Here is a 66,776-nt window from a genome sequence, read left to right as displayed (position 1 = left end):
TGTTTTGGCTCCCTGAAGTAACTGATTCACTTGACCTAACCGTGAGGCTTGTCCTGTCCTTCTAAGTCCCTGCAGCCCTCTCAACTTGCCAACTTTAGAGAGTCAACAATTTCCCCAACTTTTTGCTTCCTGGAGAGGCGTGTAATTCTTCCACCTTTCAGTCAGGATTTATAAATTGCGTGGATCAAAGTATTAACTGTGTTTGGGCTTTGATTCTTTATTTTCTAGTTCTGATAGTTAACCGCCTCAAGAGCAGAAACTCCTTATATGAAACCAAGGGATGAATGGCAACAGTCTTTTAAAATCGCTGCCTGAATGGCCATCAGAGCCACATCTTCATATGCGTAAGACCTTCTTGAAAGCCTCCGGGAAATCGCTAGAGGGAGCTACTCCATAGCTAATCAATGTATGAAATGATTTGCAGGGTGGGAAATAATGAGAATGGAATAACCTCTGCAAGGACAGCCTTCAGGGGAATTCTACTGCAATATGAACTCCTGACAGCCTGCCTGGAGAACAAAAGGCAGCGGATACTTACGCTGTAAGCAGCCCATATGCATGGCCTCGGCACACTCGATAATCCTTCCAGGAGGAGAGTTCGGAGCGAATGGGGTGCTTGCCTTCCTGTCTTAGCACCTGTTCAATCAGACTGGGATCAGCCACATGGACCGTGAGGATGGGCCCAAAACTCGCCTTCCAAACCGGGCCATATTTCGCCTTGCCTTCGATCTAGGAGGAGAGCAGGAGAGAAGCTTGTGAGACATCCCATAATGATCCACTCAGGGAAGAAGATCCAGTCAGGAAACACAATCACATCCTTCCCCCCCCATCTCTTTTGTTCGATTAACCTAGTGGTGAAATCAATTTTTTTTACTATGGTTCTGTGGGAGTGGCTTGGTGGGCATGGTGTAGCTTGGTGGGTGTGGCTTGGTGGGTGTGGCAGGGGAAGGATACTGCAAAATCTCCATTCCTACCCCACTCTGGGGCCAGCCAGAGGTGGTATTTGCTGGTTCTCCAAACTACTCAAAATTTCCGCTACCGGGTCTCCGAACTGCTCAAAATTTCTGCTACTGGTTCTCCAGAACCTGTCAGAACCTGCTGGATTTCACCCCTGGATTAACTCCAAATTCTGCATAATTACTGAAAGAATTGCTAAATAAGAAAGTATCTGGAAAGGCTGTTTCTCAAATCCAGTCCACTCCAGGTAGAAATATACTGAACCCATGGAAGATACGCTTCATGTGTCAAGTTTCCCAATAGTTACATTTTCTTGCTGAGGGGAAAAATGATTGCAGAATTTTTCTCCCTTACTGGTAACCTCCATGTCAAAAAGCATCTTCACATATATTAAAAGGGATTAACTCGGATTGAATATCTAAAAAAGTGCTTAGAAATTTGCCATGCAAGGACAGTGGCTTATTGGACAAGAAAGGGCAATTTTAGTTCTGAAGATTACACGACAGAATTAAGTCGGTGGCTTTTTCTGCTGCAATCAATAGGACTGAAAAATAGGCTTCATCTTCTTTGGATTGATTCTCTGTGATATAGACTTTTAAAAGTGGGACAAAAGGATTGTTGGCTCTCTAAACATGTGTAGGATTGTGCTTTTCATTCATTTAGTTCGACTAGACTAGAGCATTCTTCAGACTCTTGAGTAGCTTTCATTATTTAGTTTCATTTTCTGTTAAGTTGCTGACTCCTTATGGTTCTGTCTCTCTTTGATAAAGTAGAAAAGTGAAAGAATTCTAAGTAAAACCAAACTGAGTTCTTAAGTTAAGCATCAGCATTTTTCAATAGTACATTTGCATTTCCCTCCTTGGGAAATACAATAGTATATCAACAATAATAAAACAGCAAAAAAAGGATCACGACAATGCATATATACTAGGGGCATCAAACTCGTATCGTCAAATTGTCATCACATGATGTATCGTGACTTTCCCCCCTTCGCTAAAATGCGGGTGGGCGTGGCCAGCACGTGACGCATCTGGCCCACGGGCCACGGGTTTGACACCCCTGATGTATACAATTGTTCTTAAAGGTTACGCATGCAAAGAAAAGATATATGTTTAATCTCAATACTTCCCACACTATCCAAAGACAGCAGCAGCACATAAATCAAACAGCCTCACCCACCCTAAAACCTTTGTGGGGGTCTTTTTACCTTTATGAAAATAATTGACATTAAATTACCAGTATAGAATTCAACAAGCTTAATGCGGACATGATATTCCAAAACTGTCCACTCTTCATCCCTCAGATTCTTTTCCAGCAATAATCAGGACAATGATATTACAGATGCCGGGAAGGGCATTTCACAAGATAAGTATTTTGAATATTTTTCTCTGCCTATCTAATGAGGTACTGCTAAACCTACAAACCTATTTTGACAATATAGGGTAGTAGCTTGCACTACTCTGTTTCATTAATGTAACTCAGTAACTTTTTTGCCCTTAGGAAACATCAAAATATATTCCAGATACCTTTGGAAGGAAGAATTGGATTGCAATAGGAAAATATTCTATATAATAGGATCATTGCAAATTTAAATAAAGGCAATAAAGAAAAGGCAGCAGGAAAGCAACTAAGCTCCGACAGCACCAAGGACGCTTCAATTTAAAAAAAAGAAATCATGTCCACTGTGCTAAAACTCAAGGATTGATGAATGGCAAAGAGATTTTGGAAGTAAAATAAAATATTCTCTTTTTTAGAGCATGCAGAAGGAGATAATCTCCACAATTATAGAGCAACACCGTCTTATTGAGACAACTATTGAACATATTCATTGAACATGTTATGTTAAAACAAGAATGGGCTAGGGCGCTCTCATCCGTACACACCTCACAAAACTATCAGTGATTTAAAAATTGCAAAATGTGTCTCGTGCACACACGCAAGTACAGTTTAACACCATAGATGGCCACAAGGTCAAAACGGTTTTGCTCAACTCAGTGGCTTAGGTTATTCAACGAAAGCTGCTCCCCATATAACAGAGCACAGTAGACAAGCAAGCTAGGAAAGAACAGGCTGAACTGATATCCCTGAAATAGCCTCTTGGTTGGCGACAAGAAGTGCGCACTGCAAGGTTTCCATAAATGCAAGTGAGGAACTTGACAACACAACGTTTGCACCTTGTAGGATACCTGCTCCTGTTTTTATAAATATGCCCATCATAAACCAGGGGTGGTTGGGCTCAGGGATGTCTTGCCCTAGCTGTACTGAATGGTCATTAAATGTCTGTGGTTCCTCTCCTATTGATTCCTGGGGAGCAACAGCGAGATTTTTAAGCAAAGCTTTGGAGAATTGCTCAAATATTGCTTATGAGGGTGTATTTTATGCCATGTCCTTAACTTGCAGGGTTCATTTTCACACTGCTTTAAGGATGCCAAGGATGTCAATCTCTTCATCACGTTCATACAAGGAGATAAATCATCTGGATAATCGGAATTCTGGGCAGAAGCTTAAAAAAGAAATAATCAAAGCACCATCCATGAAGTTTAAAAAAAAAAACCAAGAATGAAAGATTCAAAGGGCAATTTGAGAAATCATGGGTCAAGAACCATACATTCAGAAGAAGTTTGCTCATCCATTGGCTGTTCCCATTTTTTCTTTTCTGGAGCTCCCCCTTTTCCAAGCGTTCTTATTTTTCACCCAGTAAGAGACCCATGGGGACACCCCTGGATAAACAACAGGGGAGAAGGGAGCAGAATTCATCGCATCGTTTATGACTTCTGTTCCCGAAAGGTGCTCTATGCCTGCTGTCCACTGTCCCCTTCCAAAAAAGGAAGGAACTGTAACTGAGAAAAAGAGCTCTTAGATGAGGTTTGGATGGTGCAACTACCTTGCTTCATTCACAGGACATTTTACAGGAGAGTCAGCCTTGGTTATCTCCCATCTGTGAACCTTTCTTTAAAACACACACACACACATACACAAAACAATTCCTTAGGCACATAGACATACCCCACCTTGCAAAAGGAAAGCCAAGGATGCGGCACATCTTTTGATTGGTAATCCCAGGAAGCTTTTTGCTTATCAAGTATCTTGGATCAATAGAAAAGTGGGGAAGTGTCCATAGGATCGGGGTTTTTTTTAGACTAGGGCTGGCGGTTTATTCGTTTTACATAAGCCCTCGCAAGAAAAAGGATTAAAAACACTGCGTAATTCCCCTTTTTGATGGGGAGAAGCATTAAGAAAAAGACTCACTAGTTTCAAACCTTAAAGGGGAGGGAGAGGGAGGGAGAGAGGGAGAGGGAGAGACAGACAGACAGACAGAGAGATTATCATGGTGGTGATGAGGATGTAGGGATGATATTGGTCGGTCGGTCGGTCGGTCTGTCTGTCTGTCTGTCATCGATCATCTCAAGGCGACTCTTACCTGGAGTTCATGCAGTCGCGAGAGCCCTCTCTTGCAGAAAAGGTCGGTGAAGAAGCTGAGAGCGCTGGGTCCCGGCATCTCCTCCAGAGTTTTATGGCTTTTGATAACTTTCGATGGCGCCCCGTGGACAGATTCCACCCACAGCTCAGGGAAGAGCTTCGCGAGCAAGGGTGCCTTCGTGGCCAGCTTGAGCGTCTGAGACATCTTTGCGCGGGGAAGTCTGAAGCCGCCGAGAGCGTCGGAAAGCTGTGTCGCCGCAGCATCTTGGACCACCTGTATTTATCTCCAGAGCGCGGCTGACTCGGGCAGGGCCCCGCCCCCTCCCCCGCGATACGTCACCCGTCCAATCAGAGAAGGGCTTGCACCGTCTCGTGCGCGTTTGGAGGCTGCCAAGTATTTCTTCGAGGCTTCATAGTATGTCTCCTCTCTTCTCCCTTTCTCCTTCCTCCCTTCTCCCGTTCTCAATTCTCCCTTTTCTTCCTTTCTCCCTTCTCCTTTTCTCCCTCCTCCCTCCTCCCGTTCTCCCTTTTCCTTTTCTCCTTCTCCCTTTCTCCCTTCTCCCTTTCTCCCTTCTCTCTTCTCCCTTTCTCAATTCTCCCTTTCTCCCTTCTCCTTTTCCCCCTCCTCCCTTTTTCCTTTCTCAATTCTCCCTTTCTCCCTTCTCCTTTCTCCTTTCTCCTTCCTCTCTCTCCTTTCTCCTCCTCCTCCTTCCTTTCTCCCTTTTCCTTTTCTCCTTTTTTCCTTCTCCCTTCTCCGTTTCTCAATTCTCCCTTTCTCCCTTCTCCTTTTCTCCTTTTTTCCTTCTCCCTTCTCCCTTTCTCCCTTCTCCCTTTTTCCTTTCTCAATTCTCCCTTTCTCCCTTCTCCTTTTCTCCTTTTCTCCTTCCTCTCTTCTCCTTTTCTCCCTCCTCCCTCCTTCCTTTCTCCCTTTTCCTTTTCTCCTTTTTTTCCTTCTCCCTTCTCCCTTTCTCAATTCTCCCTTTCTCCCTTCTCCTTTTCCCCCTCCTCCCTTTTTCCTTTCTCAATTCTCCCTTTCTCCCTTCTCCTTTTCTCCTTTTCTCCTTCCTCTCTTCTCCTTTTCTCCCTCCTCCCTCCTTTCTCCTTTTCCTTTCTCCTTTTTCCTTCTCCTTCTCCTTTCTCAATTCTCCCTTCTCCCTTCTCCTTTCTCCTTTTTCCTTCTCCTTCTCCTTTCTCCCTTCTCCTTTTTCCTTTCTCACCCTCCCTTCTCCCTTCTCCTTTTCTCCTTTTCTCCTTCCTCTCTTCTCCTTTTCTCCCTCCTCCCTCCTTCCTTTCTCCCTTTTCCTTTTCTCCTTTTTTCCTTCTCCCTTCTCCCTTTCTCAATTCTCCCTTTCTCCCTTCTCCTTTTCCCCCTCCTCCTCCTTTTTCCTTTCTCAATTCTCCCTTCTCCCTTCTCCTTTCTCTCCTTCTCCCTTTCTCAATTCTCCCTTTCTCCCTTCTCCTTTTCTCTTTCTTCCTTTCTCCCTTTTCTTTTCTCCTCTTTCTCCCTTCTTCCCCCTCCCTTTCTCCTTGTCCCCTTCTCCTTTCTCCCTTCTCCCCCTTCTCCCTTCTCCTCCCCTTTTTTCTCCAAAATCTTTAAATCTTATGAAAATTTAAAGTCTTAAGTACTTAGTAGAGGGGGGGTGGGGAATTGCATCAATGATAGCAATGAGTTATACTTGTTATATAATCATAATCAAGTTTTTTTTTAAAAGAAATCTTGGTATTTTCATTCTCTGACTGAAGTTGACAATGTCATAGCATTGGAATGAATGGAGTTGTGTATGTATGTCTGGGAAAGGTATCCAGAGGAGGGCAACAAAACCAATCGTAAAGAAAAAGACACTTCATATGAGGAAAAACTAAACTGCTGAGTACATTTAGGACAAAAAAAAAAGTCAGAAACATGCTAAGTGTTGCACATAAATTAGGGATGGAATTAAGAAGGCAATTATGAGTCTGTAGTAGATCATTGTGTGACTCAGACACTGGCAAAGATTTCAAATTTCATTGTTTTAAACACCAGCGATAATAACATTACTCTCTCCCACATTATAGTGCTGAAATTCAGAAAGCTTGAGTTAATTAGTTGTAGAGTTATGTAAAAGAATTATGAATTGCTTCAAGTCGCAAAACAAAGTGTGCTCTGAGTCCAGAATGCTTTCATTTTTTTTAAAAAAAATCTGGAATGAAGACTAGCTTTCCCTGAAAATACTTATCCATATAATGGAAACACCATCTCATGGCTTTTACAGATGGTCAGGTCAAAGCGCTGCCCTCCAGTCCTTGATGTGGAAGTTGCAATGTGCTCATGGCCAACTTCTATTCTGCCACAGTAAGGCTGGTAAAGAAGGCTATCTGTGTTTATTTCTTTGGGTCAAGTTACCAAAAGGGGTCACTGGATTTCCCAGCTTCCTTTTTCTCCCACCAAGCCAGTGGTGAAATCCAATTTTTTTTACTACCGGTTTTGTGGCCGTGGCGTGGTGGGCGTGGTGTGGCTTGGTAGAGGAAGGATACTGCAAAATCCCCATTCCCTCCCCACTCCTGGCGGAAGGATATTGCAAAATCTCCACTCCCACTCTGCTGGGGCCAGCCAGAGGTGGTATTTGATGGTTCTCCAAACTACTCAAAATTTCTGCTACCGGTTCTCCAGAACCTGTCAGATTCTGCTGGATTTCACCCCTGCACCAAGCACTATCTTTATCTGTCTGCCTGCCTGCCTGCCTGCGTGTGTGTGTGTGTGTGTGTGTGTGTGTGTGTGTGTGTGTACACACACATGCGCACCTATGAGTCAAAGTTGACTTTGGCAAATGGCTACATAAGTCCGACAAGGCAAGTTTTTTCTGGAAGTGATTTGCCCTTGTCTTCTCTCTGGGGCTGAGAGAGTGACCAGCTCAAGGTCACCCAGATGACTTTGTATCTAAGGCAGGACAAGAACTCAAAGTATCCTGGTTTCTAGTCCAGAGTCTTTAATCACTACAGCAAACTGTCTCTTAAGCATCATATAATGCTTAAGGCGTGCATAAGTGCACAAAAGTGCCTACCGTTCCTGTCCAATTGTTTTTCTTTCATTATATGTGCTTGTATATAATGTTGTGACAAAAATAAATAAATTATATATATATATATATATTATATATGTTTTCTGAGGTTTTCACGGGTGTTTGTATATAGGTCTTTGGTTGTTCGGGTTTTCTCCCATGTAAAATTGGAAGTGTCTTGGCGACGTTTCGACGAAGTCTCATTCGTCATCTTCAGGCTTCAGCTTCGTGTAGGCTATATACATACATACATACTCTGGGTCAAATGAAGGCCAACTGATGCCTAAGCAAAGCCCAGCAATGCCTTTCCATTGCTTGAAGACATGAAGACCCAGTTAGTGCTGAAAGTGAAATAGATGAAAAATTCAGATTTTTTTTCTCCCCCAGGCCAGACCCCCCATCTACATTAAATGCACACTTTTTAAAAAATTAGCATAGTAAGTAAAAGAAATAATAAAGAAAAGCTTAAGGATCCCTTATAGGAGCCAACTGAGGAGTTAAATGCTAGCCAGACCCCGGACAGCTGTGAGTTACGGCCAGTTTAGACTCTGATGAGAAATCCGGCAATCTGCAGACAGTTCTGTGCCGACGAACCTCTGCCTGAGGAGCTGCAAGCAGAGGAGGCTGCCTGGCCGGTAACCAGGAAACACAGCCGCCACACCGGGGCTCGGAAGATGCGGAGCCTCAGCAGCCCCTCACACACATACACACTCCCGGTACAAAGGCTCGCCTTGCGGACAGACAGCAGAGCGGAGCGGAGCGAAGGCGTTCTGCGCGGCTCCTCGCAAGAAGAGAACCTCGCACTTCCAAGCGAGCGACAGCAGAACTGCTTCCCGTTTAAGAAAAACAGCGAGCTCAAGTCCCACCGTTAGCAGCGACCGTCCCTTTATCCAGACGCCGTGTGCCTTGGCTCCAGGCTTAAAGCCTTGTGACCGTGACTCTGGATTTGAACCGGCTGATAACTCTGCTACAACGTTTTAGACCAGGAGTGAAATCCAGCAGGTTCTGACAGGTTCTGGAGAACCGCTAGCGGAAATTTTGAGCAGTTCGGAGAACCGGCAAATACCATCTCTGGCTGGCCCCAAAGTGGGGTGGGAATGGAGATTTTGCAATATCCTTCCCCCAGGAGTGAGCCACGCCCACCAAGCCACGCCCACAGAACCGGTAGTTAAAAAATTGGGATTTCACCACTGGTTTACAGACACTTGGAATATAGCTTGGACCACGCTTGTTCTTTCTATTTTGGATTTGGCACTCTCTCAAGGCAAATTTGCTGGATTTGGGGGACTTGGTTTCTCTTGTGTGTGTGTGTGTGTGTGTATGCATTTGCACCCACATTTCCTTTGTCACTTGTTTATTCGCTTTGCAAACCTCCCAGTAAAGTTTGCAACCACCTCTCAGTGTGTTTGTGCATGCTTGGCCTGAGACAGGACACTGTACTTCTACTGGACAGATGGAAAACTCTCATGCCAAGAGTCAAACGAATGTGGTACCTGAGTTTCAAACTTTGAAACTTCAGTCATTCTCCATACCAATGCTTTTTTTAAAAAAAGATGCAAATTAAAGCTGAACACAGCAGATATAAGGACAATTGCAAACACGTTGATTAAAGCTGAGTGAGGCAGGGAAAGGTTTAAGGGCAGGACAGCTGGAAGGGGGGAAAAACTCTATAGTGCCTTCTCCATTTCTAGGTGCCTGAGCATATTCTGAGTGATGGGAATAGCAACCATAAATGCTCTCTTCAATGTGGGTGGGGGCATATTTAGACACTTGCAGAGAGCGGTGGGTTTGACAAAGACGGGCAAAACATGCTGGCAGGAGTGGGATGAAGAAAGGATGAAGTGGGAGGGACCTCTCCAGATGCTTCTTGCACTCTGCATAACCGCTAAACCCACGTTCAAAAATAATCTGGCTGGAAGGCATAGGAGGGGTTATGTGGTTAAAGTGAGAGACTAACACCCGAAGTCCATTCTTTTCAAGGATTGTAAGCACTGATTATATATTAACACGAGTGGCAGAGCATCCAATCCCTAACCTGATGACCAAGAAGGGCAGAAAGAACCATCCCAGAGCTAACTGAAATTGGTCTAAGAACCCTGGCCCCCTGGAACAGCCAAAGCCAGAATCAATAAACCCCATGCAACCACTGCCCTCCACTGATAGTCACATGGGCCATTGTCCTAAAATCCAATGAAAGTGCACCAAAAGTGCTTTTTCAGGAAGAAATGTCGTGTCCCACTCCTCCGCTGACGACCGGGTCAGGGAAATCCGAATCAGGCGTGCCTCTGCAGCTCTGCCAAAGTCCTAGCAAAGTTCTCAAGGCAGGCAGGAGACCAGAAAGTGACTTCAGCAAGATATGTTCGACTTTGCCTGACTCAGAGAATGCCAGAAAGCAGATCCTTTATATAGGCCATGGGGTGTGGCTCCATGACTCAGCACTTATCCAGGCCTGCCCCTCCCTTCCTTCTATCAATTCTTCTGAAGCAAGGGTCACTCCAGTCTGCAGCTGTTGGTAATTGACCCTCCTCAGGCTCACATGCTGTGGGGGAGGGGGAGGGGTCTAGTTGCTCCGTTTGCCTGGGCATGGAGCCAGAGCTGGGGGCTGGAGGTACTTCTTCCTCCTCAGCCTGTCTGGGCATGGAGCCAGGGCTGGGGGCTGGAAGCACTTCTTCTTCCTCGGCCTGTCTGGGCATGGAGCCAGGGCTGGGGCCAGGAGGCATACTAGGACATTCCTCAGCGTTCGGAAGCAGATAAGAAGGCCCCGGCTGCAGTGAAAGCGGGCGAGACACAACAAGAAACTGGACTTTCTTGGTTTTTCTTTGAAGACTTTTCACTTCTCATTCAAGAAGCTTCTTCAGCTCTGACAGGATAGTGGGGAATGGAAGGCTTTATATTCCTTGCAGACAGCTGGTCATTTGCCTCCTTTTAGAGGGTCGTTGAAGCACTTAGAGGCTTATCTGTGTCCTGGGGTCATCTGAGTATTGCTCCTGGTCCCTGTAGTCTGTATTTCCGGAGGAAAAAATCTGTATTTCGAGAGGAAAAATTTGCAGACTACAGGAATCAGGAGCGCTACTCAGGTGAACCTGAGGACACAGAAAAAACTCCAAGTGCTTCAACGACCCTCTAAAAGGAATATAAAGCCTTCCATTCCCCACCATGCTGTCAGAGCTGAAGAAGCTTCTTGGATAAGAAGCGAAATGTCTTCAAAAGAAAAAACAAGAAAGTCCAGTTGCCTCCTGAAAAAGCACTTTTGGGACAACCATGACCTGGATGCCTGAGAATCTCTATAAATGATGAAAGTGCAATTGCAGGATGCAGGTGCCAGGCCTTTGGACTGGGAGGAACAACAAGGGAGACTTTTGATTGTGCATCCCCAAAAATAGTAAAAATCCAACCAGATGAAATTCTGAAAATCTCCAGTGGAAGCAGCAGAAAACTTCTAATGCAGCAAATGGGAAAATGGCCAGCAAATCAAAGTTGGATGAAGCTGGTCCTTTTTCCTGGTTGAAATGATCCAGAACTGGTTTGGGGCACCAGATCTGATGCATCTTTCATACAAATTGCTAAGAAGAAAATAAATGGGCAGCTGCAACAGTCACCAGATGTTCTGTGTGGCCCTTTTGCATCTCAATGATTCTCTGAATAAAAGAAATAGTACAAGAGAAACGGTGCCCCTTCGTGGCTTCACTCACATACCCTTAGTCTAGTTAATCCAGCTCTGGAATTTTCAGTAAATTGAACCATGAACCAGGCAAATTAATTGAATCCACACCCACGGTTGAGCCACAAGGATATTATTCCAAGCAGAACATCTTGGGCATCTGTATCTGCTTAGTCCTGAGTTACTGTATTTTGGTGATCAACAAGGATTGTAGGGAAATAGTATGTATTTCTGTTGAATGGGTTTATTTGTTTGTTTGTTTATTTGTATGTATGTGTGCTTGTGAAGCCTGTTACACATCAAAATCTCCTTGCTTTTTTCTTGCAACAAGATTTATGCAAACCATCAGTTTCGTACTTCTGGGAAGGCTGGGTCAGTGGTGCATACTCACATAAGGGTGTGCTGAGGAGCATGTTCCCAGAATGTACGGAAAATTATTTTCTCCTCCAGATTTTTCTCCTGAAAATCACTGCATCTAACTGCCAAACACTTTGCTTTGTAGAATTTTTCCTAGCATTTTTCTCTGATCCTAGGGAATGTAGCAATTTTTTCTGTAATTTCAGTGTTGATTTTTTTTTTTTACGTGGGACTAGCAAGTGACTTGATTGCATAAGGGGTAATCTGCAAGGCAGGTGGCATTTGTCTAAAAAAGGTTTATTACTTTTCTGTCTCACTTTTATATTTTTTGGTTGCTACACCTCTGTGGAGATCCTGTCTTTTCCCTTGTATTACTTCTCAATATCCAGCATTTGAAATTTAAGAGTTTTTTTTCCTGTCTCCAGGAATTATATTCAAATAATTAAGGAGTAAATTGTTGAACTGTATCTTCTGAGATTTCTTTGGCTGATGAAAGTTAGCTGGTTTTAGTTCCCTTCCAGAAGTTAACAAAGTATGGTACTTTGTCTGCCAGACTATGAGGCGCACTGGTATTGTCAGGACAGCACTTGGGGTCAAATGTCTAGGAGAATGGGCACCAGGGGTGAAATTCTCTTGGTTCGGACTGGATCGCCTGATCCAGTAGCGGTGGTGGGTGGTTTGGGGAACCGGTAGCAAAAATCCCTGCCCGCCCCTCGCATGCCTAGCTGAGCCGCGTGATCATCAGAGGTGTGGTTTGTTTTTTTACTTTTAAAAGCATTTTTTCTTCGGCCAAAAAAATGCTTTTAAAAGTAAAAAAAAAAGCCTCTGATGATCACGCTGCTCAGCTGGGATCATAAGAACCCTTTAAAAGCAATTTTTTTTACAACCTCTTCGGCTGATCGGGTTCTGGCGATCAGGCAACTCAGTTGGGATCGTCAGAACCCTTTAAAAACATTTTTTTCAGCCGAAGAGGTTGTAGAAAAAATGCTTTTAAAAGTTAAACAAAAAAGTTGGCCACACCCACCCAGTCACATTACCACCCCCCACCAAGCCACGCCCACAGAACCGGTAGTAACAAATTTTACATTTCACCCCTGATGGGCACAGCATGTTAGATCTCTAAAATTCCCTAACCCGAACTTTTAATCATTGGGAACTCAGAGCCACTACACTCAGTGTGAGAGGAGGGAGCCATTTCCAACAAGTTGCACACATGTCACTTGTAAGCAGACCTGAAGGGCTTAAGTGGGATTCCACCATTAGTTTCACCCAAATTTTATATCAACCATTACAGGCTCAAGGTTGATTCAGCTTTCCATTTTTCCAAGGTTGGCAAAATGAAGACTCAGATTGTTGGGGGCAATATGCTGACTCTATAAACAGCTTAGAGAGGGCTGTAAAGCACTGTGAAGCAGAATATAAGTCAAAGTGTTGCTACTGCTTGCTTGTGACTCTTTATCATCCCCTCATCAGCAGTTGGGATCTCTGAGCAAGCAAGATGGAGGACAAAAAGAAGGAGCCACAATCTCTGTGCACCTCTTTTCTTTCTCTGGATGGTGGTGTAGATTCCTAGGTATGTCCCCATGTGCAGATGGGGGAAGAGACTGTATCCTTCCAGCTCCACATTCAGCCAGAGGACTTAACATGAGTCTCGGTATACATACGAAGAGATCCTATTTACGATGGAGAATTTTGGAATTTTGGCACAGAGGATCTCTACTTACACTCCATGTATTGGTACACAACTAGATCCTCTTCTCATGTGTGCCAAATCTACAGCAGCAAGAGATTGGTCACCGAGTGAAAGAAGGGCAGCAGTGTGTGAATAGAATTCCTCCAATCGTAAAGCTACAAACTTCTTTTAATGTAGGATCTCAGCAACATGGAGCTGGATGGAGGAGGAAAAATCCTGTGGGCTAATAGCAGGGAAAGACCATATGATAGCTCAGCTCACTCATTTTCCGTTGAGCACTGGAGTAATATTAGTAAGAGGGAACTTTTGAACTTTCCTTAAAAAAAAAAGTGTGTGTTTGTGTGCGCGTGAAATATTCCATTCAAAATCCTTGCTGCAGGCAGAAGACAAGTTGTTGCCTTATCAACCAACTGTGTTTATTGAATTACCACTCAACAACATAAAGGTCAAATCTTAAAAATTCTGGGCTTAGGTTAAAAACGGTTGTGGGGAAGTGAAATTGTACAATTGATCTCACAGTTTATTTTAAACGCCATGAGTTATTTCTCCAAATAAACAAAACATCAGGAGATCCTGGTTGCATGGATCTGCATCATTAGCCGAATTTTTTCTTTCCTTCTTTTTTTCTTAAGGCATTTATGATCTGAAGGTACCATTTTGACTTCAGACTAGGCTACTGAAATGAGGAAATAGGAAAGTATATTCATCTGAGCAATTTTTACCTAGTTTTATAATCAAAGAAGTCCCCTTTATTATAGGAAGTAAAAAAAAAGCATGACTAAAATCCATTAGTAGTATAACTTCTTTAAAAAAAACCATCAGCTTCACATTTAAAAAAAAACATTGCAGCAAAGGGTTGTATTATTTGATCAATAATGCACAGGTCACTGTAGTGGTGAAATCCAATTTTTTTTACTACCGGTTCTGTGGGCGTGGCTTGGTGGGCGTGGCAAGGGAAGGATACTGCAAAATCTCCATTCCCTCCCCACTCCTGGGGGAAGGATATTGTACAATCTCCATTCCCACCCCAGTCTGGGACCAGCCAGAGGTGGTATTTGCCGGTTCTCCGAACTGCTCAAAATTTCCGCTACCGGTTCTGCAGAACCTGTCAGAACCTGCTGGATTTCACCCGTGTCACTGTCTTTATTTAAATTATGGATGAGTCATTCCGGTTGCTTCTAAACCATAAGTTGCATTCATGCATTAGCAATAAAGAAAGATGAAATTATTAGAATTTTAAATTAAATCGGTCACCTTAATCTTTTATCTTGGATAATATTTTGGACCCACGGCTTGTAAACTGCACACTTTTGCAATTACAATGGGTAAAAATACAATCTTGCTTAAAATATGAATGTCTAATACTGTTATGTTTCAGCAAATATATTGTATGTGGTACCATTCCTTAGTTTTTAGTGCTCTCTCAATATCACGATTCTAGTCATTTCCCAAACCCAGAGAATTGCATATTGGTCCTGCCAATTTCTACAATGTTTGCAGTGTTTACGTTTCATTTTGTAAATAGAAAACTTGGAGACAGCTGCCTTATCTGGTTATCCATCTTGTCTTCCTGATTCCAATTGAGCTCTCCAACAAAGGGAAGTCTTATCTACCACCAACTTCCTGGGATGATTTGAACTTAAGGATGCCAAGGAATAAAATGCAGGACTGTTTGCAGATAAGATTAAGCAGCCCCTTGTGGGCTGTCCCCCCCAAAAAAGAAGCAAAGGAGCCAGGATTTCCAAAATTGGCATGTGTCAGTTTGAAGCAGAAATGGAAAAGTGGAAATAATGGATGTGATTTAATCTGTACCACCATCCAAGTCAGAGGATGGAACAACTCAGTGAAGTAGTAATGCAAAACTAGAAGATGTGGAGATCTTGGCCCACAGAATCGCCAAGAGTTGGATATGACTGAATGAGTCATCATCATCATCGTAAGAGCTGTGGTGGCACATTGGTTAGAAAGCAGTACTGCAGCTACTTCTGCTCCCTGCCGGCTGCCTGCAGTTTGGCAGTTCGATTCTCACCAGGCTCAAGGTTGACTCAGCCTTCCATCCTTCCGAGGTCAGTAAAATGAGGAGCCAGATTGTTGGGGCCAATAGGCTGACTCTGTAAACCACTTAGAGAGGACTGCAAAGCTCTGTGAAGCGGTATATAAGTCTAAGTGCTATTGCTATTATCATCGTCATCACAGTAAGAGAAGGATGACCAGGTAACCCAAATACTTCCTCCATCTGCTGTTCAGGTGTTATTTGGAAGTGGTCCACTTTGATGCACCTCCTTCAGATTCTGCCTACATGTTTTTTTTAATCTTAAACTGCATTTTAACAAGAAACTTAAAACTGTAAAATCAAGAACTCCTCTCTTAACATCTTTTTCCGCTTGTAAGACAACTGTAACAATGACCTGTGGTCCTTTGCTTGAACTGTTTGGGCTCAGGATTCATCACGTAGCTCCTTCTTCCATAGTTCTGTTTTCTTTTGCTTTGGTGGATCATGATTGGCCACTGGGGCTTTTCAGCAGGGACCACACTGAGACTGTTGCAACTCTGAAGAGATTCAACCCTTTTTCCTACTTTGGGGCATTTTAGGTAAACCCGTTATTGTCTAATTTCCAGCCACTGAATTGCAACATAGTGTTTTTTTGTTTTGTTTTGCTTATTTGTAAGCTCTACAGCTCATTTGGGAAGAATGGATTTCCTGTGCAAATATAGGTGGTCCTCGGTTTATGACCACAACTGAGACCAGAATCTCCAAGGTTAACCAAGGTAGTTCTTAAGTGAGTCACGTCTAATTTTACGACCTTTTGCCATGGCTGTTAAGTGAATCACTTGGAGTTGTTAATAACACGATTATTAGGCAAATCTGGCTTTCCCCACTGACTTTCCTTGTCGGAAGCCAGCTGGGAAGGTTCCAAATGGCAATCACACGACCCTGGGACACTGCAATCAATACATGCAAATCGCCAGGCACCCAAATTCTGATCTCATGACTGTGGCGAGGCTGTGACAATTGTTAAGTGCGAGTATCGGTTGTAAGTCACTGTTGTAACTTCCAATAGTCAGTAAATGAATAACTGTAAGTTAAGGACTCCCTATACTGTATGCTTGGATAGACGCTGTCAATGTGACTTTTGTCATTCTTGTCTCTCCTACTTCACTGCTGAATAATTGGCTTAAGTTGCAATTTCTGCTCATTTACAAGAAAGTTACTCGGAATGCACCAACTACACATATGCAGTTTGGACATAGAAAATAAACATCTGGTCTGTAAACCATTCTGGGAACCTTCCAAGATGCAGACTGGCTTTGTGTATGGTGCATAAACAAAGTACACTTCAAGTAGGGGAGACATGATAGCTGTGTTCCAATGTCTCGGGGGCTGCCACAAAGAAGAGGAAGTCAAGCTGTTCTCCAAAGTACCCGAGGGTAGGATAAGAAGCAACAGATGGAAACTAATCAAGGAGAGAAGCAATTTAGAACTAAGGAGAATTTTTCTGAGTTAGAACAATTAATCAGTGGGACAACTTACCTCCAGAAGTTGTGAATACTCCAACACCGGAAGTTTTAAAGATGATGTTGGATAACCATTTGTCTGAAGTGGTGTAGGGTTTTCTGCCTGGGCAGGGGGTTGGACTAGGTCCCTTCCAATTCTATTCTATTCTATTCTATTCTATTCTATTCTATCCTATCCTATCCTATCCTATCCTATCCTATCCTATCCTATCCTATCCTATCCAACAAAATCTGGGCACGAAAAATGCAATGACTAGAGTTTTGTTGTCCAGATACAGTGGCCCTATCAAAGAGCAGGATAAATATGGTGGGAGGAATTTGATCTTTGCAGTTTATTTACTTCCATGAAAAAGCATTCAACCCCAAGTGACACATTGCAGCTCATCAAAAAATGCAAGGTAGAAATTTGATGACTTTCCCACCTGCACTTTACCACTTCTTTTCTAAACCCAAAAAAATGGCTCTGGAGTAGAATCCTCAATTTTATTATTATTTTATTTATTTTTTTTGGAAGATCCCTTTGAAATTCTGAGTGCATTGATACGAGCATTCGCACAAAATAGCTGTCTTGGTGGCCGAGACCAAGCATCGTATGTCCAAAAGGCAAACCAAATTGCAAAAAGAAGTCAGCTGCCATTATATATTTCTCCTCTTAGACCAAGAGTATTTTGGTTTAGACAACCACAAGAGGATTTACACCAGACTCTGCTGGGGGTACAGTTTTGCTTTGCAACTTACTAGTGAGTAGCTTCCCGTTCATTTTTTTTAAATTAAAAGCGGTCGGGGGGGGGGCATATTAAAGATCCTGGCTCTTGGGATCTGCCTTTGAAATTATGGACCACTCTGGTTGGAATGTATGTACCAAATCGCTGAGTAATCATAAAGACCATAACACAACTGGCTTTGAAATGAAATATGCAGCAAAGGATGGGTGCTTTTTAGCCCTAAACTGCTTGGATGGTTTCTTTCAGACAAAGATTTTTGCCTTTTGCTCAACAGGTATTTTTAAAGCATCTTCTTTCAAACTGGAAGCACCTTCCATACTTTATGTGTATTCATTCTTGGGCTGTCACAAAAGGTTCTTGGGGGGTGGGGAAATAGCTGATTATTACAAAAGCTTTTTCATGGTATTAAAAAAAGACCCATCTGGAATTGATCTGCCAGGTGTGGTAGGACATCAAAATTCATCAGTGCCCTACCATTTTTTTTTAAGGTTGGAGAAAAGGACCAGAGAGGCAGGACTTTCGTTGTAGGTTTCTTGGCCCCAGTGTACAAATACTGATAACTTGCAGGACCATCCAATACAAAGGAACAAACGTCATAAAAATCTAGCCTGATCCAGCTTTGGGAGGAGTAAGGAGGTTTTCCTTAAAAAGGGAACCCAACTTGCAGTCTTAATCATTCTGAGGTCTACAAATTCTCATGTCTGGACTGGGAGGGAGACATGCCTTCACCCTGAGCCAGACTCTCATCCTGCGCTTTGCTTCGTAGGAATTACCCAGCTTGCTACACCGAGTAGTTGTTACTCAAGAATTCAACATTGATGCACACCAGGGTTCAGGCGGCCAACCAGAAAGTAACGAGGCCGCCTGGAACAACGGGGAAGCTGCGGGGTGGGGGTAGGGTTAGAAACGACGACAACCCAATAAACGTAACAAGCATTTCTAACCCAACTGAGAAGTGACTCATAACCTGGGGAGTGTTTACAAGGTTTGCGCGCACAACAATCACCTTGCATTCCCCTTTGACAGTGACTCATCCCGAATGAGAACATATTAAGTCTCCGAAGAGAGATAACATTATGCGTGATGAGCTTTTATGACACATTGCCAATTCTGTGGTTTCCAATTCTGCACAAATTGAGAAGATGGCACTGGTAGTATGGTAGTAGAAGTTACTAGTGAGGGTATCTTTAATTCCCCTCCCCCCATTTTAAGTGTTTTAAATTAAATTTCTAGCCTTTAACAGCTGCAATGAAAAGGCTGAAGCAGTGTAAGAAACAGCATTTTAAATTTCCTTTAAAAACAAGGAGTTCTCAAGCTCTTGCTGGGGGTGGAACAGACATTTATGGGAATCTTCAATGCTCCCGACTCGTTCTTGAGGTTAGTAGCAGTGAAGAAAATTACAGAAAATACGTATTTCTTTGTGTAATTAAAAATCTCGATTATTCAAATAATAATTTGGATGTTTGTAGTATTCTACATGCATAAACCTGTACCTATGCTAAAATATATATTGTGTGCACGGGAGTGGAGTGGGGACGATAAACATGTCATGCCAATTCCCCAAACTTAAATTAATTTAATTAGCTAATTAATCCAGATAGGTTTAGATTTGGATGTTGACTGACCCTAGTTTTGTTTGGGGCTGAACCAGTGGTGGGTTGCTCCCGGTTTGATCTGGTTCTTGCGAATCGGTAGTAATGGTGGCGGGAGGCTCCGCCCACCTGCCCTGACATCATCACTGACAATCTGCACATGTGCAGAAGTGTGAGTGAGCGAAACAAGCACGCACATGCACTCCCATTGGGAACCGGTAGTAAAGGTAAGTAGAACCCACCCCTGGGCTGAACTATTTCCATCCAAGTGAGTTATTTCTAAGTCTTGACATTTAATAATACTTTTCCATGGCCTTTTAGATCTTTGTCTATTGGAAGGTTTCTGTTCCTAAATTTTAGCTCTCCTTTGCAATTTTGTTCTACGATTTCATGTCTTTTAATTGTTCTAAACCACTCAGAACCATACCGTCGAAGTAGAATTGAAATAATGCAGAATAAAATAAACTACCCCCTTTCATATTGTGGGTAGAACTAGTCCCCCCCAAATATTCTTAATGGAGGCAAAGTTCAAAAGAGGCCTTCTAAAAAAATGAAGGTTAACGTGCCTACTGGGTCATTTCAGGCTACCCATTTTCAGTCAGACATGGAAGAGATCAATTTGGATAACGGGCCGTGGTGGCACAGTGGTTAGAATGCAGTATTGAAGCCTAACTCTGCCCGCTGCCAGGAGTTCGATCCTGACTGGCTCAAGGTTGATTCAGACTTCCATCCTTCCAAGGTCGGTAAAATGAGGACCCAGATTGTTGGGGACAATATGCTGACTCTGTAAACCGCTTAGAGAAGGCTGTAAAGCACTGTGAAGCGGTATATAAGTCTAAGTGCTGTTGCTATTGCTATGTAAACTCTCCCAGCCTATTTGTAGTAGCACTGATAATGATTGCACCGTTTTACTTTTAATTCCATCCTGGAGGGGAAGTGAAATATCGAAAAGGCAAAAAAGGGAAGAGAAAATGACACCCACTCACTGCAATGGACTAAAAACTTTGGTGTGGAAAGACTGGCTGAAAGGTGTAGGCAGGACAAAGAAGTGACTCAACAGATTGGGAAGGAGGGTAGCTAGGTCGTTTGTCACAGCTGCAATAGATCATCATTGTCCAGAACAAGCATTTTTCCACCTCAAAGGAAGCCGCCTCAGCAAAGGACCTGCTCTACAGTCGACATGGAAATGACAGCTGTTGTATATCTGCTGCTTTCGAAGGACAGGAGTTTCTTCTACCTCCTGTGCAGTTTAGACAGAGAAACATTTAATGACTAAGCAAGGAGCCTGGCTTTCATACAGAAAAGGGGGGTGGGGGGGGGGAGAGAAGCAAAGTATAGTTTCTCCTGCAACTGAAGCTAGTGAAGGGATGAATCACGGAAGATCAAAGTATCCTAACAGACAGCTTTAGGCAGAAGGCGTTTCAACCATCTGCCCCTCAGCTTCTGTGCAAATTGCAGTGGCCCACTGCAAAGGAGCCATGGTGACGCAGTGGTTAGAATGCAGTATTGCAGGCTAATTCTGCCGACTGCCAGCAGTTCGATCCTGACCGGCTCAAGGTTGACTCAGCCTTCCATCCTTCCGAAGTTGGTAAAATGAGGAGTCAGATTGTTGGGGGCAATAGTCTGACTCTGCAAACTGCTTAGAGAGGGCTGTAAAGTACTGTGAAGCGGCATATAAGTGCTATTTTTTTTCCATATGACATTATGAGGGGAGCAGGCTGGCAACTTGTCACCGCAGTAATTCCCCACCAAAATTCCCCAAAGGATTTTAGAAGTGGCAAAGCTCTGGAGGAAGAGGGGGTGGCACTTGCCCTGTAACATATACCAGTTACTGGAGGTACAAGATTTGGATCTGAAGGTGAGCTTTGGAGGAGATAAAAGAGGATGACAAGAAATACCAGAATGGACCAAGTCCCAAAGGGGTCTTACTCATGCTCTCCAGCCAAAGGAAGCTGGATCCCCCCTACAATTCACTTATTTTAATGAAACCGTCCAAGTTTATTATAAACAAAATAAAGTGACAAATGAAACTATCTTAAAAGAGCCACGCCTCCATCCTTAACTCTTGATCCTGCTGTGTACTTCTGACCTCTATGTGTTCATCAAGAAAGCCAGTTGGATGTATTCCTTCTAGAGGCAAAATTTAGAAGCAAACATGTGAACCAAGAAAACCCTTATGCAACAGTGAAAATGTTTCACCAGAAAGGATTATCCGCCCCTATTGATGAAAGGTCAACTCCAGTGCAGTCAGAAGCATCCAATCCTACACTTTCACCAGTATTCTTGCTGCAGGTATGAATGCCTACAAGGATTTAGGAAACTCCCGGTCATGTTCTTGCCATTTCTTGTTCCCTGATCCGACGGAAGACAGCTGGGAAGACTTTGCCTCCATTCCTCTGAACCTTCTTCCCTTCTTCAGTTGAGGTCCCTAGGAGGTTTACAATGGGGTCAGCGGCCTGTTTAAAAGAAACAACGGTATGAGTTTACTGGATGGTCACAAGATCCAGATCAGCAAATACATCCAATGAGGACACATTACATCACATAGCTCCTCAAACAGCCTTTGCCCGACTGGTGATCCCAAGATGGAAATGCAATCAGTCCAACCACTTGCAACTTCTGCAAAGTGGAAATACTAAAGCTGAGCATTTAGAGAATTTTGTCCCTCCCTCCCTCCATCATTATCATCATCATCATCATCATCATCATTAGTATGGTCCATCGCATAATCATCCACATGTTTAGACTGGATTTGGCATTTTTATCACCAATCGAGGTGTTCTCAAGGATCTGGGACACAGAGTTGTTGTTAGATAGTGTTAAAGGTATAATCGCAGTATCTAAACGGTTCCAAATAAGACTGCCTTTTCAATTGATTAATGATGATTTTATCAATGCTGATGGTGTTCAAGTGTTGCCCAAGTTGCTTTGGGATTGCACTCAAGGTGCCCATTACTGTTGGTACTATCTTTGCTGCCTTTTGCCATAGTTGTTCTAATTCTATTTCCAGATATTGCCAAATGGACTAAATGTTAGCAAGCTGCTTTTGTGAATAAAACTGTTCATTAACTTTTACTTGCAACTCTGAATCTAGGTTTTCAATCCTAGGTAGGGAGTCAACTTTACGATCTTAAATGCCAAGATTGTGGAACAGGGGTGTCAAACAGGCGGCCTGCAGGCCAGATGCGCCACGCACAAGCCACACCCTCCCCTGCTCCAGAAATGGGGAAAACATCACGAAACGTCATGTGTCAGCAACGTGTTGTGGCAACTTTGACACTCGTGTTGTAGAACAATCTTTCCCAACCTGGTGGGATCTATAGTTCCCACACCCAGACATCATGGGTGCTGAAGTCATGGTTATTCTAATTTGTATTCTTTAGTGACCCCAATAGTCTTTCCCCCCCCTCAACTCTAGGATGTAAGAGATGCATAATGCATCTAAATTTAGCCTCTTGATGTCTTGTGGAACAGCAGGATTTGCCCCAAATGAATCTATTCTGGCATAGGCACCTTCTTCTTCACTGAAATCCCTTGCTTTCATTCTGAGTTACTAAAGATAGCCATTTAAAATGGCTGTTACACTATTGGATTATCAGTGAACTCCCAATATGTCATATAAATAAAGACGGTGTGGGTGGAGACGAATAGAAATCTCTTTTAGAGAAGTGTGGAAGTAGTTCCTGTGGTTTTCAAGTAGTTGCAACCCTATTTTCTTTCTTTCATTTATATATTGTAGATAGATATTGATATAGATAGATAGATAGATAGATAGATAGATAGATAGATAGATAGATAGATAGATAGATAGATAGATAAGATAGATCACAAGGCACAAGAGAGAATAGATATTAACTATGGTAATAGAACCACCTCAAGCTCTCACAGAAAAGTTCTGAATACAGATAATCTTTAACTTACATCCATTCATTTAGTGACCAAAACTACAATGGCATTGAAAAAAGTGACTTATGGCCAGTTTTCACACTTATAAATGCAGCATCCCCTTAGTCACAGGATCAAAATTTTTTTGGGGGGGAGGCTTGGCAACTGGCTTGCATTTATGACAGTTGCACTGTCCCAGGGTTATGGGATCACCATCTGTAACCTTCCCAGTGGCTTTTTTACGAACAAAGTCAATGGAGGAAGCCAGACTCATTTAATGACCGCATGACTTATTTAGCAACTGCAGTGATTCGCTTAAAAAGTCGCAAAAGGAGGCACTTGCTTAGCAAATGGAAATTTTGGGCTCAATTGTGATCCTGAAGTTGAATACCACCTATAATTGCTTTTATTCTTTTTCTATCGCTCCACGGGTTTGATATTTTGGTTTCTGTTTTAAAATGCACTTCGCCTGATTGCAGCTGGCCCGGAGAAAGTCCCATGAGCTGCAACCGGAATCAGGAACTTTCATGCAACGTGCAAGGAGTAACATACTTATTTAATAGTCCCCCATCCCCCCCCTGACACATAGACCCATGCACAATCATGGCTGAAATTGCAAAATCTGTTACGACAGAAACTGCCCAGACACACACACACACTTTCTTACCAATTCTTTTAATGGCACTTCCTCGAAAAGGGGGTGTTCTCGAAAATGCTTCACCATCCATGTGTGCACCTCTTCCACATCTGTGATGGTATATACTAGGCCCTGGGCGAATGAAAGCTACGTTATACAAACAGGGGGCGAGACAGACCCTCGTATAATCAAATACCAGACTGCTAACCAAGGGAAAAAATAGTTTAAAGACACTCGCAGCTGCAAATTTCAGGTTCACTAGAAAAATCTTAAGAGCAAAAGCTACCCCTGTGCAGTAGAAAGACCAATGTCAGACCCGTGAGTAATTCCCAGCTACCTCTGACTCCCTCCCCACCTGAGGCAAAACGTTTGCAATCATGGGGTTGCTGGGAGGGTACCGTGGCCACCATGAGTTCAGTCATCCCTATAGGAAGCGCTTCGGTTGGGCTTTTCCCAACCTCTTCCACCGGAGCGCTAACGTGGAGCGCTAAGTCATGGAAAAGCCGAAGGGAGAATATGATTCATCCCAACTGGGTGAGGCCGGATGCCGTTCATCCCAAAGACAAGATTTCGTTGGTTTCAACTCCAAAAAAGGATGGCACACAAGCACTTGCTACTTTTTTTCTCTGGCAGGTGAAAGTGGAGTCAGCCAGAATGCCCTGCAGGAAGCAGCTAGAAATCAGGACTTCCAAGGTTTCCTGCCAGCACCAGCTCCCTATGAGATGTAGGGGAAAGTTGATCCTTTTCCTCCGGCAAGCAACTGGCACTCTTCCCTACTCTCGAATCAGAAATTCCCAAATGTAAGCAGGGCCTTTAGGGTTTAGGATATGCTGACGTGACAGCACATGTTGACAGATTTCAATAAAGAAATGAATTGCCCTTGTGATTTAAAGGGAAAGCCCCCTCTGGAGGCCACCAATTAAAATCTGCCCTCATGAATTAATTGATCCTCGAAGGGAAGACGTACCTTCCATTCATACCCTCTCTCAGAGCACAAAGGAGAGATAAGACTGTCTAGACCAGAGGCGCTAGAATGATGGCCCCTTTGTGACACGTGGAGGTCAACTCCCAGCATGGCTGTCTCAGGAATTCTGCGAGTTGAAGTGCACAAGTCATAAAGGGGCCATCGTTCCCCACCCCCTGGTCTAGACTAATGTCGGATATATACTACCGTATTCTGCTTTGGCCCCATGCCTTAACCACTACACCAAACGGGCTCTCGCTTCACTTATCTAGTGAAGCCAAAAATGTTGCGTGGATGGGCAGATACTGTATATGGGAAAGGGCTATCTCCAAATACTGCAAACACTTAGGAATGGCCATTACGAATGTACGGTCATATTCCTCCTACCTTTTTCCGGTCACCCGATTTAATGGGAAAAATCTCAAAAGGACTTTTATTAGATAATTGAGAATCCAGGACTTTTACTGGCTTAATGACAAATCATCCTGTGATCTATCATTTGCTCATCCTTTGTTTAAGTCTGCCTGGGAGTTGGCTGACTCTCCAGGGACTTAGCTGGAATTCCTTCCCTCGATTTGTCAAGAGTTGTTGGAAGCGTGTCCAAAAATCTTCTAGGATCCCAGTGCTGACCATCTGGACATACAATGGCTATTTTGGGCAATGCAATTTTTCTGTCTGGACGATTTAAGGTGGTACGCTTAAACAAACCTATTTTGTCACATCGCCTCGAACGAAAAGTTTTTAAAAGAACTCAAAACTCTAGTCCTTCTATTCCACTGATTTTTACAGCCTCACTAGCATGTGTCCTCCAATCCTCCCAAATGGATGACAATGAATGAATGAATTAAAAGGGCAGTGTCTGAAAAATATAGCCCACTTCTTTGTCAATAACAAAATACTCTTTGGATTCTCTATAACTAAAGAAAAAGGTATATTGTTTCTCCGAGGCATGGTTTCTCCACATTACCCTATGTGTCAAAATTGGCCACTTGATCTAGATTGATTTATTGATAATACCAGTGATGGTGAACCTTTTCGGCACCAATTGGGCCGCAACCCAGAAGAGGAGCTGCCCAGGACTCATGCACGCCCCTGAAAATGAACTTCCGGTTTCAGCCACCTACACTTCCGGGTTTCTGGTGTGCATGTGCATGCGATGATCAGCTGGTCTGTGCGCATGCTCACGTAGAAAAACGGAAGACCAGCTCTTCTAATTTCCAGCACTGCCGCATGCAAAAACGCCAGCTGATCATCATGCCCGCATGCGCACCAGAAACCCAGAAGAGAAACTGGTAATGGCGCACATGCCAGGCAACATGGTTGTGCGTACCACTTCGGGCATGCGTGCCATAGGTTCACCATCACAGGGCTATACTATGCCCAAATCCATGATGATATGCAATCATATGCAAAATTAACTTCAGAGTCAATCCCTTCCATTCTAGCTAGCTAGCACTACTTCCCAGTATCCTGAACAGATGCAATTGCTCAAAAATAAATAGTATTTCACTAGAAGGACACATTGTCCACAGCAGTTTTTATAGCAACTGGATAGCACAATGATACATGTCTATTTGGCACTCAGAAAAGACTCCAACTGTTGGCACATATTTAAATAAGTGTTTTATTTAAATTTAAATTTAATTTAAATATTTAAATCTCTCAGTTCAATATTGGGAAAATCTTGTGCCAAAAACTGTGAAGAAATGACTTCAACTTTTCAACTTAAAAGTAGCTTGCACTGTTGCTGGAATATTATTATTATTATTATTATTATTATTATTATTATTATTATTATTATTATTATTATTATTATTATTATTATTATTATTATTATTATTATTATTATTTATTCGATTTCTATACCGCCCTTCTCCCGAAGGACTCAGTAGGCAAAGCAGTAATCTGAAGGTATCTGCCTTCTGAAGAGTCTCGCTATCATAAAATTGTTTGAACTACTATGGTAGGAAAGAAGCTTTCCCATAAGGAATCTTTCTAATATTATACCTACGTTTTCTTTTATCCCAAAATCAAAAGAGCATCTGAAATATAGGCAAGCAGGGGAAGAACCAAATTAAAACCTTTGCTGAGTAATTTTATTGGATTATAAACATAGGCTGCTTAGCTAACCCAGAATATCCCCTGCTCACCTGTTCGCGCAAGATATAGGCATATTCTGCCAGCAAAGTGGAGCTGATAATCCGCCACTTGTGTTTTGTCTTCTTGAAATGAGGATCAGGGAAGAGGAAGAACATTTTGAGGAGCTAGAGAGGTAAGGAAAGATAAAAGGCACGGAAGAGGTTTGCCTGGCCTTTCAGCAACCCAGCTCTCCTGCTCAGCGTTCAGACAACGTTCAGTCGCTAAAGAGCATTACAGGCAGTCCTCGACTTAGGATCACAATTGAGCCCAGGATTTGCATTGCTAAGTGAGAAATCTGTTAAGTGAGTTCTGCCCCATTTTTACGACTTTTCTTGCCACATTGGTTAAGCAGATCACTGCAGTTGGTTCAATTAGTAACACGGTGGTTAAATGACCCCATGGACTTTGCTTGTCGGAAGGTCCCAAAAGGGATCACTGTATGACTCTGGGACACTGCAACCGTCATAAATATCAACCGGTTGTCGAGAACCCAAATGTAAATCCCGTGACCCTGCGGAGGCTGCAATGATCGTAAGTGTGAAAAATGGTCATAAGTCACTTTTTTTCCAGTGCCATTATGCTGTTCTAAGTCGAGGACTACCTATAATCATCTCTCCCTTTTGAAAGAAGGGTGCCCCTCAATACAGTACAGTAGCTTCCCCTAGAAACTTGTGGCCCATGGGCCAGATGCGTCACGTGCCAGCCACGCCCAGGCCCGGTTTTAAGGGGGGAAAGTCCCGATACGTCATGTGATGACGCGAGTTTGACACCCCTGCTCTAGAGTCAAGGTTAGCTTTTTTAGATTAAAACACTCTTCAGGCAACAGAAGAGATATCCGAAGCATTTACTTGATGCTTTGCAAAGTCAGTGCAGGATGTACATAAGATGCCTTTTTAAAAAATGTAATAATAGCAATAGCAATAACACGTAGATTTCTATACCGCTTCACAGTGCTTTACAGCCCTCTCTAAGCAGTTTACAGAGTCAGCATATTTTCCCCAACAATCTGGGTCCTCATTTCACCCACTTTGGAAGGATGGGAAGCTGAGTCAACCTTGAGCCTGATGAGATTTGAATTGCCGAACTGCAGCTAGCAGTCAGCTGAAGTAACCTGAAGTACTGCACTCTAACCACTGCGCCACCTCAGCTCTTCCCTCTCATGAGCCATCCCAAAGATCCCTGAAATCAAAACTCTCCCAAAGCCAAACAGGGTGGGAGAAGACTCTCTTCCGTGAAAGCACGGAAGTGTCTTTCAGGGCTCCGAGATGGCTCTGCTTCCTGCAGGATCCCCAGCGATGCTTTTCCAGGGACTCACCTGTCCCTTGCCGAAGAAGTTGGGCAGGTGCTTCATAGCGTTGCTGCGAACGCAGGAAATATTCTGGAACTGCCCAGGGTGAGAAGCTCTGAGTGCCTGGATTCGGTCACAAACGTAATCGGAGACTTTCACGCGGAGCTCCAGGCCCAGCATTAGTGTATTTGGGAACAGGGGGGACAGGGCCACTATAAAAGAAAACAGCAATCAGCAATTTTAGGCCCATTTCCATATTCCACCTGCACGAAGCCCTACAGGCAGGGGTGAAATGCTCCCAGTTCGGACCAGATCACCCAATCCAGTAGCGATGGCGGCGGATGGTTCGGAGAACCGGTAACAAAAATCCCTGTCGCCCCCGCCATGCCCAGCTGAGCTGCGCAATCATGAGAGGGTTTTTTTTTTGTTTTTTACTTTTTCTTCGGCTGAAAAAATGCTTTTAAAAGGAAACAAAAAAAGCCTCTGATGATCGCGTGGCTCAGATGGGATCGTCAGAACCCTTTAAAAGCATTTTTTTCTACAATCTCTTTGGCCGAAGAGGCTGTAAATGCTTTTAAATGGCTCCTCTGGCAATCCCAGCTGAATTGCCTGATCATGAGAGGCTTTTAAAAGTAAAAAAAAAAAAAAGTTGACCATGCTCATCCAGTCACATTACCCCCACCACCACCAAGCCACGCCCACAGAACTGATAGTAACAAAGTTGACATTTCACCCCTGCCTACAGGTTAAGTGAAGTCTCCAAATTTTCTGCCTCCACCTGAATCTTTCTTTCCTTCTTTTAATTTCAAGAGCAGGGGGTAGTTGATGTGTGGCAAACCTCTCGCCTCTCTTTTTAAGTTGGGGTGGCAAAAAGCACCCCAGCACCAAAGTGGGACAACCCCACTTTGCCTGCTAATGAAGAGGTATCTAAACGAATCTAACTGGTCCATCCTGGCAGAAGTTTTCCTATTCAGGAAAATCCTTCGAGAGAAGGAAGCATCTGTGACCCACTTTATAAGTTCATTCCTAACCAACCCAGAAAGACTGCCTATCCCACCTACAGGAAGACAAAATTATAGAGGCAGTAAGGTAATTTCATAAAGGGACGCGGTGGCTCAGTGGCTAAGATGCTGAGCTTGTCGATCAGAAAGGTCGGCAGTTCAGCGGTTCGAATCCCTAATGCCGCGTAATGGGGTGAGCTCCCGTTACTTGTCCCAGCTTCTGCCAATCTAGCAGTTTTAAAGCACGTAAAAAATGCAAGTAGAAAAATAGGGACCATCTTTGGCGGGAATGTAACAGCGTTCCGTGCGCCTTTAGCGTTTAGTCATGCCAGCCACATGACCACGGAGATGTCTCCTGACAGCACTGGCTCTTCGGCTTTGAAATGGAGATGAGCACCGCCCCCTAGAGTTGGGAACAAATAGCACAGATGTGCGAGGGGAACCTTTACCTTAGGAAATTACCTAAGGTAATTTCAAAGGGGTGCCTTGGATATTTAGGTTAGATGTATTTTGGACACTTTTATGTGACTCTTTTTTTTTTTCATCCTTTCCCACCATGTTGATGTCATTGCTTTTTGTAAAGTCACAATCTTGTCTCATGCTTATTTAATCTGCTGAAATAAGTGGAACATTTTTTTGATTAAAGGTTGTCAGGAGCAGCTTGTCACCTACTTATATTATAACCCTGTTAGGGCCTTCATATTTAAGAAATGGGCTTCTTCGCTTGAACTGCTCACAGGATCAAACTTAAGTGAAGCTATTTAAAGTGACATTGAAGGGGGAACTACAGGTAGTCCTCAACTTATGGCTTCTCTCGTAGTGAGCATTCGAAGTTAGGTACTTTTGAGCCAGTTCCTAAATTCTGACAGCTGCCCCTCTCCCGCATTTTGGATTCTTAACAACGGCTCACATTTATGGCTGTTTGCAGTGTCCCACAGTCACATGTATTACAATGTTTTTATCAAAAACTGGCATTTACTTCCTTTTTTTTTTTTTTTTTTTGCAAAAAAGCAACTGAGGCAGTCACTTTACATTTTGTTTAATGACCAAAGCCAATAAGGTCAAAATTTGGATCAGTCATGTGATAACCTGCTTTATGACCATCACAACTTACAACTGGGTATAATGGGTAGGCTCCATAACCGTCATAACTTGAGAACTACCTGTAGTTCTCTTGTTGAAATCAGGAGGAAACATCCACTTAACACGAACTGGATTGCCACCAGCTTTGATTAGCGGCCTCAATTTTTTCATCCATTTTTATGTTCTATTCCAAGCAAACAAATGTAGCAGGTTCTACCAATCTGGTGGCCTCCAGATATAAAAGAATTATAATTTCCAAAATTCTTAAATCTACTAACTTGTATGTCACCCTAGCTGGCATTTTGGGGAGGGGTGGCGTCCACACCTAAAATGCAAAAGCTTGGGAAAGCTGATTTAAAGCCCCCCGCCCTTTTTTTTTTTTTTGCTGCAATTCCCATTATCAACCAGCATATTATAAATCTGCAAAAACAAGCATGCGGACTTGGGAGTCCCTTAACAGTTAACAGTTTACATATTATGAATATGATACTATATCCTCTTGCTTAAGGGCAAGATGGTAGAGCAAGGTCCACCTCAAACTAGCATTGTTTGCAAGATGCATATAATTGGTGGGCTGCACAGACCAAGCTAGCCTGACAAACACACTCCTCGCTCCTATCACCTCCAAACATGTCTATCATCTATGCTGACTGGGGAGTTGTGGGGGGGGGGGGGAAGAAGAGATAGCAAGGTCAACAAAAGGTGAACATGAGATGCATACCTGGAACTGAATACAAAACATCTATCCATAGGATATGTAAGTAACAGGTCAGATGTGCTTCTTTGACTCTACCCATATTTATATTGTCACCTACTGACATCAAACTACAATGAATAGAGTTTGCTTCCATGGAACCTTAGTTGTACCAAGGGGTAGGAGCTTTGATAGACTTACAGGTAGCCCTTGACATACGACCACAACTGAGCCCAAAATTTCTTTTGCTGAGTGAGACGACTGTTGAGTGAGTTTTGCCCCATTTTACGACCTTTCTCGCCAGAGTTGCTAAGTGAGTCACTGCAATTGTTAAATTGGTTACAGGATTGTAAACTGAATCTGGCTTCCCCATTGACTTTGCTTCTCAGAAGCCCGCAAGAGGCCCAGGGACACTGCAACCCTCATAAATACATGCCAGTTGCCAAGCATCCAAATTTTGATCGCATGACCATGGGGATGCTGCAACGCTCATATATGTGAAAAATAGAATAGAATAGAATAGAATAGAATAGAATAGAATAGAATAGAATAGAATAGAATAGAATTTTTTTATTGGCCAAGCGTGATTGGACACACAAGGAATTTGTCTTGGTGCATATGCTCTCAGTGTACATAAAAAGAAAAGATACCTTGGTCAAGGTACAACACTTACAACACTTAATGATAGTCATAGGGTACAAATAAGCAATCAGGAAACAAATCAATATCCATATCTTACTCCCTTCTTGACTTATATCACAAAACCTTCACAGATCTTGTCCCAAAAGAAAAAAAAAGCATCTAGAAAGGATTTCTGATGGTATGAATATTCACATATCACTAAAATTTGAAAATAAGCTTAGTCTTATGAATCAACGGAAGGGAAAAAAAATTACCAAGCAATCCTCCGTAACCGCAACCAATATCAGCAAACTCCACTTGATATCTAGGTTTGGTTCTTTCCTCCATGTCCTTTGGATCATCGTGCCACTTATCATTGGTTAGAGGAGGAAAAAACTCTGGATAGAGTGCAGACCAGTCCATTTCCTCAGGCCTGGCAGGACTAATGGGGAGAAAAAAAACCCAGAGGTTTATGAAACAAACAGAAGGGAAACTATTAAGGCTATGGACACCTCAAAAACAATGCAGAAGATGTATTTCAGACTAGACATAAATACAGGACTTGTCTAGTAAACAATACAGCTGTCTGGGTTTGAAAAAAGAGACCACTGCTTTAAAAGATGCATTAATTTGAATAAATGGATTCCTTAAAGCATCATTCTGTACCACCACCACCACTTTTTGCAGAAGCTGAAAAAAGTCTGGCTGCATTCATGAGCAGCAGAACTCCTCTTCTGTGAGTTGAAGGCCTTCTTTTGAGTCATTTTCAAAGAATACTCAGTCCTATAAACTACATATAGATCAGTTTCGACATTCTCTCTTGAGAATTCTGAAAACTAGAATCCTAACATCTTTAAACCGGGCAAAATTTAGAAAAAAAAATCTTTGAGCCTATATTCTGGAATATAATTTAATGTGGAGTTTTTTGATGCTTTTCCAGCTTGCTTGTTTGCACCTGACTAGGTAACATTGCTAATGAATGCAGGTTTGTTCCCTGTTTACATATAGCAGCTTGTCCTGCAGTTTTCTCCCTAGTAGTTCCTTGCTGTTAAACAATGTTTATCTAGGTGTAGGCTGCTGGAGAGGATTTTTGTTTGCTTCCTTTTTAGTTTTTATTGTCTTTTGAATGGTGCATAAATGTGGTTTGTCTCTATCTGTCTATTGATGGCTCATTTGTCTGAATGACGAGTTTCCGGGCATTCCCTAGCATTTTTGGATTTAGCTTGGTGTAGAATGCTCAGTTTTCCACTTAAAGCTATAGTTGAATCTGTCCATGTGTTGCAAGATTAAGGAGTTTTCATTCTGTCTTCTAACTAATAGTTGGTGTTCATAAATGCACTTCGCTAGTTTTCTGCCTGTTTGTTCTACATAGTGGCTGTTACAGTCCTTACACTGTATGTTGCAGATGACTCTTGTTTTTTCTTGGGCTACCATGTTTTTTTCACTTAAGATGTTTTTACTTAAAAACACACAAGTTTTTACTTAAGATGTTTTGGAGGCATTTAGTTGGTTAGTGAGCTGTGGTGATGCCGTGTGGTTATAACAGTCTGTTAGTTATTTCCAAGATGCTTCTGAGATGACTATTTTAAAACAGAGGAATATTCAAATGACTTATACTTCTACTTACATTCCACGGACATGTGTTATAGTCAAATGAAGTACTAATCTGGAAGCAAAAGACTTCCCAAATACAATAATTTAGGGACTTTCATGTTAAGACTAACCACGATAAATTCCAATGATGTGAATAGATTCTTAGGATTACAATCAACCCACTAATTCAATAAATTCTCACTTTGGGAATAAAATTATCTGAGCTGTTTTCTAAAGATAGATTAAGCTAGATAGTTTATCTACCTTATTTCATAAAGTTTTTATATACTAACATTTCACATAATTATATACTGCACTATATTATTAGTTTCTATCATACGACTAATTTAAGTGATATGGTTTTGTAATAAGAATTCTAAGTGTTATTTCTCATAACTTATAAGCTAAACTCCACATAATGAGATGGCTGCGAAGTGCCATCTTCAAATGTTATTTTATATTGGTCAACGATCAAAATAAAAATTGACCGACTCCATTTCTGAATCACTCCATTTCTGTTTCATAGGATTACTTCTAAGCAATTATGCAGAGGCCTGCAGTGTTAATGATACTTTGAAATCAAGTCCCAAGGACATTACAGTATTTCTAAACAAAATTCAACTCAAGCAATAATGGCTGAATTAAACGAAATTTACTCCTAACGCTGAATAAACACACAATATGCCAATCTTTTCTGACCTGGGCACTCTCCAGATAGGATGGCACTGCAGCTCCCAGAATTCTTAGCAATGGCCACGCAAGTTTTCTTTGAGCTGGTTTGCAAATAAGAATGTGCAAGAAACTGGGCTATGCATACACTCTACCATCTTTCAATATGGGCTTGATGCCGGTTACACATTCAGACAGCCTTTCAGACAGCCTTTTTTCTGTACATTAAACTCAAGAATAGTCTAATCTGGTTTACAGAATATTATAAGATACATGTCCAGTGTAAATCCTGATAAAACTCTACATTATTGCAAGTGGCCACAGAAATTGGAGGTTTCCCTATCTCCGTGTTGCCATAGAATAAAATAGAATTCTTTACTGGCCAAGTGTGATTGGATACACAAGGAATTTGTCTTGGTGCATATGCTCTCAGTGTACATAAAAGATACATTCATAAAGAAACATAAGGTACAACACTTAATGATAGTCATAGGGAAACAGTCAATATAAATCTTGAGGATACCAGCAACAAGGTTAGGCAGTCATTACAGTCATAAGTGGGAGGAGATGGGTGATAGGAACGATGAGAAAATTAATAGTAATGCAGACTTAGTAACTAGTTTGACAGTGTTGAAGGAATTATTTGTTTAGCGGAGTGCCATCTCCACTTCTGTAGCAATGGTTAGTGTGCTGGTGAGAAATAGTTGTCTTGCTTATCTTTTAGAATGTTCGTCCTTTAAAATCAATAACCTGGGTGAAACAATATAGTTTCATGCTCCCGCACCCTCGCACCTTAGGTAAAGAGATAAAGCCTGACTCCCGATAGATATATATAATTTTTCCAGAATCCAACTCGGGTGACTGTCAACAGCAAGAATCCCACGCGTGCATAAGAGCACCAGCGTGCCTACCGTCCCTGTCCTAATGTTCCCTTCAGTTGTATTCATTTTATGTATTCAATTCATGCTTATACTTATATCTACTATTTAATATGTATTTGACAAAATAAATAAAAATAAATAAATGTTCTGAACCATAGCTCAATACGACCAGCAGCAAAAGACTGCATCAACATTGGAGCATTCCGAACAGCCAAAAAAACAAAACCCAAACCACAGGGACTCGTGAGCAATTTGCATCCCGACGAAATAAAAGCACTCGCTGGAAATCGGGCGCTGTTCCTTTTCGGGGGAGGGAGCGGGGGACACGTTTGTGAACTCGCAGGAAAACTATTCGAAGCGCACACCGAGTCGGTGGTGGTGGGGAGATGAGAAGCTAAGGAGCCGCTTAGGGGCAAACCCTATCTACACTCACTAGAATAAGGTGTGATCCGCCAGCGGGTTTGAATGAGCGCGCTGCCGGTAGAAACGCTTCTGGGGCACGGCCGTTGCCTCCTCCATGGCCAAACCAGAGTCAGAGACCCGGAAATGCCGAAACACGTGGATTCGCCTGCAAAGTAGACGTCGCGGGTGACTGACGTCACGGCGGAGCGCCGGCGCGGGAGGAAGCTTGCCCCGCCTTTCTTTTAAGTGGTTGTATGCTGGTTGTATGCTGGTTGTATGCCTATCACAGGGGTCTTCAACCTTGACAACTTTTAAGACTTATTTATTTATTTATTTTATTTATTTATTTTGTCACAACATCATATAAAAAGGATTATATAGTATATAAACATATATATGAGTAAATATTAGGAGGTATAAGCATCAATATATATATAGGAAGAAGAAAAGAAAAACAATAGGACAGGAATGGTAGGCACGTTTGTGCTCTTATGCATGCCCCTTATGGTCCTCTTAGGAATGGGGTGAGGTCAATAGTAGAAAGTTTTTGGTTGAAGCTTTTAGGATTATGGGAAGAGACTACAGAGTCAGGTAAAGTATTCCAAGCACTGATGATTCTGTTACAGAAGTCATATTTTCTGCAATCTAGATTAAAGCGGTTAACATTAAGTTTAAATCTGTTGGTTGCTCTTGTATTGTTACAATTAAAGCTGAAGTAGACGTCAACTCCCAAGTCTTAAAAGTTGCCAAGGTTGGAGACCCCTGGCTTATCATACTTGATGGGCGCCCTGCCCTTCGATGGACAGGGAACTGGCAAAATCTGGCAAAAAAAACCCCAACCCCAAACATATTCGAATAAAAGGCATTTTTTAACGTCCATACCCTTGCCTTTCCACCTTCCTCATTCTGTATCTGGTAGTTGCAGGTTATGAAGTTAGCAAACGTTTATCGAAAGGTGTATTTGGAGCCAACTTAAAAAACAACACCACATTACAGCAGGGGTCTCCAACCTTGGCAACTTTAAGCCTGGCCTTCGACAAGACCTAAGTTTAACTCACAGAATCATCTATTGTAATGTCCTTCCTGTTAAAGACTACTTCAGCTTTAATTGCAATAATACAAGGGCAACCAATAGATTTAAATTTAATGTAAACCGCTTTAATCTAGATTGCAGAAAATATGACTTCTGCAACAGAATCATCAGTGCTTGGAATACTTTACCTGACTCTGTGGTCTCTTCTCATAATCCTAAAAGCTTTAACCAAAAACTTTCTACTATTGACCTCACCCCATTCCTAAGAGGACCATAAGGGGCGTGCATAAGCACACAAACGTGCCTACCATTCCTGTCCTATTGTTTTTCTTTTCTTCTTCCTATATATATGCTTTTACCTCCTTATATTTACTCATATATGTGTTTATATACTATATAATCTTTTTGTATGATGTTGTGACAAAAATAAATAAATAAATAAAATAAAACTCCCAGAATACCTCAGCCAGCAAAGCCGGCTGGGGAATTCTGGGAGTTGATGTCCTCCAGGCTTAAAGTTGCCAAGGTTGGAGATCCCTGCATTACAGGAAGCCCTTGACTTACAACAGTTCATATAGTGACCGTTGAAAGTTACAACATCACTGAAAAAAGTAACTTATGGCCATTTTTTCACACTTAACGACCGTTGCAGCATTCCCACCCCCGGGTCACCTAATCAAAATTTAGACTTGGCAACTGTCTCACGTTTATGACAGTTGCAGTGTCCTGGGACCATGTGATAACCTTTCGTGACCTTTGACAAGCAAAGTCGATGGATAAACCAGATTCACTAAACAACCGTGTTACTAACTTAACAGTTGCAGTGATTCACTTAACAACTGTGGCACAAAAGGTTGTAAAATAGGGTGAAATAGGAGAAATCGTCAGAGGTGCCTTTTAAAAGCATTTTTTTACAACTCTTCGGCCAAAGAAGTTGTAGAAAAAATACTTTTAAAAGGCTCCTCTGATGATCCCAGCTGAGCCATGCGATCATCAGAGGCTTTTCTTTTTACTTTTAAAAGCATTTTTTCAGCCGAAGAAAAAATACTTAAAAAACAAACAAACTTCTGATGATCACACAGCTCAGCTGGGCCTGGGGGAGAACAGGGATTTTTGCTGCCGGTTCTCCTAACCACCCGCTGCTATCACTACTGGATCGGCCTAGATATCATGTTGCTTCTGCTATTACAATTTTGAACAGCCTATTTTAAAATTATTTTGCTACTTTTATTATTTCAGAAGGTTTGTATAAAAGCAGCATAATTGTTGTTCTGATCATTCAGTGCTTCCAGGTTCAGTGTCACCAAAGAGAGAACCCACCTAGAATTAAGGAGAAATTTCATGTCAACAATTAATTGTAATTAATTAAAAGAACAATCAGTGAAATCACTTTCCTCCAGAAATTGTGGGCGCTCCATCACTGGAGGTTTTTAAGATAGACATTTGTCTGGAATATATAGGGTCTCCTGCTTGAGCAGAGGGTTACACCCAAAGACCTCCAAGCTCTCTTCCAAGTTATGTAGCTGTTTACATAACTTGCTCTGGTCCAAGAAGAGTGAGTGCTTCCTTTTTCTGCTTTTGCAGCATTAAGTTGTATCAGGATGATTGCTTTTATCATGCATGGGTCAGTCATAACTGCATGTTTTCCAGGGCTGACTACCAGGTACATCCAGCGTTACTAGCCACAAGAACAGAACTGGACTCCTTGCTCACTCATTTGAGGATGGAAAAAGGAAAGAAAAAAGAGCAAATCACAAAAAGAATAGTGATGTTGTTGAATATATTGTCAAAGAGAAGAAAAAAGAAGGTGCTTTGACACAAAAAAACCAAACGCTAAAAATAGATATGTCATTATAACAATAAACAGTTACAATTCTATATATAGTAGTATATCATTTTACCCTGCATGCTGTTTCTACTATTTGTACCTGTAAATTGGACTATTTTGAACATGAGTTTTATCACTTTTTTAAACAAGTGTTTGACCTGTGTTCAGAAATAGCCTAATTCACAGGTAAGAGTTATGGGATTATCTCTTCCCAGTGATGTTTACTAGATCCAGCAAGAAATGCATGCTCCTATTCCCATCTGTAAGAGAGTGCCATTTCAAAAAAACTTAGTTTTGCTGTCAATCCCAGGGCCCTGATAGTGTGGGTGACTCCACATTTTGGTTAAATCAATTGTGAGGTGATATTTTTGGCTGCTATTTAGAATAGAATAGATTAGATTTTTTAATTGGCCAAGTGTGATTGGATACACAAGGAATTTGTCTTGGTGCATATGCTCTCCGTGTACATAAAAGAAAAGATCATCAAGAATTTTAAGGTACAACACTTAATGATAGTCATAGGGTAGAAATAAGCAATCAGAAATCAATCAATATCAATATAAATCATAAGGATACAAGCAACAAAGTTACAGTCATACAGTCATAAGTGGAAGGAGATGGGTGATGGGAACGATGAGAAGATTAATAGTAGTGCAGATTTAGTAAATAGTTTGACAGTGTTGAGGGAATTATTTGTTTAGCAGAGTGATGGCATTCGGGAAGAAACTGTTCTTGTGTCTAGTTGTTCTGGTGTTCAGTGCTCTGTAGCGTCGTTTTGAGGGTATTTTACGGTGTGTGTTAGTTATGTTTTTAATTATTGGGTTTGCTTTTCTGTTTTTATTATTTTTAAATTGTTAGCCACCTAGAGCTATGTATATCACATGGACTTCCAAGAGAGAGAGAGAGAGAGAGAGAGAGAGAGAGAGAGAGAGAGAGAGATATGGATATGCAAAGCGGAATTACAAGGAACATCAGGCAAACTCCCACTTCATCACCTATCTCTTGTTAATTGGGCTAAATTCATTTCACTGCTCTCTGTCCCATTTTAAGGAAAGGGATTGGCCACTGTTTTTCATAATACTATTACTTTCTAATACTTGCTGGGAGGGAAACAAATCCAGAGGAATCTAGCAATTTCTTCCTTAACATATCTGCTGAGGCATGCTGTGAAGACAACACCATTTGCTGCCTTATTACAGCAGCAAAATAGAAATAAAAAATAGGGCCACATAATTTATGCAGGCATAAATTTTTTTGCTGGCTCCTGGATTGATGGATAACCCTTTAACTCAGCCTTCTGAAAGAGCTATGTTTATCTAAAAATAAATGCTTGGATCTCTTTAAGATCTCAGGGTCTTTAAAGCACCCCACAGAAAGGGTTCCTTGAAAATTATTCATATCCAAACCAAAACTCAAAGGTGGGATCTTGTCTGAATCAGTCCATTTGCCCTGGTCACTACTGTAGCAGTGAGCGCTATAATATCTTCTATATACCGATAAGTCCAGGTGGCACTGTGGTTAAAATGCAGTATTGCAGGCTCATTCTGATGACTGCCACTAGTTCTCACTGGTTCAAAGTTAGCTCAGCCTTCCATCCTTCTGAGGTTGGTAAAATGAGGACCCCAATTGTGGGGGAAATATGCTGACTCTGTAAACCGCTTAGAGAGGGCTGTAAAGCACCGTGAAGCGGCATATACCTTTAAGCATGTGCTTTTTTAGGTAATTGCTGGAGGATATGAGCAGTGTATCAGCAATTCAACCAGCAAAATTATGTTATTTCAAATTTTACTGAATTACAGTTGGAAATACCACTCGTTATGTTGGCTAAACTTTGTGAGCCCTAAAGTCAAGCATCTTGGCCAAGCTTGGGCTAGAGGCAGACTATGGTTTATAGCATCCTATGTTGCTAGATTATTTGGAATGGTCTCTGAAGCAGATCTTAATACTTGGGTAGGCTCATGTAAAAGCAAGCAGTCTCTGCCTGGTACTGCTATTTATAAGTTTAAAAATCAAATAACACTTAGCAATGGCACTTAGACTTATATACCACTTGATAGTGCTTTACAGCCCTCTCTAAGGGGTTTACAGAATCAGCCTATTACCCCCAACAATCTGGATCCTCATTTTACCGACCTCAGAAGGATGGAAGGCTGAATCAACCTTGAGCAGGTCAGGATCGAACTCCTGGCTGTAGACAGAGTTAGCTTGCAATATTAATCACTGTGCCATCACAGCTCTGGGTAGAAAAGGACTCAGAACCAACACTCTGGGGTTTGTGCGTCATACTATATCATCATGTGATTTATTTGGCTTTGGCTTTGCGTGTAGTGTGAATTCAGGCAAGTGTGATTTATTCAAACTATCATACTTAGTGTAAAGAGTATTGAAAAGTGTCTGGAAGTCATTGGGATTTAGGGCAGCTGATTCAAAACAGCTGTGGCAAGTTGTGTTCATCAAATCAGAAGCAGACATACATCTGCTGTACTTTGGACTGACTGGATAGTCTGCAGCCATATGAATGCTACATTAACTTATCCAAGTAAGAAATTGTCAAGGCATAGACAGCGTTGGCAAAACTATTTTGTTTTGGAAGAGATACAGCTGCCGCTGACGGTTATCTTACATTCCAGAAACCACATGGCTTTCTGAAATCAAGACTGGGTTAAAACCACAAAGAACTATTATTCTTTTATCTGAATAGTCTGAATCTCATATGTTCTATTTCCCTGCTCACTCATTTCCCTGGGGAGCACTTAGTATGATCTCAGGAGTAGGCAGGTTATAGGCGTAATTCATAAATCAACCAGAGCATCAATAGAAATGCTGACCATGTGAGCAAGAAGATTCTAAGGAAGTGATTCCCAATCTTACCACTGAACAACAGTAATCCGCTAAAAACGCATTGTGTTGGTTGGAATCTTTTGAAGTAGACTTTCGATATGTGTGACTTCAGTATGTGACTTCTTAGTCAATTGTAAGGCTAACCTCTTTCTATCAAAATGGTCACTTTGCAATCTGTTATTCGGGGTCCCGAGAAGTTGAAATTCTTTGATATTACTATTGAGTCTATTTGTCAAACTGGCGTCCATTTTTTTTAGTGCAAAGTTAAAATACCTGATAAAGTACAGATAATATGTGTCTCACATGTAGCTTGCATCTTTATAACCAATCTCTTTTCCTGGTTTCCCCTCCCTCATCTTGTCCGGACCTAATCCTTCCATTCCCCCATTACCACCCACATCAAGCTAGAACTGGTGAAACTTCTTGGATGAGAAGAAAAACATCTTCTTCCTCAAAGGAAAAAAAAACATAGTCCAGTTGCCTTTTGGAAAAAACACCTTTAAGAAAATTAGGTATGTTTACCTGAACAAAGGGAAGGTTTAGAGGTCACGTGGCCAACTTCAATTCTTGAAAGGCTGTCCCAGGGAAGAGGGGGGTTGATTTATTGTCCAAACCACCTGAAGGCAGGACAAGAAGCAATGGATGGAAGCTTGTCAGAGGAAAATCCAATCTGGAACTAAAGAGAAGTTTGCTGAAAGTGAGAACAATCGGTCAGTGTGCATTTTGCCTCACAGGGTGTTGCATCACTAGAGATGTTCAAGAAAAGATGGAACAACCATTTGTCCAAGATGGTGTTGGAAGAAATATCCATCTGGGTTCCAAGTGGGGAGAAAAACATGGAGACGGCTTGAAAAGATGGTTTAATGGTGGATAGGACCACATGGTTTTGAGGTCCTGGCCAAAAAAAAAAAAAAAAGCACATGGGTGAGAAAGAGAGATAGATTTATACCCTCTGTTGGGCTTTGAATTTGAGCTTGTATTCTGATTGGTTGTCAGACTCCCATGGGGCCATGCAAGGGTAACTTTGTAGGTTGTCTTTTGAGTCCCAGGCCTAGTTGAATCTTGCTGGGTGATGATGTAACGAAGAAGGTTCTGGGCAATTCTTTTTTTTTTTTAATTCAAAACGTTTTACAAAAACAAAATCCCCCCCCTTTCCCCCCAAACCCCCTCCCTTCACTAATCCCTCCCCCTTCCCCCCTGACTTCCCAGATGAAGCACAAGGTATAGTTAAAAATAAAACAAACATATGCTAAGAAGATTTTCCCCCAAAACTATTATACCAATTTTCCCTCTCTAGCTCTGACTTCCTCCTAACATAACCAAAATCCTTCAAGAAAAAAAATAAAATAAAAAAATAACAATTAAGAGTAACAAAATATGTAAATCAATAAAACAAATTAATCCTAAAGTATTTAAAACCAACTAAAGCATAAAAATCCAATCAAATTCAAAGAATATCTCCCTTATAGCTTCTATAACCATATAATTTTTCCCCCAGGTCTTTCTTACATAAACTCTTTCAAAAATATTCTATTCAAAATACAATACAACACATTATAAAATTTCAATACCAAGAATTACAGTAGCTATTCAAATTTAGTCCTTCCTCGTCAAAATCCAATATAAATCCAAATACCTAGTCTTTTATGATAGATATAAAACATATAATCAACCCATTTCTTCCAGATCTTCCTTACATATTGTCTTTCAGGGACAGTAATATTTTTGTCTGTTAATAATTCAAAGGATAATACTTTTGTCTCTTGCCATTTTTTTTGATGCATTAGTCTCTGTCTTTCCTTCATTACTCCTTTTGAAAAGTCAGTCACAATATTGCCTAATAGTTCCTTATGTTCAAAAATCCACAAATTACTACCATATATTCCATCAATCCAAAGAGAGAATTCTTGAAAAGCATTAAGCCTGTAAATTTTTTCAGTTCGGGAGACAGCCTCCTGTAACACAAATTCTGACATTTCATCCAAACTATTTAAAGGAAACTTCTTTACATCAACTTGTTTATTCACGATCGTATCTTCATATTTATCCACTTTTATTTGTATCTCCTCCATTGCATTTAAGTCCTGATGACACTGGTTAATTTCCTCCAAGCCTTGATCCAAAAAGTCCCCATTTTTTTTCAGTTCGTATTTTTGAATAATTAAATTCATTCTTTCTGTGTAATCCTGTATAAAGTCACGAATCCATTCTTCTGAAAGAACCTTCATGGCAAAGTTCTTGCTGGGTTCTGGGCAATTCTTATTAAGGCTGAGGGCTACTCCTACCTTTGTTGGATCTCAAGTGAGGGCATTTGCTTATGAATAGACCTAGCTATCTCTTTATCTCTTAAGTCTGCTTAAGACTTAATCTCTTAAGTCTGCTGCTACCGAATGCCTCTCACCGACCCGTGCGCTCTCACAGAGAGGGACTCCTCAGGGTGCCGTCGGCTAGGCAGTGCCGGCTGGCGACGCCCAGGGGAAGGGCCTTCTCTGTGGGGGCTCCCACCCTCTGGAACGAACTTCCCCCAGGACTCCGCCAACTTCCTGACCTTCGAACCTTTCGCCGCGAGCTTAAGACACATCTATTTATTTGCGCAGGACTGGACTAGAATTTTAAATTTTGAATTTGGTTTTAATGGGGTTTTATTATTTGTATTGCTATTTTTAATCATTCGGCCTTATGTAATAAGTTTTTTAATGGATGTTTTATTGTGTATTTATATGTATTTTTATTTGGCTGTGAACTGCCCTGAGTCCCTAGGGAGATAGGGCGGTATACAAATGCGAAAAATAAATAAATAAATAAATAAATAAATAAGTGCTGACATCTGCTGTGGGCTATTGAGGAGGGTGGAGACTATTAAAAGTGAGTCTGCTTCCTGCCTAAAAAACATGTTTCTCCATTTCTCATCCAGAGAGGTATAATATTCTGCCTTTTGAATATTTCCTAGAATATTTCATTTTTCTAGGAGAAGGGTAGGTGCTAACTTTCTACAATGGAATAAGGACTCCTGCCTTGGGCAGGGGGTTGGACTAGAAGACCTCCGCGATGTAAAAAAGATGTTGAGACTCTAGAAAGAGTGCAGAGAAGAGCAGCAAAGATTATTAGGGGACTGGAGGATAAAACATATGAAGAACGGTTGCAGGAACTGGGTATGTCTAGTTTAATGAAAAGAAGGACTAGGGGAGACATGGTAGCAGTGTTCCAATAATATCTCAGGGGCTGCCACAAAGAAGAGGGAGTTGGGCTGTTCTCCAAAGCACCTGAAGGTAGAACAAGAAGCAATGGGTGGAAACTGATCAAGGAAAGAAGCAACTTAGAACTAAGGAGAAATTTCCTGATAGAACAATTAATAAGTAGAACAACTTGCCTGCAGAAGTTCTTCAACACTGGAAATTTTAAGAAAATGTTGGATAACCATCTGACTGAGATGGTGTAGGGTTTTCTGCCTGGGCAGGGGGTTGGACTAGAAGGCCTCCAAGGTTCCTTCAACTCTGTTGTTGTTGTTGTTGTTGTTGTTGTTATTGTTGTTATTATTATTATTCCAACGCTGTGATTCTATAGGTAATGAAAAGGATTGCAACAAAGATGAGGAAAAACCAAGAAGAATTGTAGTAAATGAAGAAAATAATACTACTTGAATGGCAGCCTCAGTACTGCAGACAGGACAAGAGGAAAGAGGGTATGAGAAAAAATCTGCTGGAACAAATGAACAAACACAGATCCAAATGGACCTTTTCCCAGATCAGCTGTTTCCTCATTCTTCTTTATGTGGGATTGTTCGGGCTCTTTTTTACTGGAAGAATGGCTCCACAGGGAATTTTTTTTTTAATATGAAACTGATAGAATGAATCACACACTCGCTCACTGAATGTCAGCTGTTTCCAGTTGAAGAATTTGCTACATCATTAAGCATTTTATTTCTTAATATAGATGTAAGAGTTGTTCCATGGCCCAAACAAACCTGCAAATATTTTCAGTGGGCAGGAAGAGAATCAAAATAATTCTAACTGTACTCAAAACCCTAATTAATTATTACAGATTGGTGAATTAATTATTACAGATTGGTGAATCTGTCAAAGCCCTGGTTGATTTGCCAAAATAAGGACATAATATAGATACTTTATATTATTCTTCCTAAATATCCTGCTTGTACTGATGAAGCTACATGGGGTTCAGTGTTTCCAGAGAGCTCAGGGTAATTACCGGTACGTAATAAGAGCAATTACTATGGCAAAATGTACGGGATAAAACTTTTTGCTATTTGAAAAAAACTGTTGTCTTTATATATTTTATTTGCATTTCTACCCAGCAATAACTACATGCTCTGTCTACAGTAAGGAAAACCACTGAGCTATGATTAAATTAAATATCACCTAGTTTTATTATTCAGGTTTAGATGCAAATTATGACATTCGCCTCCCACTCAGAAGGTTGAGAGTTCAATCCTAGGTAGCGGCAGAAGTTTCTCTATCAAAAAATATCTGCTGCGAACTCCATGTAGGCACCAAGCACTGTACACTAGAACAACTAGACACAAGAACAGTTTTTTCCTGAAGGCCATCACTCTGCTAAACAAATAATTCCCTCAACACTGTCAAACTATTTACGAAATCTGCACTACTATTAATCTTCTCATCGTTCCCATCACCCACCACCCATCTTCTTCCATTTATGACTGTAACCTTGTTGCTTGTATCCTTATGATTTATACTGATATTGTTTCCTGATTGCTTATTTGTAGCCTATGACTATCATTAAGTGTTGTATCATTAAGTGTTAAATTTGTACCCTAAGACTATCATTAAGTGTTGTGAGTGTTGTACCTTGATGAATGTATCTTTTCTTTTATGTACACTGAGAGCATATGCACCAAGACAAATTCCTTGTGTGTCCAATCACACTTGGTCAATAAAAATTCTATTCTATTCTATTCTATTCTATTCTATTCTATTCTATTCTATTCTATTCTATTCTATTCTATTCTATTCTATTCTATTCTGTTCTATTCTATGAATCTGGCCAGTAAACGTTCAGCTCCATTTAATTGCCCTGACTTTACCTAGGGTAGGGACTACAGGGTCCTAAAAAAGTAGGGTTTAAATGCAAATTGCATATGGAGTCTCTCTACTCAACTGCTGGTAACACAGGCAAAATGACACTGTCACTTTATTTAAGATAAACAGGCTAACCTCAGAACTGTTAGATACCGGTATTTAGATATGTCTTATCCTTGCAGCTCCTAATGATATTTCTGTTGTAAATGAATAGGAGCTCTTCATACTCTTTATGATCCAGAGTATTTATATAACCCATTCAATTTATATGACTCAGGTTATATCCTCATTCTAACTGAATGAACTAACTGAATTTGTTGGGACACTTTATAAAAGGTTGATGGGAGTTCCTCACGTTATTCAAATCTGAGTTATTCATTTAATTTCTTCTGGATTTGATAGGATCTTTTTGGAACACCAATGTGACATTACGAAATATGCAAGTTATCTTTCTACTTTCCAACAGGCTTACAGTGTTTCAGTCATAGCGCCCTAACAAAGAGTCTGTGATATCATCATCCTACTATTCTATTATTATTTCTCAGTAAACGTTTTTGCTTACATTAGCTAATCTTCCAAGAATCCTTTGTTTCAGCTTGGAATTTTGCTTTCTGGTTTCCACCCAACAGCACTCATATTTTTGGGAAAAGAATCATTTTTGGGTGAGATTATTAATCCTGGCACATGACCACTTAGTTGGAACCTTTTCCAAAGAATCTTCCATCCTAATTGCAAACAAGTAATGGAGGAAATTATAATTTTGGCTTCATATTTCTTACGGGATTTAGTTCCTAATAATGTATGTGGCATAAATCTACAACTGATAGTGGAAGAATGGATTTCTAGCTAAGATGCAAACTTCCCAAATTCTTGATCAGCAACACTTCCAATAGATAAAGTTCCATTACTTTACAATACTATTAAAGTTCCATTACTATTACAATATTATTACAAGGTTGAAAGTGCCTTGATCCCCACTGAGTTCTCTTTGTGCTGTTACCAGACATAAAGAATCTTATCAGAAATCTGTACCTCTTTCACTATTTCTTCAAAATATAATCTACTGTAGTTTATAGCAATTCATTCATCAAAATGTGAATCAGGTCCATAAATAAAGGACAACCCCATCTCCATTACTATCTTATATTTCTGCAAGCCTGTTTTTTGATGGTTGAATTGAACTATTCTGTGATAGTGTGTCTCTTGCTGCCCTTACAGAATGAAAGCATCTAATACAGTGGTAGTCAACCTGGTCCCTACCACCCACTAGTGGGCGTTCCAGTTTTCATGGTGGGCGGTAGGGGTTTTGTCCGATACTGAAGCACTTTCCTTTTTTTTTAATTAATTGACTTTTAAAAAAAATTTCATAGCATTATTCAAAAACATTTTCATTAGGTTTTCATAAAGTTCCCCGTGACAATTTAAATTTTTGAAAATATACTATTTGTATCGCCCGTGCATAAGTTTAGTTCACGTTATGTAAGTGAAACTAAATGGCGCTATAGTGTGACTGCAAACAAAAGAGCCTTGTCCCAGAATAGCTCACACATCTCCCCCCACACCACCCAGCTGTAACAGACAAGCAGAGCTGGTAGCCGGTGCCCCCCCCAACCCAATCCACGATGCACGAGAGCCGTGCGCAGATGACGATACACGGCACATTACTGTGGAACTGGTGGGCGGTTAGAAAATTTTACTACTAACAGAGATACAAAAGTGGGCGGTAGGTATAAAAAGGTTGACTACCCCGATCTAATACATCAGAGGGAAGATTGGCCCCATTCATTTCAAACCATGAAGGAATTCTTTCCTTTCCTCTCAACAGCTACTGGCTCCTAATTTAAATATTTATACGGAAAGTTGTTAATTTAATGGTCATCAGTTGTTTAGAAATGTGAGAACTGGCAGCAAACTAAGATTAATAACATACTGTATATAAGGAAAAGATGAGCGTAGATTTAACCAAACAATAACAATAAAGACATAATCATTTCCTGTTTCCTGTAAGCCGTCTTGAGTCGTTGTGAGTGAGTAGGCGGCAATATAAATTTTCCAAATAAATGAATAAAAATAAGTAAATCATTTCCTGAATAAACTCCCCCAAAGTATTCCTTCAAATAACCCAAATCAGTATGACCATTTTGATGAGGCCTGATCCTCTCAGCAGATCTAGGTGTGGTCTGAATGAAAGTCCCTTTCAAAAATAATTTCACACTAACAGTGGACTTTTCTTTTTCACTGTTATTTCTCCTGGTTACTCTGGATTGGTCCCTCTGCTTTTTTTAAAAAAATATTTTTTTTGTCGAGTATATATTAGATAATATATATAAGTATAAGCATAAAGTGAATACAATTAAAGGGAACATTAGGACAGGGATGGTAGGCATGCTGGTGCTCTTATGCACGCCCCTTACAGACCTCTTAGGAGTGGGGCGAAGTCAACAGTAGCCAGTCTAAGGTTAAAGTTTTGGGGGTTTTGGGAAGAGACCACAGAGTCTGGTAGCGCATTCCAGGCATTAACAACTCTGTTACTGAAGTCATATTTTCTGCAATTGAGTTTGGAGTGGTTCACTTTAAGTTTGTATCTACTGTGTGCTCGTGTATTGTTGTGGTTGAAGCTGAAGTAGTCATTGACAGGAAGGATCTTGTAGCAGATGATTTTATGAGCTATGCTTAGCTCATACTGAAGGCGGCATAGTTATAAATTTTCTAAACCCAGAATTTCAAGTATCTGTTCTTTTTCAGAATTTATTACTTCTCTTTCATCCAGAGTATCTTCCTCCTTCCTTCTCTGCCTGCGTCCTTCCCACTCTTCTTTCTTCAATTCAATTGACTTTTTCTTCCATTGCCTAGGTAACCAGCTGTAACCCCAGATCTGCTGTAGCCACTCAGGCATTCCATGTCCAGATGTAGCAACACCTATCATGTCAAGGTGTTCCACCCTTCACTGATCTGGGAAGGATTAAAAATCTACCTATAGCTAACTGTGGGATATAGGAAAGTGAAAACTCCTAAATGCTGAAGTGCCATATGTCTAGATTCAATCATGTACTCACAGATAAGCCAAGAATTTTAGATAGCAAAATACACCCCAAGAAATCAGAGTTGGCTTACCTATGGATGGGCTTCTCTGTGAGGATACTTTTTAAAAAACACCTGCATTTCCTAATATACTCACAGATAAACCCATCTGCAGCTAAGCAGACTCTCACATTTTTAACCAAAATATTAAAAATGTGGATCAGTTTATCCACGGGTGGCACATTTTTCATGGTATCACGGTTGATGTTTCATCTGATGAGTTTGCTTTCAATCCTGAACAAAGCTAAATGTCAATCATAAACTTAAGGATTTAAAGAATTTAGCAAGAAGCTAAATAAGATTTTGATCCTAGAAAGTTATAAAAAGACTAAGGAAAAATCAGATAAATTTGAAGTACTGAAATCTTTACAATAGGATATTTTTTAAAAATTATGAATAACAAACAAAATCTCATGGAAGTAGATCCTGTTTTTGGTTTTGCAAGCTATAACAAAGATAAGTAATTGCATGTTTTTAAAAACTAAGCACTAAAGGGAAGTAAAGATTTTAGGCAGAAAAAAATAGAAGGCTGCAAAACATAACAATGAAAATACTGAAGGACACTTTTGAAGAATGAAATCAGAAATTAGAAGGCAACAGTATCAACAGTGTCAGTACAGGTAGTCCTCGACTTACGACCACAATAGAGCCCAAAATTTCTGTTGCTAAGAGACAGTGGTTAAGCAAGTTTTGCTCCACTTCACAACCTTTCTTGCCACAGATGTTAAGTCAATTACTGCAGTTGTTAAGTTAGTAACACAGTTGTTAAGTGAATCTGGCTTTCTCATTGACTTTGCTTGTCAGAAGGTTGCAAAAGGTGACCCTGGGATACCGTAACCGTCATAAATATGAACCAGTTGCCAAGCATCTGAATGTTGATCATGTGAGCATGGGGATGTTGCAATGGTTGTAACTGTGAAAAATGGTCATAAGTCACTTTTTTAATGCCATTTTAACTCATATTAATGAACTGTTGTAAATCGAGGATTACCTTGACTTACAACATGGTGTCTGCTTATATGGATAGATTATATTCATATATTATAGTACATATACATATGATTCTTGATAGCATTATATAAACTGTTTGCATGCTTGAAACCAGCCATTGTATTGTGGGATTTGAGTACGGTATATCTCCCAGTGCCAGGAATATTAGGTTAATTATAATTTCTGAACAAAATATTCCACAGCATTGTATTACTGTTATTGTACGGTACCATTGTGGTAGTTGCTTTTCTACATTGCTTAGAGTAGCTTTGATTGAAGTAGTTGATAAATTAATTCATTCTTTATTTATTCATTAATCAGTAAATAAGATGACATTATTCCATCTAGTTGTGTCCTGCCTATTGTGAAATCTCTTTTGAAAATCCCAAACTGGATGATGGCCAGTCTCAAATTTTCCATTTTATTGCAAAGCACTCAGACATGAAATAGTACCTTGATTTCATGGATATTGGATTTTCTTTTTTTTAACTGGTAAAGCATATCTTTTCAATTTACCATTGTAAAAACCCTGGATTTCATTTTTATGTTGTTTTGTTTTATTTCTGAAGAAATAATCAAAATAACAATCCCTCCTGGCCTCTTTATTTACCCTGAATCTGCCAACTTTTTGGTCTTCCCATTTTGATTTGAATGATTAACTGGAAGTATCCATCTTGGTTGATTCCATCCCTTCCTTGGTGGTCATTGGGAGTCTATTCTATTGTACATGGAGGTCATTGATATTTATAAACTTTCAGGATAAATTTTATAATTTATGCTATTTAACTAGCTACACATGAGGCTGCTGGAAGGATTGCCTAGAGATTTGGAAATGCCTTTTTGTCTATATGCACATAACATGCAACTTTCCATTATTCAGTGCCCTGAGCTGAAACCTGCAGACCTTGGATGAAAACTCCTAAACTGAAGCTTTATCTGAAAGGTTGAAAGAGGTTGAAAGAAAAAACAAGAAGACAAAAATTAACTCTGGAATAAAGGATTCAGACTATTATGGGTAGGTTAACACTCAATGAATCTAACTTTATATCTGAATCGGCAGATAGTAGCTATGGCATTCCTCAAATCCTGAGAAAATCAATTTTGGCCATTATAAACCTTCCCCCTTCCTCTGCTTTTCCTCCACTCTGAATGGACTTTAAGGGATGAACAGATATAAATGATCATAAAACTAATGCAGTCTAACAATAATGGATAATAATAATAAACATGGCTTAATTTCAACCAGGTCAGTGAGTGTTTCTTTAAAAGAACTCATATAATGCATATTTTGCAATAATGGTCTTAACTGCATTCCTGATTACGGTATAAACTGGCAATTGCTTTTTAAACTGCAAAGAGAAACTAGGATTCTTGGGGAATCTCTTCTTTTGCACCAGTGTTCCCATCCCTAAGAAATATGGGCGAGCCCTTTGTACCTGCCCCACTGGCAGGTTGAATGCAGTATGTCAAGTTGAGGATTCAAGCTCATGTCATCTTGCTTATTGTGGTATGCAGATACCTTGCTCATGTTTTTAAGGAACATCCTCGTGAAACTGTTTCTGTCCCATCCACAGCTCATTGCAGCCTAAAGTCATCTTTAAATGTATTGCTATTAAAGTGGTATTCCCTCTCTTTTTCTAATACACATCTTGTCATACAAACTCTAAAGACTCTGTGAAAAACCTAGTGATGACACAGTTGGGCAGTGATATGACCTGGCATTTAAGTCTGCTGCAAGTCCCCTTCCTATCCAGTTACCGGGCATTGCCCCCTGTGCCATTTACCTCGGGAGGGACATATAGCTTCTTGCTGTTGTTTTTGACAAGGGAGCATTGATCGTCTGAAAGACCGATACTATTTCCCAAATAAGTGCTTGTCTTCCAGAAGATTGAATCACATGTGTTAAAAACTAGCAAACAAATATTAGCTGTCAAGTTTGTGAGGCCACCAACTTGAGATGGACTTGGTATACTGAGAAGAGATCGGTTGGTCTGCCTGATTGACAGGGCAGGGTTTTTCTATTGCTGCTTGTTGTCAAAGTTGTATCAGTTGAAAGAAAGAAAGAAAGAAAGAAAGAAAGAAAGAAAGAAGGAAGGAAGGAAGGAAGGAAGGAAGGAAGGAAGGAAGGAAGGAAGGAAGGAAGGAAGGAAGGAAGGAAGGAAAGATAGATCTCTTGATTTCCTGCTGGAAATTGCCCTCTGCTTCCATTTTAAGATGGGTTACAAGACAGACCAGATATCTGCCTTGCATAGAGTAGACTTGTCAGCTGAGGTATTTTATTTGTGTATTTATTTCTGGCACACTATCAATCACCCAGGAGACTGATGTCTTTCTGGCAAAACAAACAGAAACATTCTGTATAGGAAAAGCACTGAATGAAGTACACCTCCCCAACCCCAGCCTGTCACACATTACAGAAAGTAACTAATAGTTGTTTTTCATGCCAGCAGATGATTCTGTATGGGAAGGGGGAAAGCAGCCAGGATATCTGTCAATCATTGCCTGAAATTCTTCTAGGGCAAATCTGCAAAGACAGCACTGCTCCCCAGCCTAGTTCCTTCTACACTCATTCAAATTCTGCCAGCCAACTTTTCTGTTGACTCTTAAGACAGGAGGAACACAGATAGGATAGCTGTAAGGAAGAGGCTCAGGACACAGGGACACTCTAAATCAGGGGTCTCCAACCTTGTCAACTTTAAGACTTGTGGTCTTCAATTCCCATAATTCTGAATTCTGAATGCTGAAGGCTGAGGAATTCTGGGAGTTGAAGTCCACAAGTCTTCAATTCCCATAATTCTGAATTCTGAAGGCTGAAGGCTGAAAGTTGCCAAGGTTGGAGACCCCTGCTCTAAATGACAGTGGAAAAAAAATTCATTACTTTCCGATCTGCCTTAAGCTCTGACTTTACTAATGGTTAATAAGATGACCCCCACCCCGTTAAAGACCTTGGAGTTTTCATGTCAAATGATCTAAGTGTCAAAGCCCACTGTAACTACATAGCAAAAAAGGCCCTAAGAGTTGTAAACCTAATCCTGCGTAGCTTCTTTTCCAAAAACACTACACTACTAACCAGAGCATATAAAACATTTGCTAGACCAATTCTAGAATACAGCTCGCCTGTTTGGAACCCTCACCACATCTCTGACATCAATACAATTGAGCGAGTCCAGAAATATTTTACAAGAAGAGTTCTCCATTCCTCTGAAAACAACAAAATACCTTATCCCACCAGACTTGAAATCCTAGGCTTAGAAAACTTGGAACTCCGTCGCTTTCGACAAGACCTAAGTTTAACTCATAGAATCATCTATTGTAATGTCCTTCCTGTTAAAGACTACTTCAGCTTTAATTGCAATAATACAAGAGCAACCAATAGATTTAAACTTAATGTTAACCGCTTTAATCTAGATTGCAGAAAATATGACTTCTGTAACAGAATCATCAGTGCTTGGAATACTTTACCTGACTCTGTGGTCTCTTCCCATAATCCTAAAAGCTTTAACCAAAAACTTTCTACTATTGACCTCACCCCATTCCTAAGAGGACCATAAGGGGCATGCATAAGCGCACAAACGTGCCTACCGTTCCTGTCCTATTGTTTTTCTTTTCTTCTTCCTATATATATATATATATATGCTTATACCTCCTAATATTTACTCATATATATGTTTATATACTATATAATCCTTTTTATATGATGTTGTGACAAAAATAAATAAATAAATAAATAAAAAATAAAATAAAGTTACACACAGGGGTGGACTTCAAAATTTTTAGCAAGGGGTTCTCTGCCTGGTTGCTAGGTGGGCGTGGCCATGGTGGGAATGGTCTAGTTGGCGTCCCGCACCATGGCTGGGGGGGGGCTTTTTGCCCTCCCTGGGCTCCAGAGGCTTTTTTCGAGCCTCCGGGAGGGCAAAAATGGCCAGGGAGGCCCTCCGGGAGGCCCTCTGGAGGCTGGAAACAAGCCCTTCCCAAACTTCTGGTAGGCCTGTTTTTCACCCTCCCCAAGCCTCCGCATGCGCCCTGCACTTACCTGTATCCAAAACGGGCCACGTGGGGACTTCTGGGATGGGAGGGGTGGGATGGGTGGGGCTAGCCAGGAGTGGGATTTGGGGGTTCTCCGAACTGGACAGAATCTTAGCTAGAGGTTGTCCCGAACTCCTGTGAACCCCCAGCAGCCCACCCCTTGTTACACAGCTCCTTTAATAAAAGCCAAGTGGCATTGTTGGAGTGAGAGGCAAACGTAGTGCGGGAGGCTGACTTAGCCGTGGCCACCATGGCCACGCCCACCCAGCAACCAGGCAGAGAGCTCCTTGCTAAAATTCTTGAAGCCCATCCCTAACTGCAACCCGTCATAAATATGAACCAGTTTGCCAAGCATCTGAATTTTGATCACGAGACCATGGGAACGCTGCAATGTTTGCGTGAAAAATGGACATAGGTAACTTTTTTCAGCGCTGTTGTAACTTTGAACAGTCACTAAATGAACTGTTGTAAGTTGAGGGACTATCTGTACTTGGATGGGAGATGACCAGGACTAAAGTCCAGGGTTCTGGGTTTGGCTAGAAAGTTGGGAAAAAAATCCTGGAAGAAGGCCATGGTAAAAATTCTGTATTGCTGTTTTAAAAACTCTACAGAGCTGCCCACCTGGAGGGATTACTTTCCCCTGCCCAGTGTTTGACCAAACACGTTAAAAATAAGTTCCAGGACAGGTGTTCCTGTTCTTTTTTTCCTGTATTAAACGAGGTGATAACACTCTGCCATGTTTGGAAATCCGCTGTTCTTTCCGTTGATGGAAATGTTTGTGGGTGGTGAGGTTGACCTGTACCTGCAAGTTTCCGCAGAGGATTAATAGCCCACTGGATTCCAGAAGTCATGGCCATTTCCATCACCAGGACCTTGAATCCAACAAGCAATCTGTAGGCAGCATTGCCATCTTCATCCTCTGTTTATTTGCAGGCTTGCTTGCTATGTACAGGATGATAGGGTGTTTTTTTTGGGGGGGGGGATACATCAGAAGGAAAAAGAATACTACTCATCCTGTATCTACAATTTCCAAAATCCACCCCACTGCTACATTTACTGTATGAGGGAAAATTCTCTTGCAATTAAAATAAACTGTTTTTCTAAGCTTACCAGTAATTATTTTTTTTGTGTAGGGGATTTTCAGGAGGGTATAAATGTGGAGGACAAAGCTGACTCTTCTCTATTCTCTGTCTCTGTCTCTGTCTGTATGTCCGTTTCTGTCTGCCTCCCTCCCTCCTCCTCCCTCAACAAAACTTCCACTGGAGAGATTTGGGAATATTATAGCACATAAGGAAGGGAGGTAGTAGTTAAAATGCTAGACCAGTTCTGGGGAGACCTTGGTTTAAGTTCACCTTCAGCCATGGACATTCATGGAGTAACTTTGTCACTTCAACTTAAGTTTTTTTAAAAAATCAATAAATAAGGTTAACCTTTCCTTCCTAAGTATAACTTCTCTGGAAATACCTTTCCAGCATAACCCACTCCATTGGCACCTTATGTGGGCACCAGAGGTGGGCTCAGAGGCTTTCCTCGAGCCTCCGGGAGGGCAAAAATGGCCACCCCATGCTCCGGAGGCCCTCTGGAGGCTGGAAACAAGCCCTTCCCAAACTTCTGGTAGGCCTGTTTTTCACTCTCCCCAAGCCTCCGCATGCACCCTGCACTTACCTGTATCCAAAACGGGCCACATGGGGACTTCTGGGACGGGAGGGGTGGGATGGGTGGGGCTAGCCAGGAGTGGGATTTGGGGATTCTCCGAACTGGACAGAATCTTAGCTAGAGGTTGTCCCGAACTCCTGTGAACCCCCAGCAGCCCACCCCTTGTTACACAGCTCCTTTAATAAAAGCCAAGTGGCATTGTTGGAGTGAGAGGCGAACGTAGTGCGGGAGGCTGACTTAGCCACGGCCACCATGGCCACGCCCACCCAGCAACCGGGCAGAGAACCCCTTGCTAAAATTCTTGAAGCCATCCCTGACTGCAACCCGTCATAAATATGAACCAGTTTGCCAAGCATCTGAATTTTGATCACGAGACCATGGGAACGCTGCAATGTTTGCGTGAAAAATGGACATAGGTAACTTTTTTCAGCGCTGTTGTAACTTTGAACAGTCACTAAATGAACTGTTGTAAGTTGAGGGACTATCTGTACTTGGATGGGAGATGACCAGGACTAAAGTCCAGGGTTCTGGGTTTGGCTAGAAAGTTGGGAAAAAAATCCTGGAAGAAGGCCATGGTAAAAATTCTGTATTGCTGTTTTAAAAACTCTACAGAGCTGCCCACCTGGAGGGATTACTTTCCCCTGCCCAGTGTTTGACCAAACACGTTAAAAATAAGTTCCAGGACAGGTGTTCCTGTTCTTTTTTTCCTGTATTAAACGAGGTGATAACACTCTGCCATGTTTGGAAATCCGCTGTTCTTTCCGTTGATGGAAATGTTTGTGGGTGGTGAGGTTGACCTGTACCTGCAAGTTTCCGCAGAGGATTAATAGCCCACTGGATTCCAGAAGTCATGGCCATTTCCATCACCAGGACCTTGAATCCAACAAGCAATCTGTAGGCAGCATTGCCATCTTCATCCTCTGTTTATTTGCAGGCTTGCTTGCTATGTACAGGATGATAGGGTGTTTTTTTTGGGGGGGGGATACATCAGAAGGAAAAAGAATACTACTCATCCTGTATCTACAATTTCCAAAATCCACCCCACTGCTACATTTACTGTATGAGGGAAAATTCTCTTGCAATTAAAATAAACTGTTTTTCTAAGCTTACCGGTAATTATTTTTTTTGTGTAGGGGATTTTCAGGAGGGTATAAATGTGGAGGACAAAGCTGACTCTTCTCTATTCTCTGTCTCTGTCTCTGTCTGTATGTCCGTTTCTGTCTGCCTCCCTCCCTCCTCCTCCCTCAACAAAACTTCCACTGGAGAGATTTGGGAATATTATAGCACATAAGGAAGGGAGATAGTAGTTAAAATGCTAGACCAGTTCTGGGGAGACCTTGGTTTAAGTTCACCTTCAGCCATGGACATTCATGGAGTAACTTTGTCACTTCAACTTAAGTTTTTTTTAAAAATCAATAAATAAGGTTAACCTTTCCTTCCTAAGTATAACTTCTCTGGAAATACCTTTCCAGCATAACCCACTCCATTGGCACCTTATGTGGGCACCAGAGGTGGGTTTCAGCAGGTTCTGACCAGTTCTGGAGAACTGGTAGTGGAAATTTTGAGTAGTTTGGAGAACTGGTAGTAAAAATTCTAACTGGCCCCACCCCCATCTATTCTCTGCCTCCCAAATCCCAGATGATCGGGAGGAAATGGGGATTTTGCCGTAATCTTCCCCCGGAGTGGGGTGGGAATGGAGATTTTATAATATCCTTCCCCTGCCACGCCCACCAAGCCATACCACACCCACCAAGCCATACCCACAGAAATAGTAGTAAAAAAATTTGAAACCCACCACTGGTAGGCACCATATATAGTAGTATAGTTTCTATGAGAATCTTTTGTCCATTCTCAAAAGCATTATGTTGTTACGTGGTTCTTCTCTAGTTTTTTTTAAAAGGCGCAATCTGTTATTTTCCAGAAAGGGTTGATGCAGAATAGCAGCAGATTCAATGTAAAAATTTTAACCCAGAAAAATAGATGTGTGCATTGCAACTCTTGTTAATAGCTGGGAAATGAAAGGAAGTGCGTAGTAAGAGAAGTTGTGAAGTTCTTTTCTGAGCTGTTTGAAAAATTTTCTAGAAGTTGCAAAAACAATACTGAGGTGGTCAAAAGTCCGAAAAGTAATACAGAGGTCTGAGAGCTTTATTCCCTTGATTTAATACAATTTTTTTTGTCACAACATTATATACAAGCACATATACCGTATATACTCGAGTATAAGCCGAGTTTTTCAGCACGTTTTTTGTGCTGAAAAACGTCCCCTCGGCTTATACTCGGGTCTACGTCTTCGGGGACCCCGCACAGGAGGGGGGACCGGACGGACTCCCATGGGAGGGACGGGAGCGGCCCCGCCGAGGTCACGCGGGATTTGCCGCCCCCAGGCCGCCCCCCATTCCCGTGTCTGGTGGGCGGACGGCGCAAACTTGGCGGGCTGTGCATTGGCGCGGGGAAGCCCTGGTGGTGCAGTGTTCCCGTTCGCCCTGGCCTCCGTCCTCCGATCTCCTGCGCTGGGAGCGGCGGCGAGCCAGCGAGCAACCGGGCACCGCGGACTTTGGCAAGGAGGAAGGTGGGAGGAAGCGGAGCTACCCGGCTGTGGGGGTTGAGGGGCGTGCAAGAGGAGTGAGCGTGGAAAGGCCTTTTTGTGTGTGTGTGCGTGTGTGCGCGCGCCTGTGTGCCCTAGGGAGGGAAGCGGGGCTGCCGGCTGTGTGGGGGTTGAGGCGTGCAAGAGGCGCGCCTCCTCTTGCACGCCACTCCTCTTGCACGCCACTCCTCTTGCACGCCCCTCAACCCCACCATCCCCCACCCTCTCCGCGCGTGAAGGTCACCTCCTCCCTCTTCCAGGCGGCGGCGGCGGCTCCGGCTCCGGCCCCGAGCGGAGCGCCACAGCCGGCAGCTCCGCTTCCCTCCCACTGGTCCCAGTCCAGCCGAACGGTGAAAGCGGAGCGGCGCTCGGCATGTCGCTTTCACCGCTCGCTGATTGGGCCCGGCTTGGCTTGGGCCCGCGCGGCGGGGCGGGGGAGCCGCCAGCCTTCTCGGCTGAGGGAGGGAGGGTTTCCCCGAACGGTGAAAGCGTCGGCCGAGAAGGCTGGCGGCTCCCCCGCCCCGCCGCGCGGCCCCATGCAAAGCCGGTCCCAATCAGCCGAACGGTGAAAGCGAGCGGCGCCGCATGTCGCTTTCACCGCTCGCTGGACTGGGACCAGTGGGAGGAAGCGGAGCTGCCGGCTGTGGCGCCCGCCGAGCCGGAGCGCCGCCGCCGCCGCCTGGAAGAGGGAGGAGGTGACCTTCACGCGCGGAGAGGGTGGGGGATGGTGGGGTTGAGGGGCGTGCAAGAGGAGCGAGCGTGGAGGAAGAGGAGGAGGCGCGCTCCTCTTGCACGCCACTCCTCTTGCACGCCTCAACCCCCACACAGCCGCAGCTCCGCCTCCCTAGGCACACAGGCGCGCACACACACGCACACACACACAAAAGGCCTTTCCACGCCACTCCTCTTGCACGCCTCAACCCCCACAGCCGGCAGCTCCGCCTCCCACCTTCCTCCTGCCAAAGTCCGCGGTGCCCGCCGTCGCTGGCTCGCCGCCGCCTCCCAGCGCAGGAGATCGGAGGACGGAGGCCAGGGCGAACGGGAACAGCCCACGCCCGAAGAGGGAAAGGGAGCGAGTGGGTGGGTGGCTGGGACGAGACCCCACCACAAACACACACACACACGCCTGTGAGACGCCTTGCTTGCATGTCACACACACGCACCGCTGGGAAAAAAAAGGATGGATGGATGGAAGGAAGGAAGGAAGGATGGATTGATGGATGGAGGCGACCGCTTTGAAGCGCAACCCTTCTCCGCAACTAAGGGGGTCAATGTTTTCCCAATCCTAGGGTGTGGGAAACAGTCATTCTTTCTTCCCCTAGTCTCTCCCGAGATCGCACTGCAGCGCCCATCATCCCCAGCCGGCAATCTGAGCTCGTGCCATCGATGTGGTCCTTGAACTTCCTCCTTGTTTCTAACCCAGCCTAGGATGGCCGGGCGTGGAGGGTGTAGTGGTGGTAAACGGCCAGGAGAAAGCTGCTTTTTCGAGAGGTCCTCTTGGAAGGCTGCCTTGGAAAGGGAAAGTGGGAGGGGCAGAGATTTCTCCTCAAAGGTCCCCTTAGAAGGCTGGGTTGGAAAGGGAAAGTGGGAGGGGCAGAGATTTCTTCCTCGGGTCCTTCTAGAGTCCTTGAGAAACTGATATCATACAAGGTTAATAAATTATACCTCCTCCTCATTGATGAGTTTTTCATCCTGAAATTGATTGAAACATTGTACCATCATATGCTGCCATAGTATAGTGTTAACAACATCTGTAAAGATGATATATGAGCATGACACTAAGTTTTTCTATATTTCCCTTTATTGAAAAACTTCCATCATGCTTCTTTCTGAAAACAAAGGTCATTATAATATACCTCATTATATATTTGATTTGATGATATTTCAGTTAATAAATACCATTTAAGGTGTTAAGCTTCTTTTCTTTTCAGCAGCAAAGTGAATTACAACTTTAAAGAACTTTATTACTTTATATTCATTTATTTTAAGTATAGATTTTAGATTTTTAAACAAATATGTTTAGAGCTTTTATATCTTTCAAGTTATTCAAATTATCCCCTCAGCAGGTATATAATGGCATCCAATTCCAATATCATGTTGGGGCTTTTGAGCAAGGGAGGAGGAACGTGAGCACCGCCTTTCGCTGGCTGGCATTCCGGGATTTCCTTTGTTTAGAGCTGGGAATCCTCCTTCCCCCTTTTGCACTCCCTCCCTCCCTCCCTCCCTCCCTCTCTCTCTCTCTCTCTCTCTCTCACACACACACACACACACACACACACACAGACTTCTAAAGTCGATTGGCACAATGAAAGGCAAAGACCACAATTGTTTTAAGAAAGAAGCTTTAGCAGGAGGGGATGGAGGGTGTTTTAAGTTTTGGCAAACAGCCAGGCCAACTGTATTGGAGAAGGTCACACAACTGGCCTTAACATTTTAGCTGCTGTCTTTTTCCTCACACTTGGGTTTAATGATATTAGAGACCCTTATTGCCCTGCCAAAAAAAAAAAGAAAGAGCCACCCCAACGTCTATGAAAATTAACCTTCTCTGCCAAGAGACACTGTGCAGGGTATTTTCACTATTGGTGTGCATACAGGCTTAGATTTGTGCTGGGTTCTTAGTGCTTAGAGCACTGACCTTCAGAGGCACCCTGGTCCCTTGGAAGCTAAAGGAGGACTCATTTTCATGCTTGCAGTTGTATTGTCAATTTCTGTGAGACAATGTTGTTGAAGTAACTCACTCACTCATTCATTCATTCATTCATTCCTTGTGTGTCCAATCACACTTAGCCAATAAAAATTCTATTCTATTCTATTCTATCCATTCATTCATTCATTCATTTATTTTGTCAAATACATATTAAATAATTATATAAATATAAGCATGAATTGAATACATAAAAGGAATACAACTAAAGGGAACATTAGGACAGGGACGGTAGGCACGCTGGTGCTCTTATGCACGCCTTACAGACCTCTTAGGAATGGGGTGAGGTCAATACTAGATAGTCTTTGGTTAAGGCTTTGGGGATTTTGGGAAGAGACCACAGAGTCAGGTAGCACATTCCAGGCATTAACAACTCTGTTACTGAAGTCACATTTTCTGCAATCTAGATTGGAGAGGTTCACTTTTAAGTTTGAATCTATTGTGTTCTCGTGTATTGTTGTGGTTGAAGCTGAAGTAGTCATTGATAGGAAGTACATTGTAGCAGATAATTTTATGAGCTATGCTCAGGTCATACCAAAGGCGGCGTAGTTCTAAATTTTCTAAAGCTGGGAATCCTCCTTCCCCCTTTTGCACTTTTATTGTTTTTCGTTCAAATAAATATTCATGTTATTTTACTTGGCTCTATCTTTATTTTTTACATTGACCAGTAGCTGCCTCATTTCCCACCCTCGGCTTATACTCGAGTCAATAGTTTTTCCCAGTTTTTGTGGTAAAATTAGGTGCCTCGGCTTATATTCGGATCGGCTTATACTCGAGTATATACGGTAATGAAAGAAAAACAATAGGACAGGAACGGTAGGCACTTTTGTGCACTTATGCATGCCCCTTATAGTCCTCTTAGGAATGGGGTGAGGTCAATGGTAGACAGTTTTTGGTTAAAACTTTTGGGAGTTTGAGAAGAGACCACAGAGTCAGGTAGTGTGTTCCAAGCGTTAACAACTCTGTTACAAAAGTCATATTTTCTGCAATCAAGATTGAAACGGTTAACATTTAAGTTTGAATCTATTGTTTGCTCTTGTGTTATTGCGATTGAAGCTGAAGTAGTCTTTAACAGGAAGGACATTGCAATAGATGATTCTGTGTGATAAACACAGGTCATGTCAGAGTCAGCGGAGTTCTAAGTTTTCTAATCCCAGGATTTAAAGTCTGGTGGTATAAGGTATTTTGTTGTTTCTAGAGGAGCGGAGAACTCTTCTTGTGAAATATTTCTGGACTTGTTCAATTGTATTAATGTCAGAGATGTGGTATGGGTTCAGACAGGTGAGCTGTATTCAAGAATGGGTTTTGCAAATGTTTTGTATGCTCTGGTTAGTAGTGTAGTTTTTGGAAAAGAAGCTGCGCAAAATTAGGTTTACAACTCTTAGAGCCTTTTTTGCTATGTAGTTGCAATGGGCTTTGGCACTTAGATCATTTGATATGAAAACTCCAAGGTCTTTTACAGGGTGGGGGTCATCTGTAAGGTAATGTCCATCAAGCTTGTAGTTAGTGTTTGGGTTCTTTTTTCCAATATGTAAGACTGAGCATTTGCTGGTTGAGATTTGGAGTTGCCAAGTTTTAGACCAATCGGATACAAAGTCAAGGTCTTTTTGAAGGGTAGTAGTATTGTTGGTGGTGTTAAATAGTTTGACATCGTCAGCAAAAAGAACACAATAACTTGAGATATGGTCACAGAGATCATTTATGTATAGTATGAAGAGTGTTGGTCCAAGAACGCTGCCTTGAGGAATGCCACTATAGACAGGAACAGGATTTGATAAAGCACTGCCAATTTTGACCACTTGTTGTCTGTTTGATAGGAAAGCAGTTATCCAATTGTGAAGAGGTTCTGAAATGCCGTAGGATTTTAGTTTTAGGAGAAGTTTATCGTGTACTACTGAGTCAAAAGCTTTGCAGAAGTCTATCTATCTTGTTATTATCGTTTTTTTAAAAAAAAATTAAAATGTACCCCTGAGAACTGCAATTAGTTAAAGGGTGACTAATATCAATAGAAGAGAATGTTTGTAGTTCAGGGTTGAACTGTGGGGTCCTTGGTCCTCTGAACTTGATTGTTTTGTTGCAGATGTTTCACTACCAAACTAGGTAACATCATCAGTGCTAGAAGGGAGTGGAAGTTTGCTCTCTATTTATATACTAGTGGCTTGCCAAGACCTTGACTAGCAAAATCTTGACTGAGCAGGTAGTTTTGGTTATAAGAGTTGGGTTGATTTGAGAGTTCCCTTCTGCTAGGGGGGAGGAAAAGGGATCTAGATTGTTAAGGATAGTCTTATCTCACAACCGATGTTGTGGGTTATTGAGCAGAGTACCCTTTGAGTTTACGCATGAAAAACGACTGAGAATGATTGTGGATAATAAGAGTTAACAAACAAACAAACTGGGTTTTGATAATATTTTACTTTTAGAGAAAAAGCAAAATTATAGTTCAAAAATCATCCAAGTCATACACATATAAAATAAGACAAAGATCAGTCCAGGGATATTTTTCAAATATAAATTCTTCTTACCAGTTGTAGAAAAATACAGTAAAACAGATCTTCTTTCGTTTCATTCAGGAACAAAGTTCAAAATAAAAACAGTCAATAAATATTAAGAAGCAATAAATAGCCATGATCAAGCAATGATCATGCATAGAGATCAAATATAGAGTTACAGGGTATCAGCAGGTAAAATGGTAAAAAATCCACCATAATTCAACTTATTCATTCCTTAAGTACATTGGCTACAGAGCTCAGCCAATCAGGATGCATGATGATGCAACAAAGTTTTTAAAGCTACATAATACTTTTAGCTACAAACACACAATGTTGGTTTATATATTTCCTGACCAACCAGTTGGGCATTAACAATTTCCTAACATAAATAATGGAGATTTGAGTCCTTTTCCAGTTCTTCCATTCATTGTGGCTTTACTGACCATGCTGAGTCACTAGTGAGCCTGGAGATGCTCCTCTTGAATTTCAGTTCATTCTCAAACAGGTCTTCGAATAGATTACTAAGAAAATAGAAATGTTTCCAGCTTTCCTGAGCTAGCTGAAATGATAAATGGGGACAGAAATAAAACATATGGAGGCATTTTTAAGCAATGAGATTATGGGGCCAGTTTTGTTCAACGTTCTTTCCTGTGCCCCTCCCAAATTCATCATCTTTCCTAGGCAAAATTGATCCGATTGTAGATATTATAAGTCTTTTCTTGGAATTGGTTTACTTTGCTCAGAATGCTTCCTACAATTGTGCAATTTATACTTGTTCTGACTCATGGCTTTTTCTTATAGCTAAATCTTGAAAATCTTCTAACAGCCTATCATAGTGCATAAATGATGGGGATGGAGAAATTACATTTGGGGCTATAGTTACCTGTCAAAGATAGCCCTTTTTTTCAGATTCTTAAGCGGCTTTATAAGAAAACAAATATTTTACGATTCAGGTAAGAGCTTAATTAAAAAAGAAATGATAGCTGTGGATTGATCCCTGTTAGTTTGCTTTTTCTTTCCAATAATTCTGGAAAAACTTGGGTGGAGCCTCAACAGATCCCAGGGCAGTAATTTGAATTGCTATCATTTTCTTTTTCTCTATCACAGCTGGTTCTGACCAGCCGGACTTCATTTCTTCAGTATGGCCACCTTCCTTCCTGCTTCCCTGTCATCTACTTTTAGCAATATTTTTCTTGATGGTAAAATCAAGATTTTTTTTATTCTAATATGGATTTTGATTTTTTTTCCCCTCCTGGCCAAAGCAAGTTACCTTTCTTTCTTGTGTCTTATCACCATAAGTAATCCTTGACTTTGTTGTTGTTAGTTGCGAAGTCGTGTCTGACCCATCACGACCCCATGTGCAACATTCCTCCAGGCCTTCCTGTCCTCTACCATCCTCTGGAGTCCATTTAAACTCATGCCTACTGCTTCAGTGACTCTGCCCAGCCACCTCGTTCTCTGTCGTCCCTTTCTTCTTTTGCCCTCAATCTTTCCCAGCATTAAGCTCTTCTCCAGTGAGTCCTTCTTTCTCATTAGGTGGCCAAAGTATTTCAGTTTCATCTTCAGGATCTGGCCTTCTAAAGAGCAGTCAGGGTTGATCTCCTCTAGAACTGACTTGTTTGTTCACCTTGCAATCCAAGGGACTCGCAGGAGTCTTCTCCAGCACCAGAGTTCAAAGGCCTCAATTCTTTGGCGCTCAGCCTTTCTTATGGTCCAACCTTCACAGCCATACATTGCAACCGGGAAAACCATAGCTTTGACTATACGCACTTTTGTTGGCAGGGTGATGTCTCTGCTTTTTAGTATGCTGCCTAGATTTGCCATAGCTTTCCTCCCCAGGAGTAAGCGTCTTTTAATTTCTTGGCTGCAGTCCCCATCTGCGATGATCTTGGAGCCCAGGAAAATAAAATCTGTCACTACCTCCATTTCTTCACCATCTATCTGCCAGGAATTGAAAGGGACGGATGCCATGATTTTAGTTTTCTTAATGTTGAGTTTCAAGCCAACTTTTGGACTCTCCTCCTTCACCCGCATCAAGAGACTCTTTAGTTCCTCTTCGCTTTCTGCCATTAGAGTGGTATCATCTGCATATCTGAGGTTGTTGATATTTTTCCCAGCAATCTTAATTCCAACTTTTGATTCATCTAGCCCTGCCTTTCTCATGATGTGCTCTGCATATAAGTTAAATAGGCAGGGCAACAGTATACAGCTTTGCTGGACTCATTTCCCAATTTTGAACCAATCAGTGGTTCCGTGTCCAGTTCTCACTGTTGCTTCTTGACCTGCATATAAGTTCCTCAAGAAACAAATAAGATGGTCTGGTACTCCCATCTCTTTAAGAACTTGCCACAATTTGCCACACAATCAAAGGCTTTAGCATAGTCAATGCTAAAGCAGAAATAGATTTTTTCTGGAACTCCCTAGCTTTCTCCATGATCCAGCATACGTTGGCAATTTGGTTTCTAGTTCCTCTGCCTCTACAAAATCCTGCCTGTACTTCTGGTAGTTCTCAATCAACATATTACTGGAGCCTAGCTTGTAGGATTTTAAGCATAACCTTACTAGCATGTGAAATGAGTGCAATGGTGCGATAGTTTGAACATTCTTTGGCATTGCCTTTCTTTGGAATTGGAATGTAAACTGACCTTTTCCAATCCTGTGGCCATTGTTGAGTTTTCCAAATTTGCTGGCAAATTGGGTGTAGCACTTTTACTGTGTTGTCTTTTAAGATTTTGAATAGCTCAGCTGGAATACTGTCTCCTCCACTAGCTTTGTTGTTGCTCAGATTTCCTAAGGCCCATTTGACTTCACATTCTAGGATGTCTGGCTCAAGGTTAGTGACCACCCCATCGTGGTTATCAGGGGTGTTAAGCTCATTCTTGTATAGTTATTCTGTGTAATGTTGCCACCTCTTCTTAATCTCTTCTGCCTCTGTTAGGTCTCTGCCATTTTGGTCCTTTATCATGCCCATCTTTGCATGAAACGTTTCCTTCATATCGCCAATTTTCTTGAATAGATCTCTGGTCCTCCCTATTCTATTGTTTTCTTCTATTTCTTTGCACTGTTCATTTAAGAATGCATTCTTATCTCTTCTAGCTATTCTCTGGAATTCTGCATTCAACTGGGTGTATCTTTCTCTTTCTCCCTTGCCTTTCGCTTCCCTTCTTTCCTCACCTATTTGCAGAGCTTCCTCAGACAGCCATTTTGCTTTCTTGCATTTCTTTTTCTTTGGAATGGTTTTAGTTGCTACCTCTTGTACAATGTTGCGAACCTCCGTCCATAGTTCATCAGGCACTCTGTCTATCAGATCTAATTCTTTAAATTTATTTGTCACTTCTACTGTATATTCATCGGGGATATGATTTAGTTCATACCTGAGTGGCCTGGTGCTTTTCCTTACTTTCTTTAGTTTAAGCCTAAATTTTGCAACGAGAAGCTCATGATCTGAGCCACAGTCAGCTCTTGGTCTTGTTTTTACTGACTGTATAGAGCTTCTCCATCTTTGGCTGCAAAGCACATAGTCAATCTGATTTCTGTGTTGACCATCTGGTGATGTCCATGTGTAGAGTCGTCTTTTAGGTTGTTGGAAAAGAGTGTTTGCTATGACCATCGTATTGTCTTGACAGAATTCTATCAGCCTGTGCCCTGCTTTATTTTGTACTCCAAGGCCA

The 66,776-nt window shown here is 41.7% G+C and overlaps 2 protein-coding genes across 3 annotated transcripts in view; both read right to left on the bottom strand.

Annotated features, from left to right (window-relative positions):
- The window catches only part of LOC131191545 (25-hydroxyvitamin D-1 alpha hydroxylase, mitochondrial), a 14,346-nt gene extending 9,730 nt beyond the window's left edge, over nt 1-4,616 (bottom strand). Inside the window, exons 1-2 of the mRNA XM_058169791.1 lie at nt 4,379-4,616; nt 539-729 (exon numbers count right to left, since the gene is read on the bottom strand). Coding sequence (XP_058025774.1) covers nt 539-729; nt 4,379-4,582 — 395 coding nt within the window. The 5' untranslated portion in view covers nt 4,583-4,616. The remainder of the gene's footprint in view (nt 1-538; nt 730-4,378) is intronic.
- Nucleotides 4,617-20,933: 16,317 nt separating this feature from the next.
- METTL1 (methyltransferase 1, tRNA methylguanosine) lies at nt 20,934-34,982 on the bottom strand. 2 transcript variants are annotated; one of them, XM_058172852.1, is made up of 6 exons: nt 34,848-34,982; nt 31,547-31,713; nt 27,900-28,084; nt 26,596-26,709; nt 23,512-23,613; nt 20,934-21,415 (listed from the first exon to the last, which is right to left on the bottom strand). In XM_058172852.1, exons 1-6 carry the CDS (start codon nt 34,931-34,933, stop codon nt 21,287-21,289), a joined length of 783 nt encoding a protein of 260 aa, XP_058028835.1. In that variant the 5' UTR covers nt 34,934-34,982; the 3' UTR covers nt 20,934-21,286. The 2 variants fall into 2 exon arrangements, with proteins under 2 accessions (XP_058028835.1, XP_058028836.1); XM_058172853.1 differs by lacking the exon at nt 26,596-26,709.
- Nucleotides 34,983-66,776: the final 31,794 nt, after the last annotated feature.

Source organism: Ahaetulla prasina, chromosome 2 (genome assembly GCF_028640845.1).
Source record: "Ahaetulla prasina isolate Xishuangbanna chromosome 2, ASM2864084v1, whole genome shotgun sequence".
NCBI lineage: Eukaryota > Metazoa > Chordata > Lepidosauria > Squamata > Colubridae > Ahaetulla > Ahaetulla prasina.
The sequence above is the reverse complement of the archived record's forward strand: the minus strand, read 5'-3'. Positions and strand labels throughout refer to the sequence as shown.

Bases quoted from the DNA above. Each gene is read 5' to 3' on its own strand.
- METTL1 (XM_058172852.1), bottom strand. From the start codon at position 34,933: ATGGAGGAGGCAACGGCCGTGCCCCAGAAGCGTTTCTACCGGCAGCGC. The intron at 31,714-34,847 runs GTGAGTGTAGAT...TCTCCCCATTAG, and splicing joins GCGGATCACACCTTATTCTA to TCCTGCCAGGCCTGAGGAAA. The intron at 28,085-31,546 runs GTAATTTTTTTT...TTTCTTTTATAG, and splicing joins CGGTTACGGAGGATTGCTTG to TGGCCCTGTCCCCCCTGTTC.